We start from the raw sequence: 72089 nt of genomic DNA, 5'->3' as shown, positions 1-72089 counted from the left end.
TATTAATGCCCCCTCCACCACGGAAATTATCCGGTACCATGGGAACCGGGATGTCCCCCTGAGAGCGTATGCCCCAGAAGAATTATTGGCCTGGATAGGGCCTTGGTAAGGGTTTCACATGACTGAGGTTGCGTCCATATCACGGGAGGGGTCCGTTGTGGGTTCAAACGAGGAGTTACGAGGTTCAAGTGGGGCTCTTAGTTTCTCTTAATTGGGGCAGGGTTGTTAGAAAGGCCTCGCAGCCGCTAACATGAATACCGAACCTACACCCAGTTTAGACCTGTACCGCTGTGTTAGTCATGGCGGAACTTTGGTTGTGGTCTTCAAATCAATACGTGCCCAAAGAGGACTATGCGATTATGCCTACATGGCAGGTGCTTACTTGAAAGCCCCAGGACCTTCAAGTGCTTCCCATTAATCCAACCCTAAGAAACATCCATAAACTTTGCGTAGCAATTTTGTTTCGCAATTAGCACTACTTAGCTCTGGAAGCAGTACAATATAAATTCATCCAACCCTTCTTTAAATCGAAGCGGTCAATGGGCTATTGGGGGAGAAGGCTCTTGTTTCCAGCCTAGAGCCCATGTGCTCTCTAGAAATACGGGATCTTGACTGCCTCACAGAAAAGGCTGAAGTAGAGGAGGCGCTAAAGCGTGAATGTCCAGAGGTGACCAATGCTCGGGTAGGTATTACCTCGGTAAATGCTCGAGGCCAAAAGCTCGCCGTGGTAGAAATCCCAGAGCAATATGCGAGGAAACTCCTTATCAGCGGGAGAATCAAAATCGGATGGGTAGTATGCAGGGTACAAGTGCTACAGGTGTCTGGACTATGGACACACGTCAGCAGCTTGCAAGGGTCCGGACAGGAGGACAGCATGCCGGAGATGCGGCCAAGCGGGTCATCAAGCGAAGACTTGCAAGGAAAGCGAGAGTTGTGTTCTCTGCAGGGATCGTGGCGCGTCTGGCGAAAGCGTCGCACACACTGCGGGCTCGGGACGGTGTCCGATCTTCAGGGCGGAATTGGAGAGGGTTAGGGTGCGAACACCATGATCCGCATTTTGCAAATTAACATGCACCGGAGTGCAACCGCTCACCAGTTGCTAGCACAGTTCGTTGCGGAAGTAAATGCTGATCTAGTGGTGATTAGCGAGCAATACCGAAACAAGGACCCGTCCTCATGGTATCTCGACTTATCGGGCACCGCTGCCATCTAGGTTCGGGACGACGTTCGACTTCGTGTTCCTGCCGAAGACCGGGGGGATGGATTTGCCTGGATCCGGTGTTTAGGGATAACGTATTTTAGCGTTTACCTGACGCCTAATAAATCGATTCCGGACTTTCAGCGCCGGCTTGATGCCCTGGAGGACGCCGTTTCGAGCACGGAGGGACGAATCCTGGTTGGCGGTGATTTTATTGCCAGGGCTCTTGAATGGGGCATGCCTCAATCAGACTCCAGAGGAAAACGGATTCTGGAAATGGCGGCGAGAACCGGGCTCGTAATTTTAAACATCGGATCCACGCCAACGTTTCTGCGCTCAGGTTGTGAAGGAAGCATTCCTGACATCACTTTTGCGTCGGAATCTCTGGCATCATCGGTGGACGGGTGGCGAGTCCTAGAAGACTTCTCGGCAAGTGATCATCAGTACATTGCGTTCGAAGTGGTTGACGCTACTTGCCGGCGAGCACCAACACGACGTTCCCCCTGCGTGTGGAATGTCGCGAGGGTGAATATCGGAAGGCTCGTCGAAGCTCTTGGAGCAGGTAGGGCCGCGCTGGGGGCACTCCGGGGGTGGTGGTGTCGCAGCTGACACCGTCGTAAATTCAGTGATAATTCTGATAACGACGGTGCGTGAGGCTTCCATACCCCGGAGAGGCCCCAGGCGCGACAAGCCTTCTATGTGCTGGTGGACGGCGGAAATTGGCGACCTTCAGAAGGAGTGTCATAAGCTCCGCCGTTTGGCACAACGTTTGTACGCCAACGAGGAAGCATGTGCCATAAAGGCACAATATAGATCAGCAAAAAGGAGACTCCGCAGCGCTATAAATAAAAGCAAAGCTCGCGGCTGGCAAAACCTTATTAATGAGGTGAATGATGACCCGTGGGGACTTGGCTATAAGCTTGTCACTCGGAAAATCGGGGCTCTGCGGAAGCCCTGCATATTGAGCGCCGACCAGATGGACCGCATTGTGCGGGCATTGTTCCCCAGACACCCTGTACGGGTTGATGTAAATAGCGCGGAAAGTGTCGTGGATTGCCCCCTTTTCACAATGGGAGAACTCGAAGAAGCGGTTCTCACTATGAAAAAGAGGAAGGCGCCAGGTCCTGATGGCATCCCGGCGGAAGTTTACAAACTGGTGTTCTGCCAACGGCCAGAATTGCTGCTCGAAGCGTTCAACGCGTGCTTGAAGGAGGGCATTTTTCCTTGTCGCTGGAAAGTGACCAGACTCGCGTTGATCAGTAAGGGTAAAGGAGACCCGGAGCTCCAGTCTGCATACCGACCGCTATGTATGCTTGACACGGTCGGAAAAGTGCTCGAGAAGCTCATCCGGGGTAGACTCGCTGAAGCGATCCGTGCTGCCGGGGACTTATCCGCAAGGCAGTTCGGGTTTAGAACAGGGAAATCTACAGTGGATGCTGTTATGGAGGTCGTAGATGCGTTTAATCGAGCCGGGGCACACAGCCGCCGATCTCATAACGCTTGATGTCAGAAATGCCTTCAATTCCGTAAGATGGACAGATATGCTAGGCACACTAGAGAACTCCTTTCACATGCCAAGCTATCTCTTGCGGATATTGAGAGATTATCTGAAAGACCGCTCCGTGTTCTATGAGACGCTAGAGGGTCAGAGGAGGATGGAAATCACGTCGGGAGTAGCGCAGGGAACCATACTAGGGCCGGACCTCTGGAACGCTTCCTACGATAGTCTGCTGAGACTCGATATGCCCGAAGAGTCGCGACTGGTCGCTTATGCAGACGACGTTGCGGCACTTGTTGCCGGACGCACTGTTGAACAGGCGCAAAGCAGACTTGGCATATTGATGCGACGGGTAAGCGGATGGATGACTGCTCACGGTTTCAACCTTGCGCTGGAAAAAACCGAAGTAGTCATCCTGACCAGAAGGAGAATCCCGACCTTGCGTCCCATATCGATCGGCGAGTTGACTATAGAGTCAAAACCAGCGATTAAATACCTTGGTTTAATGCTCGACTCGAAGATGAACTTCTTCGAGCAAATCAAAGCAGCCGCGAACAGGGCTGCAGCAGGAGTCGCGGCCTTGAGTCGGCTAATGGCGAATGTCGGCGGCCCTATATCAACTAGGAGACGTCTCTTCATGGGAGCAACGCAGTCCGTCCTTCTCTATGGTGCGGAGGTATGGGCTGATGCCCTTGACAAAGAGGTGCATCGTAAACGCCTCGCTCAAGTGCAGAGGCGGGGAGCTTTGCGAGTGGCGTCTGCTTATCGCACCGTCTCCGAACCGGCTGTGATGGTGATTGCGGGAGTGATCCCCGTTGCCCTCCTTGCCAAGGAGCGCAAAGCTATCTATCGCCGTAAGGGCGAAAACTTGAGAGAAGTGGTTGCCCGTGAAGAACGTCAACGCACCCTTAGCGAGTGGCAACTTTCTTGAGAAAATGAGTCAAGGGGCAAGTGGACTGCGCGGCTCATCGACAAATTAGACCCGTGGTTGAACACAACGCACGGTGAGATTGATTACTTCCTTACCCAACTTCTAAGTGGGCATGGAGGTTTTCAGTCTTACCTGCACAAGGTTGGGAAGGCGCGATCTCCTGATTGTGTGTTCTGCAATAGAGTGGCGGATGACGCTGAACACACCTTTTTCTCTTGCGAGAGGTGGGACGGCCTCCGCCAGCAGCTTTATGCAGACATAGGGGAGCTCTCTCCAGACAACATTGTCAGAGAGATGCTGAAGAGCGCTGGCAGCTGGAATCGAATTGCGCATTATGTTCGAGCTCTTCTTACTACGAAGAAGATTGAACTCGACCGGCAGAGGGATCGGACGGTAAGGGTTCCCTGAACTAATAACTCCCTTCCTCCCCTCCCCTCCCGTTGGTGAAAGGAATTCCCTGACTTGAAGGCTCCCAAAGCCGGGAGAGCCGGAGGGCTAGCCCGAAGTAATGTGTCAAACGGTTCCAGGCTAGTTCTCTGATGACAGGGCGGTGTTTAGTTGGTAGTCCGCCAGCGTGCTGTTGCGGGAGTCCAACACTCTGTGCGTAAACGCTTTCACCTACCCTACTCCCCTACTTAGAGCAATACCATAAATACCACTTGTCACAACCTGAGCTGTTGAGTTGTTAGGAACTACTGATTCATTCCTTACGGTGTGATGAGCAAGGACCTTTTCAGCTACATGAATATTGGATGGAGTGGAACTGCCAAACAAAATACTTATTTTGAAAGCAGAGCACAAAAGAGACGATAGCTGCGAAAATCCCAAATCAAGTGTTTGTTCTCCATCCTGAAAGCTGTCCTTCTTAATAGCTTCTACTGTTCCTCCCGTACACTCCAGCTGGAGTAGCTTCTCGAAATTATTCCACTTTGCATTCTTTCCATCTTTTCTAGCAAAATGAACTGGGAAGTCTATTTTTAGCTCCAAGCACTGATGTTTTTCTTTATCCGATGTTTTATTTTAAGAAGATTTTCTTGTACGGTTTCATGCCTGGCGCGAACGTCATCGAGTTTCCTTCTTCCTCGACACAAGTCCTTTTCAGGCTGCACTAGACTCTGGCCTGAAGCAAAAGGCTCAATGATTTCAACACGCTATACATATATGTTCGCATGCTATTGTGAGAATTGGTTCCTTCCATTTTTAGGTACATTTTCCTATTTTTGCTTTTCTTTCGAGGATAGAAGAAGTCCTTGGATGGCGCTTTATTTGCATTCAACTTCTTAGGAATATCAATTGAGGCGGGAGCGCGGGTGTGGTGATACTAATTACGAACCGTATGCTGTTTTCCTAACAGAATTGTTCGCAATGTGGAAATGCGAAGAAAGTTTTTCCAGTAGGTTTTGAGTTGGTGGAAAATTGGAGGCATGCCGGGAGACATGAGCTTGTGAACACGCGCGATGAAACAACTTTTCATTTAGTGATGTTAGATGACTGTTCAAATTATAGATGATTGACTGCAGGTTGTTGATTCGAGTTAGTGATATCAGCACAAGTTTAGGAGATGGCAATGTTTCAAGGACTATCTCGATAATAATATCTGATTGATTGATTAGTTGTAAATTGATTTGTCAGGAGCTGAATTTCCATTGTTTCTTTCGCTTCGTGAAATCATCTGTCACAATGAATTTTCTGTAGATAAAACAATGAATATTCAAATTTATACTCGAAACAATGAATGTGCGTTAATTGGCTCTTTAGATTCCCGGGATCTCACCTTGTTGTACTTTGTAAATTGGGTAACTTTCTTCCCATGTAAGAACTGGGATCAGGAAGAAAAAGTGTAGTCCAAAAGGGGCTTCCTAAAGGTTTGGCTAGGAGCTCGATGAGTGACCTGAATGATAAGGTAAGTGACAACTGGAAGTCTAACCTTCGCCAACGAAGTTGAAAGGCAAGCAAGCAACCATCGCGCGGTTATTTCGGAGCCTAGGCACCATAAAGTGACAGCTTCCTGATTGAGAGAGACTGACAATGGACCCGTAAAAGAAATGACCCCTTGTTTAGGATATGCGGGATCCTAAGTCCACTACCACATGTCGTTGGACCGGACCAAATGGGGAGCAAATTACTCCAACGTTTTTTGGTCCACGGATCCCTAGTTTGGGTGGTAGCACCCAAGCACTCAAAAGTCGAAAAACCAAAAAAGGACTAATGGTTTCGTCCAGGGCAGGGGTAGCTCTTCCTCTCGGTTTTTTGATTTTTGAATGCTTGAATACTATGCCCCAAACTAAGGATCTGTGCACCAAAAAACGTGGGAGTAAGTTTGGTCCGCTACAACATCATGTGGATGCAGACTTAAGATCCCGCATATCCTAAACAATTACCCACCTTTAGTCTAGCTTAGACTCAAACAACTGCCCGTTTAGTTCAATATAATTCGCAACCTTGTCATTTTTCCACCTGTTGCCACTTTCGGTCACGCTGCTCCCAGGGCAGAGACGGGGCAACGTCTGAAGATTTGCCTCTGGCCTGGACGAAAGCGTTAGTCCTTTGTAGGTTTTTTAATAAATGACCCCTTTTCAGCTCCCGCCCTCCCCTCTTGTGAATCAAATATAAAAATTGAGATCAGCCTTGAAACATACTAATCGAGACCTTTCATTTGATACCCCACATGGCTATATTTGGTAAAAAAAAAACAGGTTCACCCCCCTTTTGCATATATGGGGCCCCCTTCAATTCCACGTAGGTATCAGTGGCTGCTCCGAGGAGCCCAATTAGCGCTTTGGTGCGCCGTTTTGATACTCCCGCAGCAAGGTTACGAGACTTGTGCTGATAATGAAGAGCAAAGGCGACCCCGGGGCGTCGTCAGCATATCGTCCGCTCAATATGTTGGACAGAGCGGGGAAGCTGCTTGAGAAGCTTATCAAGCCAAGACTGACTGCCACAATAAGTGCTGCGGGAGAGTACTCATCATCGTCATCAACGGCGCAACAACCGGTATCCGATCTAGGCTTGCTTTTCTAATATCCCTAAAAGCTATCATATATGGCGTCCTGACGTACGCCATCGCTCCATCTCAGGCAGGGTCCGCTTCGTCTTCTTTTTCTACCATAGAAATTTCCCCTTATAGATTTTCCGGGCTGGATCATCCTCATCCATTCGGATCAAGTGACCCACCCATCGCAACCTATCGAGCCGGATTTTATTCACAACCAGATGATCGTGGTATCACTCATAGATTTCGTCGTTATGTGGGTCACGAAATCATCCATTCTCATGTAGGGGGCCAAAAATTCTTCAGAGGATTCTTCCCTCGAACGCGGCGAAGAGTTCATAATTTTTCTTGCTAAGAACCCAAGTCTCCGAGGGATACATAAGGACTGCCAAGATCATTGTCTTGTACGGTAAAAGCTTTGACCCTATGCAGCTTTGCGCAGAATGAAGGTCAAATTGGGACGGCTCAAGGATCTATCCTTGGTCCGGAATTCGGAATGCCTTATACGATAGTCTCCTGCAACTCGAGATGCCTGATGAATCGCATCAGTTCGGGCATTTGTTACCGCACGGTTGAGTAAGCTCAGCGCACACTGGGAATGTCTATTTGGTGAGTAAGCGGATGGATTATTATTGTTATTATTCTGTTAAGGGAAAGTCGCACCGCGTCCTTGAAGAACTATTGTGCCCCTTTTACTGTAACCGATAGGAACTTTAGTATGTTCCCTTCTTCCAGATCTTCCAGCTTTGCATCTGGTATTAAGTGTTCTCCCAGATGTATCGACCTACTTTGCACAAGTGCCGGACACTGTCCCAGGACGTGTATAAAGGTTTCGTCCTCCTCCTCACAAAACCTGCAGGCACTGTCCGTAGATATCCCTAGCTTCCCTAGGTGATAGTTCAGCCGACAATGACCAGTGAGAATTCCCACCATGATTTTGGAAAGCGGATGGATGGCTGAACATAGATTCTCCCTAGCTCTAAAGAAAACCGAAGTCGTTGTCTGGACCAAGGAGGACATTCTCACAGTTCCTCCTATCTAGGATGTGAAACCATGGTCTTGTCGAAGCCGGCAATGAAACACCTCATCATGATAGAAACGAAGATGACCTTCTTCGAACAGATTCGCAAAACCGTCGATGGTCCCTTATATAGCATGCCAACGTTGGATTGGATGAGTCCCCAGGCTGTCCCGAATGCGACTCTACACCCGGGGACCCGGACCGTTTTGTATTCCACTGTCCGAGATTCGCGATCGAAAGAGGGAGGTTAATCAATGCTCTCAACGCAGTTTTGGACCCCATAATTTCGTGGAGCAGATGCTGAGGTCCAAACCAAATTAGAGTGCGATAAACGCTGCGGAGAAGAGGGGGAAACCCTCGGGCATTTCATTTGGGATTGTCCAGCTCTAGCTAGAGTCAAGCTACAGCCGCAAGGTGAATCATTTTCTGGACACCTTAGAGAGATTTCCAGCTGCAGAGTGGGAGAGCTCCTTTCCAAATTCCACTTAGACGTAGAACTGCAAGATTCCAGTCCAGATTAGGGACCATCACAATTATACATTATATATTATGCTACGCACCAATGGAAAATTCCGACATAGTGGAGAAAGATCCTTTTCACGACATATTAAACGTAGTTCAGGGGAGGCTTTCAAAGGTGACACTGTGATCGTGATGGGTGGGCTGAATGCAAAGGTGGGATTGATGACACCTTGTTCGGACATGTGATGTCTTGGCGACCGTAACGACAATGATAGGAAGTTCGTGGATTTCTTTAACTTCCACCGTCGCGTCTTTGGTGTTTGAGCACAGAGTCTGCCAAGAAGTCAGTTGGGTTTCAGCTGACCGACCGACGCTGCACGAGCAATCAGATCGACTACTTTGTGGGAGAGGTATCTCCCTGATCGGACGGCAGATACACTATGAAACCCGCCTGAGAATATCGATCAACATTGGACTGCCATCCAAAAAAACTCTTCTCTCAGATGCTACCGAAAGAGCGTCATAAAATCTAGCTTACTGTGGAATCGTGGAAGCGGATCGATGAACGGATGAAATTAAAGGCTTTATATGCTGACCTGACACTATCTGAAATGAAGAAATTTGACACCGGACAGACTGGGAACTCGTAAGCACTGTGATCGGGAGACGGAAGTGGGAGTGGATCACACATTAAAGAGGGGCAACAAAATGCATTGTAGGCTACGCCATGCAGTAGAACCCACTCTCTTACCATAGCCAACGAGTGGGTTAACATTTGAGAAGGAGTGCAAGCGTCTCGAAAAGTCATGGAGAGAGTTGAAGGACATTTCAGATAACTGCGGACTATGGCACGTAGGTGTCGTTGACGCGCTATACACCAACAAGCGGTGAATGGCAACCATATATAAGAAGACAGCTCCAAAATCGTCTGCCGCCATTAGCATCTCCATAATCAATAGCCAGAAGACTATCAACGGTTGGTAGAAAGTCATCGGAGAAAGAAAGGACCCATAGTGATCCTTCTTCTTTCTATCCCGGCCATTGTCTATCTTGATAGCGTTGTTTCTGCTGACGGCACTGAACTGGATGCCTCTTAACCAACTAACAAGGCTAGGTCTGCCTTCGGTGTTTTGTCTCAAATCTGATGTAGTTGCCTCAATACCAACATCATTCCGGTAGCGAAGAGGCTGGCCCAGCTATGAAGGAAAGGGCACGAAAGCGAAGAAGAGTGAACCTTCCAGCTCACCTGTTGAGGATGGTGGAGTAGAACCGAGGAAGAGAATAAGGGATCAGCTTATTCAGATTTTGCTGAAAAGCGGCATTCCGATGGAGACAATGGTCGAAGTTGTCTCTAAGGTTATCTTGGAATACGGCAATCTGCTGGCCAAGATAACCGAGAAGGTAGCCCTATACAAAAGGAAGGTGGAGGGACTGAATTCTGCAAGGGTACCAAACCTGTCGACGGGACGATGGGTCTGGACTCATGTAGTGGGTAGCGGCAGCCCAATAGCCTCTGCTGCTGGTACGTTGCTTGCGGTCCCTAAGCCGGCCGAGGCATGGTCGGTTGTGGTTAAAAGCCGCAATAAGGAGGATTTGCCCAAGGAAGTCGCGCAGGTAGTTATGCGCGAAGTGGCTCCTGCACTGAGAGTTGGGTTCATACCATGAACCACAGAAGCGAGGGAGGGGGTGGCTTGACGTGTGCCCTCCGAAAAGGAACGGAGAAAGGTTCTGGGGAACCCGAAGTTCTCCGAACACGGGTTGAAGGTGGCATGTGGCGATGAGCTGATGCAGCAGATTCATGAGAACCACTTGGGGGACCAGATGTACTTTGAGTGCGTTCAGAAGAAAGCCAAAATTGTTAGTCACCCGTATGCACGGTCAGGTCCTGAGGCAGTCAGCAATATTGTGATTAAGGACACCCGATAAGTTGACATACATCGAAAGGGTATATTTAAAATTGTTTAGTTACAGGGTCGTCGCATGACTTACCCCCTGCGATCACCGCGTGGCTGACTGCCGTGTGATGGACCATGTCAGCGCTCGTTGCTCGTAGGGTGGCCATATGAAAGTTCACTGCCGGAACTGTGCACTGCGGGGACTTCCGGCCAGGCATATGCTCAGGTCAATGTTGCACCTGCTTTGCGCCGCCAGGGTGGCTAGGGTCAATGCCCCCCACTGTATCGTGTATCGTGATTTGACGTCGGATACCAGTCGACTCAGCTGTGAATGAGTACCTAAGTCAAATCAGGGTAATAATCTCAGGCGAGCGCAATGCTGACCACATTGTCTCCTACAGTCTACTGTAGTGTACCGTTACGGTCTTGAATGAAGTGCTCTAACACACTTCAAGGCCCTGATCCAATATGGATTGTTGTGCCAACGATTATTATTATTATTATGGACTGTACATCCACAGATAACCTGAAGCAGTATATCGCATCTCTAGATGAGGTGGTTACGCGTATTCGCGGAACACCATTCATCCTGGAAATGGGGGCGAATGCGGTCTTCCCTATGTGGCACAGCAAGATTGCCCAGCGCACATCTTGTCACCGTGCTATACAGAGGGGAGAGGTATTGTCCGAAGTGTTGTTAAAACACGACTTATTCTGTTTAAATGTCCCGCCAAATTTTTCGACTTTTGAGAGGTCCAGGGGCGTCAGCAATATAGATATTACGTGTGTGAATGTAGCACCAAAGGCGTTTGTCTTGTCATAGATATTGTTGGATGAATGCATTATGCATAAACATACTCCTATTGAGGTCGCGCTGGTCAATAAGGTTATGAATGCGAGTGTAAATCCCTCGCTTACGCCGACGCGTTGGAATACGCGTGGATGTAACTGGGTGGAATATATAGCCCGGATGCAGGAGTTACCCGGCCGCTTTCCCCTCTCAGATTTGTTGCTGGATGTGTAGCGTCAATGATGACATACTTACGAAACCCATACGAAGGGCTCGAAACATGTCAAGTGGTGAACGAATGCTCCTCGTATTAAGCGGAGGGAACTCCACCGCCTGTGGAAAGGATTCCAAAGGGCACGCCGTCTAAGTGTTGTCAATCCTGATGTCGACGTTAACCAACTTATAGGCTTGCCTATAGGCCAGGTAATCTAAAGAAGAAGACTGGAGACGATTCGTCGGTAAGCGTAGTAAGGACCCATGGTAGTGTTTACCGGATATGTAGAGGGAGACATAGTCGCAACATAGCCGGCATCATGATGAACGGTGAACCTATGCTAAAATGACGTAATAGTCTTTGTGTTTTGCTGGGTGACCCATTTCCGAGACCCGAGCCTTTAGTGTCTCCTGACAGTTCCACTGAAGGAGGAGGGGAAATTTTTCCCCTGAGGTATAGGGAAATCGTGGAGAGCATGCGAGGCCCAGGTCTCAGAAGTCACCAGGCTGGGATGGGATGACAGGCGAGATGTGGCAGGGTATCCCATCTCATGTCCAGTGTCTGTTTGAATGTTGTTTGCATGGGGGTTTATTTTCCTGCATTCTGGAAGACTGCCAGAGTGATTGTGCTCTAGAAATCACCTGAGAAGGATAAGAGTAATCCTCAGTCGTACAGGGCCATATCTCTTCTCCCGGCCCTTGACAAGGTTCTGGACATCCATTCTGGTGTCTCACAGATAGTATGGCTTCCATATTGGCAGATCCACCGACGGCGCCTTAATGTGGGTGAAGAACTTTGTTGTCCGTTGTCATAGCAAGTACGCCCTTGGATTTTTTGTAGATTTCAAAGACGCATTTCATTACCTAAGTTTGTCGTCCATGTTATCGAAACTTTATGAGTGTGACTGGCAGGAATTAGCTGTGTAGAGAGCTACTTCTATGGTAGGGAAGCATTCGCCCAAGGTGTCAACGAGCGTGTGTGGGTGAATGTAGAGCGTGGCTGCCCACAGGGAGCTATCGTAGATCCATTTGTATGGAACCTGTTGATGGATGAGCTGTTGAATAAGGTTTCTACCGTAGTTGAATGTGTTGCCCACGCGGATGATCTCCTCATTCTTGTTGAGGGAAACAGTCGACCTGAGCTCGAGCAGCAGGGTACGGAGTGCATGTCCATCGTCAACGCGTGGTACTGCGGTATCAACGAATAAAACCGTCGCAATGATGCTGAAAGGATTCCTACGTCGCCCGCCCATGGTTGAATCGTACATGTATATATATGTAGGACTCTCCCTTGCATGTTCTACGCATGGGTCCCCTATGTTGTATGGCTTAGCGATGACGACACAGGGCAGGAAATTGTTCTACGCTTGTCAGCGAGTGGCTTTGTTAGCGTGTCTTCTAGTATGTCGTACGATTTCGACCGACGTCATGCAGGTCTTGTTCGGTGTTCCTCCTCTTGATGTGTACGTGGTCCAGTGTGCCACGGCCTACAGGATCAGGTGGAACGTAACTTTGCTGCAAACAGACTTAGTAAGTGTGGATCAGACGAAGGGTCTAGGAACGCTTGCGATCAAAAGGCTACTAGATGAGAGTGTAGCATCTAAACGGCAGCTTAGATGGAACGAATGTCACATAAGAGTGGTTCAAAAATGTGTCTGCCAGAGGAAGTTGCATTCGGGCTTGAGATGGGCTTCCTCCTGACGGGGTATGATATCTAGAATGACTTTCTCTTCTCATGAAACCTTGCCTCCAATCAGGGTTGTGTTCTGGGATAGACTCAAAGGACTGGTTCCATGTTCTCTGTGTCTGTCCAGCGTGTCTGATATCCGTAATCTAGACGCCATGGGCGTTCACCGGGTGAACGATATCTATGATTTTAGCCAGTGCCTTCAGTGCAGCGATATATTTCAATGTGCTAATGAATTCGCACGTATTCCTTCCGACGAAGGAGAGAGTTCCTCGGCGTAGCATGACGGACGAATAGCTATAGTGGCTGCGGTGGACAGCCGACGTTTTACGTGTTGTATTGTACGCAGAGCGGTAGTTGATTGGCGGCAAGGTTTCGTTGTGATGCTCCGCTTCGAGCTAATTCCAGTCAACCCGTTGGGGAGTGCCGTCCGCACGTACTCGAGAAGGGAGATCAGACCCGAGTCTGCAAGGGATTCATCTGAAGTAGATCTTGCCACTAAGTCTCATCGGATGTTATGTGGTACCATAGGAACCGGGATGGCCCTCCAAGAGCATATGCTCCAGGAGAATTCCCGAGGGATGTGCTATCAGCCCGGTTATTTACGGTTGGCCCCCTCGTGGAATTTTCATGGTGGTTGTGGTTATGCCACCATCGCGGACAAAGCTCCTTGGAGCTCAAGCGAAAAGTTGTGCTATATAACTCGGGTGCTGTTCTCCTTAGTTGTGGCAGAGGTGTTAGATAGGCCTTGTACCACTGGTATGAATGCTGGGTCTTCACTCGTTATAAACCAGTACCTGCACTCCAAGCTCCAAGCCTTTCTCAACGATTACATCCACCATATTATCGGAGTATTCAGGCCTGACACAATCTTCAAAAAACAATTACGAAGGCGTAGAGACCATATGTTCATTAGATGGCGAAAATGACAGTGCATAGATCAGTTCATTGTCGCAAAGACTTGAAGAGGCTGAAACGCGTTTGTGAGTTACATTTATTTGACAATGGCAAGCACATACATATATTACTTTTTGCATTGCTTCAAACAATCTATGACTGTTCCCACAAGATTAAGGCTTGATAAATGCACCTAGCGAAAACTATTTTTCGGGTGTCTTTTTAATCGCGATTTATTTATTTATTTAATTAACGGACAACAAACAGATAGAATTCCAATTAATTATTGTCCTCAGGAGGAGGAGGAGAAAGCAAAAAACTTATCCTACGATTAAAATTACTTAAAGTAGAGAAGTTAAAAAGACCAAGCTGTTTTGCATTATAGTTCCGGCAAAGCCTGGGAATCGGGGAATGAAAATAGACTTCGAGCTCCGCGAAGGGCACGTTGAAAATATCTGCGTTACGTGTGTCATAAGACGCAGGACGGCAGGTGATCTCGTCAGCGGCGGAGCAGTCCATCCGGCCCGAGGAAAGTTTAAAGAATGTGCATAGATTCAGATAGGATCTACGCTGTTGTAGGAAGGGAAGGTTTAGAAAGCGGAGGCGGGAGGGGTAATCCACACGAGGGAACCTTTTCTTAAAGAAGAGGGAACGGGTGAATTTACGTTGAGCATTTTCAAGGGCAAGACAATCACAGTTACGAGTGGGTGACCAGATCACGGAACAATACTCGAGGATATTCCTCACAAGGGAATTGAAGAGAGCTAAGGAGGGTTGGATGGAGTCAAAATCAGAGGAGGAGCGAAGAATAAAGCCTGACAATTTTGCTGCTCGATTGATGACATCGAGGCAATGGGTGTCAAAGCGGAGCTTATTGTCGAAAGTGACTCCGAGGTCTTGAGTGGAATTTAAGCAGGATAAGGAATGCCCGTCAAGCGAGTAGGAGAAAGAAGTGGGTGAGGATTTTAGGGAGTAGCACATAGAGTGACACTTTCTGACGTTTAGCGCTAAACCATTAGTCGAGCACCAACTAACCAGAATGTCCAGGTTATTCTGAAGGGAAACACAGTCCATAGGCGACGATATAGCGGAAAACAGCTTAAGGTCGTCTGCATAGAGCAAACAGGGACAAGTAAGGAGGGGAGGAAGGTCGTTAATAAAAAATAAAAATAGCGAAGGACCCAGAATAGACCCCTGTGGGACGCCAGAAGAGGGGAAGAAGCAGCGGGAAGTACAGCCGTCAAAAGAGACGCGGCAGGATCGGTTGGAAAGGTAAGAGGCAAGCCATAAAACAAGTGGTATGGGAACGTTTATGGACGAGAGTTTGGATAGAAGTATCTTGTGATTTACAGTGTCGAAGGCTTTCGCGAAGTCAGTGTAAATGGTATGCACTTCTTGCCGTGAATTTAGACATTTGGCGACAAAGTTGGTAAAGTCAAGCAGGTTGGAGGCAGTGGACCTACGTTTAACGAAGCCGTGCTGTTCTTTCACTATGTGATGGTCAAAGTGGGCTGTCGCTGACATATCTTTCCAGTATTTTGGAACAGGAGGAGAGGAGGGAAATGGGACGGTAATTCTCGGCAAGCGAACGATCGCCACTTTTGTGAATGAGGATAATGAGAGCCTCTTTCCACAAGCTGGGAAAATGATTCTCTTCAAGGCTTTTGTTGAAAATACGAGATAGGGGAAGGCAGATGGACTTACCAGTTTTGAGCAAAAAGAGGTTTGGAAGACCATCATAACCAGGTCCGACATTGGCATCAAGTTCGCCAATGAGGTATTCGACAAGGATAGGGGTAAGTAGGGGAATGGTAGGCGATGCGGGGCAGGCTACATCCACTATCGGGAGGGATTCGGAGGAACGGGGAGGAACATAGACTGACGAAAAGTAGCGGCAGAGTAGATCACAAAATCGTTGGGGGGAGTTTGCTGAGAAGCCAGAGAATTTAATCGACGGAGGGGATAACTGGGCAGGGCAGCGGGAGTTGCGAATGTGGGACCAGAAAGGTTTCAAATTTCCGCTCTTTAATGAGTCTTCCACGCTGGACAAATATTCGAGTCTGGACTTACGTATTAAAGATTTGACCGAGGAACGAAGGGATTTGAAAAAAACTAAGTCAGCAACGTTTCTAGAAGACAGGAACTTCTTTCTCGCAGTTTGTTTTTGACGTAGTTTTTTGTGAATTTCAGTGGTGAACCAGACGGGATAAGAGCGTAAGCACTTAGGAGAGGAGGAAACGTAAGAAGGAAGAAGATCAGATAAAATGGTATAGAAAGTGTTGAGTGCTTGGTCGCATGTAAATGGAGACAGCAGGGGGATCCAGTTGATTGACGCCAGGGCTGAGTTCAGACCTTCGAAGTTCGCCTTACGAAAGTTGAACTTGGTAGGCTTGCGAGCGACAGGAGAGTGGAGTCGGGATATCTGAACATCGAACTCGAGAGCAGGATGATGAGCGTCAGGGGCAACGTAAGACGGAGCATGAAGGGATTGGGAAAGATAACGTACAGGAAGGTTAGAGAGGACAAGGTCAAGAGTGCGATCTAAGTGATTTCTAGAAAGGTTAAATTGGAGGGCCCCACAGGTGTACATGAAAGTGGATAGAGGAAGGGAAGAGTGGGTCGAGTTATTAGGGAGGGAGGGAAGGCCAGGAGTAACGGGCCAAGAGAGCATAGGAAGATTAAAGTCACCACAGAGGATGAAAGGAAGTGAGGGAAACAAAACGGTTAGGACCTCTGATAATCTGTCGAAGAAATCCTCGTACAGAGAAGGCGGACTTAGGCAGGGAAAATATACACACGATATGATAAAGGGACATACGTTTGGCGGAAGGAAACGTATGGTAACAGAATCGTAGGAGCAGGAGGAGGAGGAAAAGATGATTTCGGCACGGATCTAATATATCCAATATATACCGACATTCCGAATTCAATTCTCCCGACATTGAAACTTTCAAATCGCCTATCTTCCATTGTCCTACCCCACGTGTTTTACACAATACTTTCGATCGACTGTAAATAATTTGAATGCTTCCTATAAAATCTTTGGTATAGAAGTTCATGGCGCCAATTCTCCTACCATCATCTCAATTGTCTAGAGTAGTTTTTGTCATTGTACCACCTACATCGGTTCATCAAGGAAGACTCAAACAATTCGCCATTCAGAACACTCAAAAAATATCCCTGGCCAACCACCCACACTAGCTCTTTCGTTCTCCTCAGCGAACAATGTCTCAACATTTCTTTTGCGACTCGACTAGTATAGCTTCTTCCGCTGCTGTCTTGAAAGCAATTTACGCTAAATTAATTTCAGCTGGAGAACATTTTCAAAACTAAATTTGTGCAAGTCGTATTCAAAGAAAGAAATGCAATTTCAATTGACGCTTGGATAAAGCCATCATCAAGGTGTCGGGTGGCAAAGGGGTTCCTATATCTGTTTATGTAGATGTTGTGATACAGCGAATTTACGATTTTTCGTCCCCTCTCTCCCGCCAGATATTTCCCTCCCCGACAATATTTTGTGCGCCGCATCATCCAGGATACTTTCTCGAAAAAGGTGGTGGTGGAATTTTGTGAATGAAATTTCGATTTCGGTGGTGCCAAGGAGAGAGTGTGCAGTGAAGGGTTCAACTCTCCCCGTTCTCTTTCACATTTTGGTTTCTTTTAGAGGAGAACGCCAGAATGGCGCATGACTACGTCACCGACGGAGCCTGTATGGTGAAGGATGGGGTAGAGTGCAGCCTTAAATCCTCCCACACGACGTCAAACCGCAAACCTCCTCTGGTTCGATCGCCCCTGGACCTGACCAAGCTTTCCATGCCGCTCAACGATGCGAGAGAGCTCTCCGAACGGATTCGACTCACTTGTTACTATAGTTCATAGAAGCCAGTAGCGGAACTTTAGTCCTTTTATTTATTCAGGACATCGGTAGAACACATCGAGTCTCCTCTCTCTCGAAGTTGTTCCCCAGCTACTCATGTCCACCCTCAGCGGAGCTAGAGCTAGACTGTATAGCAAGTGGCTTGGAATGACGGGAAGCTTGCGCTCCCACTATCTCTCATCAACTCCCACAGCCCCCCGGGTCCCTGTATTTAAATTTACTGCCCAACGTTAAGCAGGATTCTATTTTTAGAAACAGCCAAGTTCACTATGGCGTCCGTGATGAGATATAGATAAGTGTTCGGGCTGAGCATAGGTAAATTTTTTCAGGTTAAAATTATAAAACGCAATATGTCGTGAGTGGGTGTTTGCACCATTTGAGTGTCCTTTCCTACGGACAGATAAGTTCCTCTTCGAATCCTTGGTATCCTCTTGCCGCGAGCGAACTTTATCGCCCACACTACAACCGATTGCTGCTCATTCATGAGGGCCATTTTATGGTTAGGGATATTCGGTAAACAGGTGGCGCCATGTGGTTTTCACTTTTTCACTGTTTAGAACTTAAGACGTAAAAACCCGTGTAACTTTTACATATTTTTAGATTTTATTTGTTGGAGAAACGTGCACAGAATTTGCATATTATCCGATAGGCATATAAATTCCTTGAGGGGCGTGAGGGACTATTTTCCTTGTTTCCTTGCAGTTGGTTCTGTTCCTCAACCTTTGGTATAATTTGAATTTATTTGATTTGGAGTGGAGGCAGGACGAAGTAATTACAGGAATGTGTAGCGAATTTTAAGTAGACTATCCAAATTGGGTAGCAGGGAATTGTACGTTAATACAAGGACTTGGTTGGAGCTGAGTATGGAATACTTTAAGTAATCTGAAATATGGCTCCATTTGAACTTAGAGTAGATTTCCCAAGTTTTCTACAAGAAATCATCTACAATTCGCCCAATAGAACCTTCAAAAACTTTAACTATCAGCGCCACAGTTAACTATCTAGATATTTTGGTAGAGCACTGAATCTGCCATGCTTAGCCATTTCCTTGAACATTGGATCGCAGAGAGAAAATTTAGGCCCGAGATGAAAATTATACTAGACTGGAGTAAAAGTCATCCATGCCCCCAATTACTTCTTTGTTTTTCAATGCAATTTCTATTCCAAGCCCCCCAGAAAACTGCGGGACCGCCCTTCCACCTGTCCTCCATCAGGCCTGCGTTAAACATCTTCAGAAGTAAACGCTTATCTCTCCATCACCACCATTTTGGGGATTTGCGAAAAATCGAGCTCCTTCTGAACGGGTCCGTCACTGGGGCCAGTTCAAGTTCCTCCCGTACGCTTGTAACATTAGATGCCACCGTAGCCAAGGTTCCCACTACTGAGGCACTGCGGTCGTTGGATATCGACGGCCGGGAGCCAGCTTGCTCACTCCCAAAAACCGCCGGTACTGGATTTCCGAAGCCCTACACCGTAACTTCATTCTTCTTCTGCTCCTCCATGTTTGGTTTTATTTCTGGGTATCCTTTCCATAGCCAATTTTTATTCACGGGTGGGCGTTTACTTCCCACCTACCCGGCCAGCGCATAAACATGCCCATACACGCACAACTCCGGATGCGTGCATGTGCATGGCCATGACACATTCGCCGAACATTCCCTTATCCGCACGAAGGGACGCGCCTGATGGGAGATTTGGCAACTCCACACAGGAGCCTAGGGCCTATCTGTCCTTTGGAAACCCCAGATATTGACTGTGTCACGAAAAACACCGAACTGGAAGAAGCCATCAAGCGTGACGCAATCACCTCTACGAATTCTTGAGGCCAAAAACTCACTATGATGGGAACTCATTAACAGCGCAAAATCAGAATTGCTTGGGTAGTTTGGTACAAATGCAGATAGGCCCCCACCCCCCAATAAGTGTTACAAGTGCTTAGACTATGGGCACCGCAGATTTGACATGAAGGCAACATACGAGCTAATCCACAAAATGAAGAATAATGAGCGAAGACGGCTTTCCGGTTTCTTACCAGGGCAGAGACAACTCGTCAGAGGTTAACTCACCTCTGCCCGAGAAGCATCGTGAACGAAGCGGTACACAGATGTTAAATGCTCCGCCCAGGGCAGAGATGAGACAGTTGCCTTTGCCTTTATATGAAACCATAAAGCTGAAAGCAATGAGTCCGTGGCCCAAAAAAAAAGAGGAAGTAAGTTGCTCCCTATTAGGTCCAGGCCGACATCAAGTGGACACGAACTTAAAATCCCTCAATCCTTAAACAAAATACAAAGTGAAGAGTTATAACCTAAACGAGTGTTCTGTTCTCTGCAAGGATCGTCGCGCAACCAGTAAATGTTGGAAAGGACTAGGACGTATCTTATGTGATCCGCATCTTACAAATGAACATCCATCGAAGCGCAATCACTCGCGATTTCCTGGCGTTGTTCGATACGGGGATAACAGCTTGGCTGGCTTGGTGCAAGTACTACTGGAACAAGAACTCTGCTTCATGGCATCTAAACTCATCAGGAATCGCTACCTTCTGGGTAAGGGAACGCATTTGACCCAAGCGGAGGCCCTCTGTCTGGGTGTGGTATTTAGAGGTAATGTTTTTAAACGTCTATCCAACATCCAATGAGACGATGCCGAATTTTTGATGTAAGTTTGACACTCTGCAGGACGCTATCTTTGCCCCACGCCCAAGATCAGATGCTGCCAGATCCTCGTTGCGGAAACTTTAATGCTTCGGTACTTGAATGAGACCTATATCATCCAGGCTCCATAAGGAGGCGGACAGGGTTCGCAGTTCAAACACTAGATGCACGCAAACATTCAGTCATCCACATTATTTGTGTGGTTAAGGTAGTCCTGGAAGACTTTTCAACAAGTGACCCTCAATACATCACATACGAAGTGCTCGAGGGTATCTGTCAACCGCCACCAACCCAAAGCTCTCCCTAAGGTGAACATTAGGAGATTCGTCAGAGATCTTGGAACAGGCTGATCCACGCTGGATAATATTTCGGGCTTTTTCCTTGTGTATCCAGGTGAAATGCATTTTCCCTTATAGCGCCTAAGACCGATCCCCATGAAACAGGCTCAATCACTGTCAGCGGCAGTGATCTGCCCAGAACTGAGCGATTTAAATACCTCGGGTCAACGCTATCAGCCAATGGAGAGCTGCGTTATGAAATTGCTTCACGCATTAACGCAACCTGGATGAAGTGGCGTTCCACAACTGGTGTCCTTTGTGATCGACGTATCAACGAACGTCTCAAATCTAAAATTTACCGCAATGTCGTCCGTCCAGTCGCTCTCTATGGTTCTGAGTGTTGGCCGAACATAAAACACAATGAACGGCGTCTCGCGGTAATGGAGACGAAGATGCTACGTTGGACTAGTGGCGTCACACGTTTAGATCACATCCGAAATGAGGATATCCGCGATCGTTATGGGGTTGCACCGATCGTGGAAAAGTTGCGAGAGAGGCGTCTTCGATGGTATGGTCACGCACTTCGTGCAAACGAGAATTCACTTGCAAAGATTGGTCTGAACATCGAAGTCGATGGTAAACGACCAAAAGGCAGACCTAAGCAACGGTGGCTTGATACGCTGGATGGGGATTTGAAAGCCTCGAGATTGCACCCAGATCAGGCATTCGATAGAGCCAAATGGCGAAGCCGATCACGACGAGCCGACCCCGCTTGTGAACGGGGCAAAGGCTGAAGAAAAAGAAGAAAACCTCAGACCAGGCATATTCAATGTAGGAGCAAATACCCCCAAGTTCAGGTAGCCTCGGCTACCCTATCGTCGCTCCTATTCATCTCTCCCCTTTTCGCGTAACGTTTCATTTTGCTCCATGCGCCTCCGCTCTACAGTTTCGCCTCCTGTATGCTGCCCAAAGACACTTAACACCCATCCACCGACAGGCGATGGTAATGGCACTCCTACCTTCTGCAGAAATAAAGATGTGGCAGGCATCATCTACCACATCCTAACAGTAAATGCAGTCTAAAATTACCCGTGTCTGCTGAGCAGTAAGGTTAGATGATAGTCAACCTTACCGTACCGGTCGCACAAATTTGGGAACGGATTCGTCCAGGGCAGAGGCAACTCTTCAGACGCTGCATCACCTCTGCCCTGGGAGCGACGTAACCGAAAGTGGCAACAGGTGGAAAAATGCTCATTTATATAATCGCAAAAACACGTCGGCGTGGCAGGTTCATGATGGGACAATTTTTACCACTTTCTCCATTGTGTTTCCTTTTCAGTCATCACGTTCTGCTAAATTGTATGCTCCCGGAAATCTCCGACGGACCAGTCAAGTGCCCTATGTACCAGTGGCTTGAGGTACTTTACGATTCCGTCTCAGTTGTCTGCAATTTCGAGGAAGGTTTCTGATGATTAAACTGGCGATCATTGCGCGTCTAGTTCTGATTCATCGTCAGTTGATCTTTCTTGTAAAGAAGGCACTGACATTCGTTAGGTCGACAATCGAGTTAATCCTCTCCCGTAAAGCCCCACCAACAGCTCTACTACCAAACCCTATCTCCACCTCCACGTGGTGACCGCTAGGAGCTCTTTCTTAACGAAAAGCTGCAGACGGAAAAGGATGATGGCGAGTCTCCCGCGCCTAAAAACGGGACAAATTGTACCAACTGGTCCTCCAGGTTGGGGGTTGGGTAGGACTGGCAACCCTACACGGAAAACCGATGTTAGGGAGCCACGAAAGGAGCCTTGGACAGGACGGACTTTAAAACGACGGACCCGGCAACGACAACGGATTAACGATTTGCGCATTTTCTCATGGAACGTGCGCTCCCTGTACAGAGATGAAGCTGATGAACAGCTAGCCGATACCCTGTCCCCCCCTGTCCCCACCTAAGTTAGCGAACTCACCAATGATCCTTATCACCACAGTTTGCGCTGCATCGGCGTCCAAAAGGAGACTCCGTCATGGGAAGTATCCAGCATAGTGGTAGACGGCTGAAATTGATTGAAATCTACGAAAGAAATGCCTCAAACTTCGGCAGATTATACAGTGCGCAAGACGCCAAGATCTTGTATTCCTTCGCTAAATGCAAGAGAGCAAAAAGGAACTGCGCCACGAAATCAACAGTCAAAAAGCACGCTGCTGGCAGGATATAGTCAGTGCGACTAACAGGGATCCATGGCACCTCGGGTATGAACTGAATCAAATCGGTATCCATTGATCATCTTGCTCCATGGAAGCAGTGAAGAGGGAAGACATCATCTAGGTTTTGGCGATGAAAGGGGGCTACTAAGGAGTGTCCACTCGTCACTATAAAGGAATTGAAAGAATCAGTTTTACCCTTGAAGGTAACAACAAATGATGGTACTTCCAACGAAATGCTGAAACTTGAATTCAAATATAAGTCGGACTTGGTACTGAGTGCGTATGTTTGACAGCCAGGGTTTGTCCCTCCAGCTAGAAAGTTGTGAAGTTTGTCCTGATAAGCAACGGCAAAGCCGATCACAAGCCATGGTCAGCATACTGTCTTCTCAGTATGTCGGGGAAGGGTAGATAGGTATCAGCAACCTTTCCGAGGAGCCCAATTAGCGCTCCGATGCGCCATTTTGATGCCACAAACTCCGAACACCATGACCGCTGTCTTGAGAGCAGGGAGGCAGAGTCCAGTCGACTCGGATATTCAGAGCCAGCCCCTAGCATTCACGAAAGAAAACAACTCTCCCACCCAACAGCTAGAAATCTGTCCGAGGTCCCCAAAGGATGGTTTACCCAGTGTCCGTAGCCTAACTCTAGCTAGAACTGGGCAATCGCAGAGAAAGTGCCTGTTCAGCGCGTTTCTGTACTGCTCCACTAACCTGGAGGATGTTGTCGCTCAGTACAAGGCCTTAATGGCCACTTGACTCTCAGTCAGAATGGCTATATTCTACTTGAGGTTCGGATCATGATCCAGCCATCGACAGACTTCCAGTATTGCGAGTACTTCCGTTTGGAATACACAGACACAGAAGTACATCGAGAGCAGCTGCCAGGCAGGACTACAGAGCCCCAGCAGCACCTGCACATGCAGTTGTTCCAATTCTATTAAGATTTATTTTATTGTACTTTTTGCTCAAAGCCCGCTACCATACAATAGAGCCGTACGTGAGGATTGGACGCACCACAACGGTGAACATCCAGACAAACATCCTTGGCCGGAGACCCCAATCCTTCCAGGCATAGAAGGCTATACATGCCTTCTTAACCCTCAGTTCCATGTTCAATCTACAATTTAGTTTTGGATCCAGGATTAAACCTAGAAACTTTACATTGGAGGAAATAACCAATCATCGGCAGCCTTTTGTTAGTGGTGAATAGCTTCAGTTCCGTTTTGTCTGGGTTTATCCCGAGTCCGTATCTTACGGCCCATAGGTACACCTTACGCAACACTCCTTCCATGATGTCGTTCCTAACAGATGAAAATATTCCTGTCACTAATGTCATCAAGTCATCGGTATACGCCATTACCTTCACCCCATCCATCATTCATCACTACTAACCAGAGTGCGAAGAGATGGCACCACCCTGGGGCGTGCCTCAGTGCTCTGGTCAAGTGGTTGCCTTCCAGATCCGAATGAATTATCCTGGTACTTAGCATGGATACAATGCGTAAGATACCCGTCCAATCCAATACTGATCAAGACTTCCTTGCTGGCGTTGGTACTAACGTTGCTGAATGCTCCCTCAATATCCAGGAAGGGAGCTAGTGTATACTCTTTGTGCTGCAGTGACCGTTGAATCGTGCCGAATACCTCGTGGAGAGCGGTTTCTGTGGATTTGCTTTTAAGGTAGGCATGCTGGGACTTAGAGAAAGGCGTTCTTTCCATAATCGCCCTCAAGTGGATGTCCTGGACACGCTCTATGGTCTACAACACGAAAGAGGGAGGCTGATTGGTTGAAAGTTTTGGAATTCGCAGACTCATGGCCGCGCCTGCCCACTTTCGATATGAAAACCACTCTTGCGCATCTCCAGCACTGTGGTACGTATCCTAATGAGATACAGTTCCGGTAAATCTCAACAAGCCCCGGTATAACCCTTTCGTGCTGCTTCTGTAGCATGACTGGCATTATGCCATCGGGACCCAAAAATTTATATGCGGAGAAGCTGTTTATAGCTCAGCCGATCTTATCCTCGGTAATTATTGATTTGATAGTCTCGGATGGATGGACGCAAACCCTCCAAGCAAGGCTCTAACTGACAGTCCTCCTTATTGGCAGGAAAGGACATCTGAACCAACAGCTCCAAGGTTTCACCAGAAGATTCCGTCCAGGAGCCTTCCGAATTTTTAAGAAAGGATGGGCTTTTATGTTTCTTGGACATAATCTTACTGAGCCTCGCGGATTCGCTAGTGCTTTCGATGTCCTGGAAATAGTAATGGCCGACTTGTTCTTCTTCAGGCGGTCCTTGTATGGCTGCCAATAGTTGTGAGGAAGACAAGCACATTAGCCGAGGCGCAATTCGAGTGCCGCACATTTATCTGCATTACCCTCAACATGATCTGCTTGCGTTGGCCCATCGATCCTCATCTCCTCCAACAGCTCGTTGGCGACATCGATTGGATCCAGGTCGTCGTCCGATTTTGCAGAGAGAAAAACTTTCACCTTCGCGTTCTTGACTTCGAACCACAGTTTATAGTTTATACCTTTTCCAGTGCCTCCAGGCACTCTCTGTTTATACGGAGCAGAGAAGGTTGGCTGTTTGTCTGGGGTTCCTCCTGCTTGCTAATAACGCAGGCACAGGGATTGGACGAGCATGTTCTTATCCATGCGCATCTTCGGCAATCAGATGCGAGCGACCGGTTTCCTGAGAACCTAGTCGTAGGTGATGACTTTGAGCTTCACGACCTCCCAGGCTCCGCTGATCTTAGCGACGCACGAACCAAGAAAGTCCCTGGATAATTGGTCTTCGCAAGCTATAAAGTGAAATCCACGGGGCGTCTGAGAGAAATCATAGCAGGGGATGGATCCCGTGTGATGACAGCACGGCCTGAACATTGGTTCACACCTCCGGCGATAGCTTGTCGCTAGCGAAATTACCATCCACCAGTGCCATAAGTACTCCACGTCGCAGTTTGTGGCTCGCCAGCTTGCTGTTGCTGCTTACTTTTCTGCAGAGTTTGCTTAGTGCCCGAGCTCTGAGAGGTCCCTACGGTTGGTTTCATCACAACAATGCTACGCCTGGCACCGAATGTGCCGCTCTCAACGGCTACTGTCTCCTCGCTGAATGTCAGGCTCGTCCTCCGATGATGTGCTTGCATTACCTTCTCTTCTTCTATCGTCGGTTTATTCATTTATAAAATTGAGTCCATGTCTCGGTCCCACGAGTAGTCCAGGCTTCTCCTGACTAGCCCACTACTAGGTTAAGGGTCTTATTTGAAACTGAAGGTGCCCAAGGTATTCAGAGTTCGGATACTAAAGACCAAGCTCCTGATTGGTCACGCAGCCCTCGACATATGCTGTTCCACCTTCTCCAGTGCAGGGAGGACGATCTCCGAACTTTTACTTCGGCGCATCCTTCCGCCAGGTCCACTTGCCCCTAACACATGACCAGAAGACAAGCAGATTCTCGTCGGTTGGATGAGCCTACTCCCAACCTAGCCCGGTTTCCAGCGGTCACCGCGAGAAGATCGGGTGAGGATTTACTGAATTATGCACCTTAACCTCTTACTAATTGAGTATGCGAATGGTGTGGCGGCAATTGTCGCCGAGGCACAGAACGTATTGAGATTCTGTGCTCCTCATAACGCTTGATGTCAAAAATCCCTTCAATTCCGAAAGGTGGCTTTCTATGTTTTACACATTAGGAAACTTATTCCACGCACCGAGCTGGGATCCCGCTCTCTGCTGTATGAGTGACTAGAGGGCCAAGTCAGAAAAGAGGTCAGGTCGCATGCATAGGGATCCATCCTAAAGCTGGACCTCTGGTACGCTAAGACTTGGCATCCCAAAGTAGCCGCCCCTGATTGTTTAGGCAGATGACATTGCGACACTTGTTGCCAGAAGCACTGTTGAACAGGCGCAAGGCAGACTTGGAAGGGTGGAAAAAACTGAATTAATCATCTTTCCCAGAATGAGAATCCCGACCCCTGTGTTCGATATCCATCGGCAAGTTAACTACGGAATCAAAACCTGCGCATAAATACCCTGGTTTAACGCTTGGCTCTAAAATGGACTTCTTTGAGCAAATCGAAGCAGCAGCTGCAGTCTCAGCTTTGAATCGGCTAATGGCAAATGTTGGGCCCTATATCTACCAGGGTACATCTTTTTATAGAAGCAACGTGCAAAGGCAGAGACCAAGAGCATTGTGAGTGGCGTCTGCCTATCGCACTGTCCAGAACAGAGTCTAACTTCCTTTCTGGTAAAAGGACTGGAAAGACTAGTAGATCATGGAATCGATCCGCTGCTAATCAGTTGGATATTTCACATGCTAGAGAAGATTCACAAATTTGTCGGACAGAAGTCTATTTTGGGAGGATGTAGTAGGGGTTACCCACGGGGAGGTGTTCGCTCTCCTCTGCTATGACTCCTGGTAATGGACACCTTGATATAGCTCCTGGAGGGCAAAAAGGTCTTCGCACAAGCATTTCCGGACGATCAAGCCGTAATAACGATCGGTAAGTTTGCAGACACAGTATATGAAAACTAGACTAGGAATGTTCACTACGAACGTCAGGTGAGGCAACTATAAGCTACCCAACTTGGCAGGCGCAGAAATCCAGTCAAATATTTAGGAGTGCACTTCTCGACTCCAAGTTAAGGTGGAAGCACCATGTCTAGGAACAACACCATAATTCCGGCAGATTGCTCCGGGGCTGTGGGACTGCGATTTCATCAGGTGCTGCCGAAACTTGGCCGATTAAACGAAACATTCCCGATGTGGGCGCCAGGATACTCAAACATCGCTGGTTATGAGGAAGCTGAGAGGCTAGCTCGTCAAGGTTCTGAATCCACAATGGTGGAGCCAGAGCTTTTGGCATCCGGCTATCTAATGTCAAGTCTATTCTGAAGCGAGAAATTTGAACTTCTGCCGGTAGTCGAAAATATTTGTGAAGGAACCCGAGGCCTCCAGAGCGGCATTTTTTTGTCCCTCAAGAAGTGGGACATGGGAACCCTAGCGGGACTTTCAACGGGACACTGCTCCTTAAAATAACATATGAGAAGAATCGGACTGGTGGTCTCGGCCATATGCAGGAGGAGGAAGAGACGGCCTTGCACTTTGTATTTAGCTGCCCGGCCTCCTCAAACCTCAGACGAAGATACCTTGGTAAGGTTTTCTACAAGGAAGAGTCTGTGCATTCTCTGGCTCTGAAAAATGTTCTCAGATTCACAAAAGCGTGCGAACGCCAGGCCGATGAATATTCGATCTCCGGGGATAGTTCAATGGGCCTAGCAAAGGTCTGAGTGCTTGGAGCTGCAGCTCCTCCCACTATACTAAACTAACTAACTTTTCTTAAAGAAAAGAGAACGGGTGAATTTACGTTGCACATTTTCAAGGGCAGGACAATCACAGTTACAAGTGGGTGACCAGATCACGGAGCAATACTCGAGGGTATTCCTCACAAGGGAATTGAAGAGAGCTAAGGAGGGTTGGAGGGAGTCAAAATCAGAGGAGGAGCGAAGAATAAAGCCTGACAATTTTGCTGCTCGATTGATGACATCGAGGCAATGGGTGTCAAAGCGGAGCTTATTATCGAAAGTGACTCCGAGGTCTTGAGTGGAATTTAAGCAGGATAAGGAATGTCCGTCAAGCGAGTAGGAGAAAGAAGTGGGTGAGGATTTTAGGGAGTAGCACATAGAGTGACACTTTCTGACGTTTAGCGCTAAACCATTAGTCGAGCACCAACGAACCAGAGTGTCCAGGTTATTCTGAAGGGAAACACAGTCTATAGACGACGATTTAGCGGAAAACAGCTTAAGGTCGTCTGCATAGAGCAAACAGGAACAAGTAAGGAGGGGAGGAAGGTCGTTAATAAAAAATAAAAATAGCAAAGGACCCAGGATAGACCCCTGTGGGACGCCAGAAGAGGGGGAGAAGGAGCGGGAAGTACAGCCGTCAAAAGAGACGCTGCAGGATCGGTTGGAAAGGTAAGAGGCAAGCCATCAAACTAGTGGTATGGGAACGTTTAGGGACGAGAGTTTGGATAGAAGTATCGAAGGTTTTCGCGAAGTCAGTGTAAATGGTATGCACTTCTTGCCGTGAATTTAGACATTTGGCGACAAAGTTGGTAAAGTCAAGCAGGTTGGAGGCAGTGGACCTACGTTTAACGAAGCCGTGCTGTTCTTTCACTATGTGATGGCCAAAGTGGGCGGGCAACCAGTCGCTGACATTTCTTTCCGGGATTTTGGAACAGGAGGAGAGGAGGGAAATGGGACGGTAATTCTCGGCAAGCGAACGATCGCCACTTTTGTGAATGGGGATAATGAGAGCCTCTTTCCACAAGCTGGGAAAATGATTCTCTTCAAGGCTTTTGTTGAAAATAAGAGATAGAGGAAATGAGATGGACTTACCAGTTTTAAGCAAAAAGAGGTTTGGAAGACCATCGTGACCAGGTCCGACCTTGGCATCAAGTTCGCCAATGAGGTATTCGACAAGGATAGGGGTAAGTAGGGGAATGGTAGGCGATGCGGGGCAGGCTACATCTACTATCGGGAGGGATTCGGAGGAAGGGGGAGGAACATAGACTGACGAAAAGTAGCGGCAGAGTAAATCACAAGATCGTTGGGGGGAGTTAGCTGAGAAGCCAGAGAATTTAATGGACGGAGGGGATAACTGGGCAGGGCAGCGGGAGTTGCGAATGTGGGACCAGAAAGGTTTCAAATTTCCGCGCTTTAATGAGTCTTCCACGCTGGACAAATATTAGTGTCTGGACTTACGTATTAAAGATTTGACCGAGGAACGAAGGGATTTGAAAAAAAACTAAGTCAGCAACGTTTCTAGAAGACAGGAACTTCTTTCTCGCAGTCTGTTTTTGACGTAGTTTTTTGTGAATTTCAGTGGTGAACCAGACGGGGTAAGAGCGTAAGCACTTAGGAGAGGAGGGAACGTAACAAGGAAGAAGATCAGATAAAATGGTATAGAAAGTGTTGAGTGCTTGGTCACATGTAAATGGAGAGAGCAGGGGGACCCAGTTGATTGCCGCCTGGGCTGAATTCAGACCTTCAAAGTTCGCCTTACGAAAGTTGAACTTGGTAGGCTTGCGAGCGACAGGAGAGTGGAGTCGGGATATCTGAACATCGAACTCGAGAGCAGGATGATGGAAGTCAGGGGCAACGTAAGACGGAGCATGAAGGGATTGGGAAAGATGACGTACAGGATGGTTAGAGAGGACAAGGTCAAGAGTGCGATCTAAGTGATTTCTAGAAAGGTTAAATTGGAGGGCCCCACAGGTGTACATGAAAGTGGATAGAGGAAGGGAAGGGTGGGTCGAGTTATTAGGGAGGGAGTAATGGGCCAGGAGAGCATAGGAAGATTCAAGTCGTCACAGAGGATGAAAGGAAGTGAGGGAAACAAAATGATTAGGGCCTTTGATAATCTATCGAAGAAATCCTCGTACAGAGAAGGCGGGCTTAGGCAGGGAAAATATACACACGATATGATAAAGGGACATACGTTTGGCGGAAGGGCACGTATGGTAACTGAATCGTAGGGGGAGGAGGAGGAGGATAAGATGATTTCGGCACGGAGAGGGGACTTAACAGCTATTAGGGCACCTCCGCCAGTTGTCTTGCCAAGCGCAACGCAGTCTCTGTCACAACGAAAGACAGAGTAACCTTCGAGGAGCTCAGAATCTAAAATCCTGTCATCCAGCCAGGTTTCAGAAATGCAGATGACATGATGTTGGAATGCTAAGACAGACAGTTTGAAATCCGACAGCTTGGTCCTTAGACCCCTTACATTTTGATAAAATAGCGTATAGTTATTGGAATCATTCAAGTTCGGCGAGGCAGGCGGCCGGGCCGGAAATTTTCGCGAATATTGGACCTCTGATAAGGCTTAATGAAGACCCCCTGTGGCCAAAAGCAGGATTGGACGATAGCATCGAAGTCATGGGGATATGTCACTTTGAAGGAAGCTATCACTCGGTCAGGAGAGCCATCCTTCGTCAGCTTCACACAGGAAAGAGGTGACATGTTATGGGGCGCAAGCAAATGGAATCGTGCTGCGCATTCCTTTCGGGTTCTTCTTGTTGCGAAGAAAGTTGAGCTCGACCGGTGGAGGAACCGGATGGCAAGGGGTTCTTTGAACCTTTCCTTTCTCTTCTCCTCTCGCTAAATCGGGAGAGCAGGAGGCCTAACCTGAAGTTATGTGTCAAACGATTCTAAGATAGATCTCTGATGACATGGAGGTGTTTAGTTGACGTAGTTCAATCCTCTGCACGGCCAATACTCTAGGTTTCTAAAAATTCCCACGATTACACAAACTCAATGGCCTACACCTATTCCTGCAAAGTACATAAAGATTTGCAGTCAATGTTCAAGTGAGCATGAAACTTCAGCAATTCATGCCAATCTTCGAATGAATGGACATAAAACCTGCTAGAAACAAAGGAAAACTATAAATCATTCCTACCAGCTTCTGGCCATACCTTGGGCACTTGGCATCAACACGCATTGAGTTCCTGCCAAAAACAATATCCATTGCCATCGTGCAAATAAAATACCGAACCTTTCTGTTCAATAGAAAGACCATTCATTGAAGTGAGGATGGGATTTTCCACTTCTCCCCCTTGATTTTTACCCTAGCCCAGTCGGTATACACATATATCCTCGAAAAATGTTCAAATACCCATCAGGACACCCAATGCAATGTTATCGAGGATTCGATGAGCATCTTTTCTTTGTTGCTTGTTTTTGGTCTTCAACTTCTAAGCAAATAATTACTGTGCCGGCTTGTTGACTCCAACGCCTGAAAAGTACCTTTTCGCTTCCATGAAGGATTCCCAAGAAAAAATCAGAAAATCGGATAGCAATTAAATAATATTCTGGGCACGTAGTAGGAACCAGAAGATAGGTATGGGTGACGAAGGACGAAGGACGAAGGAACCGGGATTGGGGCGAAGATGCCGGCCTACGCACGCTACCAAGCGCCGCCGTACGTGTGGTTCAATATACATATGTCCATATGATTCCACACATTCGGAGCCATAGAAGTAAGAAAGCTATACTTCCAAAACACGTCATCCCAGAGCGGGAGCTTTCTATGCTGTTGTTTTCCATTCACATAAAGTAGTAGTTCTTTCATCCCCCGGAAAAGGATATACTCTGAGAACTCAGGGGAAATCCTAGTGCATCGTGTGACGACAGAGCTACTGAGTATTCCTCCCACGCAAGCGTTACCGGGAGCTCTGAAGCTTCATCCGAGCTTTTGGTCGATTGATAATAAACACCACCATTTCCGTGACATCATGACTAGGGATGATGTCTGAGTTCAGATTTGGAAATTCCCCACCCCCTCGTGTTTGTACTTCCTCTTCATCAAGGGCCACCGGAGACTGATGAGAAACGATCGGCTTTTTGGGGGTAGTTGCGGCTTCATCTGAGCGGGGGTTGTCGAGTTAAATGAAAAACAACAGTCTGCCACCCACACTTTATTCGATAGTATACGCGGGGGCGTGGGACGACAGGGAACCGGGAGAATTTACCACCGGAGTATGGGTGGTTGATTTCCATCGAAGGATGCAAAACGAGGCAAGGGGTAAGGAGCCGGTTTCATTCAGAACGCGTAGGCGACGATAGAGTGTAGCGGCCAGTTCGGCACTTCTCTCCCAAACAGCCCCCCAATTTCGGGGGCTGGCTGGGTATGAATGAAAATATTTCAGCAAAGAGTCGAAATCTATATAAGGAGGTGAATGGCTCGATTCGAACTTACTCTCGTCTAGGCCACCGAGGAGCTTAGGTGATTCGTCTCGAGAAAAGTGAGAAAACGTTCAATTTGGATAATATCGTTTTAAGTGTCCTCTCCCTTCACCCTCAGATTCGCCTACACAAATCCCCTCCATTCGACCGGATTAGATAGCCTCCTGTGCAACCAATAGAAGCAAAGTAGTCAATAATTTGATATCGGTGGGTTCGGTCTCCGTGGAAAATTTTTTTTGGTGCAGCATTAAGAGAATCGTCGGGATAGTGTGATAGTTGTAAGGGGGTCGTGAAGTGAGTGAAGATTTTGACTGGACTTTGTTGAATATACAGTGGATCGGGGGAAGGAATTCAAACAAGCACTCATTGAACATACTCTGAAAATTCAGTGAAAACGGACTAATAAACGAATATTGCCTCAGGCAATCGACTTCAGACATTTGCGGTTAGTGGTAAGTACCTACCCTTAAGTAGCTGTTAAGACACAACAAAGAGGAAAGCCTCCCTGTTAATGTATCTGTTGTTTCGTAACATATTGTGCATGCTAGTCGGGCTGCAATGAACAGCGGGAACCTGTTGAAAATTGGGTTAAGTTCGCTACCCCTAATTTTGATGTGTACATGCCCTTATATGTGTTCATATGTGCATTACCAAGTGGGGCTCTATTGCTTTGCTCTTGCCCCCATTTCAACGCGTTGACCTATTTACTCCGATTCCTACTTTTTCTCAATTCTTTAGTGCAGACTGTTTCCCCTTCTGCTGTATTGATTCACTTTCAGCTCATTCAATATATTCAATTCAATTTGGGGAGGAAATTAGACAGTCAAATCACAACTCAATTCCAATGAATTAAGGATAGTGAATCGAGGGAAGACTGAATGTTGCTTGGAACTAGGCGAGCTCGATTTTGACTGATTGCCAGAAAATTAAGGCTATTTCGATTGTGGTTAATTTATTGACCAGATCTATAAGGATTAGCCTACTCGTATGGTGAATTCAAGGAAGAGAGAGGGGATGGGATGTATTGTAAAAGGACTAAGCGACGCAGTTTGTTACGCCTACCTTCAGTGAAGTTCCAGCCTATATTCCTGCTCAAATATCGTTGCCGGGGGGAACTGATAAAGGCGAACAACACCTGATATTATTTTACATCTAGAAAAGCCAGAAATGTACAGAAGGAACTTCCTCCTACTCGCAAATTCTGGAAAAACATTTCGGAAAATTCTCGTCGCCTACTCAAAATTTTTCAGAATTCTTATCCTCAGAGCAACCACCAGAGCAACGAGTTCTTGGCGAATTCTTCCCACGTCCTCTTGTTTGTTCATTAGTCAAGTGCAAAGCACTTTCTATTGGGAAGGACCTTGAAAATCAAGTAGGCACTCGTGAAAAGCTGCGGGCTTATTTCAACCCTGGAAACTAAGGCTCAGTACCAGGAAATTGTCCAATTAATGCATAGAATAAGGCAAATTATAAGCAATTTTAGATGCTTTTATCCGAATTGTAGAGGTGTATTTTGAAGTGGAGCCTTATTACTAATGTAAGGAGGTTAATCCTTTAACCAGAAGCGCGAGAAAATACAGCGTCGACCAAGCATTCCAGCAGTAATGTGGCATCACTCATCTTCCAAACACGCGAAACTTCATGAAACAAAAAATGGCATCTTATTATGTGTCAAGCATATGTTTGTCAGGTACGCTCCGAAAGAACTGTTGAGAGAATAAATTGAAATTCCTATACCACATTGACAAATCCAATTTGCATCCTTAATGCGAAATATCAGAAATAACATAATGCCTGATGATCTATCCATCAACAAGACAAAAATATCAGGAAAATAGAATTCTTCCTACGCATCCTTGTGCAAATACTTTTCCTATCAGGCCACCGCCTCCACCCGCCCTCCCTGGTATCACCACTGTCATTTTCCATTCACATGATGTGATATTAAACGCCTACATAACCCGAAAAGTACCATCTGACGCGCTCAATACGCATAAACAAAAGCCCACACACAACTATTGCGTCGCATCTTAACTTTCTTCCAACCGTAAAATAACAGCCAAATAACTTTGGAATGACACCGTCAAACCAAGGAAATCCACCACCATTATTATTGAAAATAAGGATTAAATTAAACACCCACACTATTCCCGAGGCTACCTAGTGGAAGGGCCAAGGATACTTTCTTATTCTGTCTTCCATTATTTGCTGTTGTTTCTACATTTTTTTTTGTGCGCATTTTTTTGTGACCTGGTGCCTGACAAGCCTGGCATCAACAGGCTACAAAGGACGACCGTCGCCCTGTGGAAGGATTCCATAGACACATATAGGTTCAATTATCAAAGTTTTGTTGAACTTTTGCTTTTTCACTCTGTCAGTTGTGACAAATTAGGAGAATCACTCATGACGGGTATCGATAACAAAGGAGACACGTACTTCTAGGATCAAGGTTTCATGGGATGATAAGCAATAATTGGACTAATTATCTGCGGATAACCAAGTCTTTGGGAACAAATATTTTTGATGATATAATTGCCGTTCAACTCTAATTTTAGCACATTTTCAGGGCAATTTAAAAGTTATCAGCACGTCTCTGTCAATTACCGAATTTTCGGGTGACTGCGTCTATTGAAACTGACAATAAGAGGAAAAAACTTTTTTCCCTACAAATTGAAAATGATATCCTTGGGAGACTCCCATACTTTTCACACTTTCACCAACCATTTTTTCTAGAAAATGGAGTTTAGAATTGTTGAACTTTTTTCCTTTGCAATAGCGGTCATTCTCAGAAATATTTCTCACCCCCAATGTGACCCTTTTGTCATTTATCATTTTCTTTGATTTAAACTTTCTGGGGGAGTACAATCACACCAGCCTTCCTAGGACAAGAAAATGTTTACTCGAATTATCCATCAAAATTAGAAAGAGGTCATTTAACTCAACCATGAGGATTTATCAAACTTGGGCTCTCTACAAAAGATTTACGGTAATCAAAAGTAATAATTAGGAAGCACAACTAAGTCGTCATTATATGGCCCAAAATAGCATCAAGAAAAAGACAAGAAGGCGCGCAAGTGCGAATACCATTGACCAATCGAATTCAATGGAATCCATTTCTTATACAATGTGATCCCCATGTGGGTAGCAAATCAGTTGTTCCAACCAGAAGAACTGACATTCCCTGCGCTTGAGTGACCAATAAAAAGCGGAAGAAATATGGAAGCCAACGGGGGTGGTAAACCTACTCTTGCAACCAAACCTAGAAATGATGGAGAACCAAATAAATTAGGAAATTCCTAATTTAAGTGAAAAGATTTGAAAGAAATAAAAGATGTTTCCTTTCTTTGGGTAATTTATTTCTATTTCGCCAAAAAAACGCATTTCGGGAACCAGTTGTTTCCTTTTACAGTTCAAAATCGTTTAATCTTTATCTCCTTCTTACAAAAATACTTACACTCAGCTCTAAAATTTTAAAAATTGATTGCATAAGTTTTTGAGTGGGTTTCACTAACAGATGGCCCCAGTTTGCAGCCTATTGTAGAAACATAAAAAAGTACGTTTTTAGGTTCTACCCATTTATTCAACAAACACCGAGAAGGTCGAGAGAAAGAGTGTGTAAAAGAGTCAGATGGCGCCGAATTTATATCCTTGCCGATCCATATAGTGACGTTACTTTGTTGAGCATATCAGCTGTTGAAAGGCGTTGCCATGTTGGTGCTGTCATGTCATTACCATGTCGCTACACTGCTCCCTCCTGAGTAGTTTTGACGGTTAACGGCTGGAATATTACTCGCCTCTCACTCGCTGGTTTCGCTCTTGGTCCTACAAACGTTTTGGGAGCCAAACTTATTGGTCGTTAGGTTGCTTCCGTTTGATCAGATGTTACTTCGAAATAGGCAGGTTTTAGTCGCTCGACGCTGATATTTGTTGCTTTGCCCTGAATTTCCATTTTAAAAACGTTGTCGGAAAGTCTTTCTAACACCTTATATGGTCCTTCGTACGGATGCTCTAGCGGCTTCTTCACTCGATCAATCCGCACGAACACGTGTGAGCATGTAGAAAGATCCTTGTGGACGAACACCTTTCTTTCTATCATGTCGAGAGATTGGCGTTGCACGAACTTGCGTCATATGGTGACGAAATTTTTCAACGAAAAATTTCGGATCGGGAGGCATTTCCTCGTCAAGAAAGAACTCTCCAGGAATGCGAATCGTTGTCCCATAGACTAGCTCAGCAGCTGTTGCGCCAATATCCTCCTTAACGCTTGTACGAAGACCGAGCAATACCGTTGGCAACACTTCGACCCATTCACGGTTGTTGTGGCACATAATAGCTGCTTTCATCGATCGGTGCCATCGCTCAATCAATCCGTTAGAAGCAGGATGGTATGCAGTGGTTCGAATCTTTTTGCAACCCACTAAGTATGTCAGCGACTGGAAGATCAAGGATTCGAACTGGGATCCTTGGTCCGATATTAATATAGTAGGTGCTCCCAAATCGTGAAATCCAGTTGGTGTAGAATGCGTCTGCGATAACATCTGCCGTAATTGATCGTATCGGAACCGCTTCAGGCCATCTCGTAAATCTATCGATCATAGTCAATACATACGAGTGACCTTGTGATTGCGTTAGCGGTCCGACAATATCGATATGTACGTGACTGAATCTCGTGTCCGGCATATCGATTTGGCCATGCGATGGTTTTGCATGTCGTCCAATCTTATAATACTTCGTTGACACGCTAGACATGTTCGTGCCCACTCGAGAATGTCCTTGGACATATTAGGCCAGACATATTTTCGGCAAATCAGCTTCTTCGTGACGCGTCCCCTTGGATGAAATAGTCGGTGAGTAATCTCAAATATTCTCCTCCTGAGAAGTATTGAGATATACGGCCGTATTTGGGAAGTTGACACGTCGCAGTACAACATTGTATCCTTGTCGTCAACTCGCAACTTTTTCAAATCCAAGGTCGTTTCAGAACGCAGTGGATGTTGGAGTTCCTCATCGTTTCGTTGCGCTGTAGCTAATTCTTCGGGCGTTATGGCAACCGGCAATGTAACAGCACTAATTCGGGACAAGGCGTCTGCTGTAACGTTTTCCTCGCCAGTGACGTATATGATATTGGTCGAGAATTGGCCGATATAGTCCAGTTGCCTTAATTGCCGTGGACTAGCTTTATCGGCTTTCTGTTGAAAGGCAAACGTTATCGGCTTATGATCGGTTTTGATTAATAACGGACGACCTTCGACCATGTAGCGAAAAAACTTGACTGCACTGTAGATTGCTTGGAGTTCTCGATCGTAAGTGCTGTACCTACGTTGTGTAACTTCTTCGAAAAGAACCCGAGCGGTTCCCAAACATCGTTGTTCCACTGTTCGAGAACTGCTCCCATAGCCGTGTCCGATGCGTCTGATTTGATGGCCAATGGTGCATTCTCAATGGGATGTCGTAGTAACGCAGCGTTGGCAATTTGCTGTTTGCACTTTTCAAATGAGACATCTGCTCGTGGATTCCATTCGATTTTGCGTTTATCCCGTTTTCTTGCACCAATGAGATACTCGTGGAGAGGTGCTTGAATTTCGGCTGCATTCTGCAACGATTTTCTATAGAAATTAACAGCTCCTAGAAATCGTCGCAAATCGGCAATTGTTGACGGTTTTCCGAAATTCAAAATGGTTTCCACACGTCCTGGAAGGGGCTTGATGCCATTTTCGCTCACCAAATATCCAAAATATTCGGCAGAAGATGTTCCGAAGCTGCATTTATCGACATTGATGGATAATCCGTATTCACGCGGAGTGCATGATCAATGTACCGCTGGAAAGTTTGTGCGGCATTACGTAGATCGAACGTCATTACTCGGAACTCAAAAAGCCCAAAAGGAGTAATGGCAGCTGTTTTGGGAATGTCCTCGGGTGCTACAGGAATCTGGTGGTATGCTCTCGTCAGATCAATCGTGGAAAATACCTTGCATCCACTCATTTTGTGCGCAAAGTCTCTAATGTGAGCGATGAGGTACTTATCTGCGACGGTGATAGCGTTCAAACGCCGATAATCTCCACATGGTCTCCATTGTCCCTTTTTCTTCCGTACCAAGTGTAACGGGCTCGCCCATGGGCTACTCGATGGTTGGCAAACTTCCTGTTGTAGCATGTAGTCAAATTCGGCCTTTGCTTCGCGCAGTTTTTCGGGCGTTAATCGTCTGGGTCGGTCAAAAACAGGCGGTTCTTTAGTCAGGATATGGTGGTAGATATCATGAGCCATCACTTTCGCTCCGTCAGATGGAATTGTGATGTCGACAAAATCTCTCAGAATGTCATGATAACTTTCGCTAGACTTCAGTGTTGTCATACCACAAGTTATGGTGCCGGTAAGCTTTGCGATGCAGGATAAGTTGGTCTTTTCGTCGATTATCTTCCTCCTGCGTAGGTCCACTAATAAGCCATAATGGTGCAGCAAATCGACACCGATTATTGGTTGTCGAACATCCGCTAAAACGAACCTCCAGGTAAACGGTCGTCGTAAGCCGAGGTCGAGCGTTATGATGCGATGTCCATATGTTTTGATCGGCGTATTGTTGGCGGCATAAAGCTGAAATTGCATTGGCGTGTGCTGATTTTTGTCTTTAGGCAAAACTGAAATATCAGCACCGGTATCCACCAGTAAATGCATGCCGCTTTTCCGATCGAGTACTAATAATCGGCTGGGTTTACTGTGAGAGGGGTCGTCCTCGACCGCTGAAATTCGGGACGACGAATTTAGTTTTCCGAAGTCGCGGAATTATTTTGCCACTTACATGGCGGTCGGCAATTACGCGCTTGTTTCCCAAACCGTTGATGAAAGAAGCAAAACCCTCGATTCCGTGAACCTGATCTTTGCCTTCTGGTGCTCCGTTGTTTGGATCGGGACCGGTTGCGTGTCGTGATTTCCAGTCGGTCAATTCGGCTCAATATTTGCTCCAAGACATCATTTTCCGTGGATGCCTTCTGAACGGTGGAAATGCAAGGCAGTTGTTGCATCTCGATCATTAAATCCACCATTTTCGCCAATTTATCGACGTCTGCTTTGTTAGAAATCGCTAACACCATTCGAATATTTTCGGGCAATTGCTCAAGTAGCAACGATCTTAGCATGGCGTCAGTTACCTGCTCTCCGCCAGTGTTTCGCAAGTCCTGCAGGTAATGCGATGGTCTCTTTCTTTCCAAATTCTTCCCTTGGAAAAGTCGTCGCAGCTTGGATTCGGCGGACTCTGCAAATGCTGCCAGTATCCTCTCCTTCACGGCTTCGTACTTATTTGTTGCCGGAGGATTGCGTGCTATCGAGATCACATGCGGAAGGATTTCCGGCTCGGCAAATTGTATCACGTACTTAAATCTTGTTTCGTCCGCAGCCTCTACCTGCTCAAACCAAAATGCCGGGTCGGGTCGATAAAATGACGGAAATTTTTGTATGCGTGCCGCGCGCACGAATACGCTTGCTGGTCGATTAGCTCTCGGCGGCAGGAAATCACTCTGAAGGGATGTTTTCGGCGTCTCTGGCGATTTGGATTCGGTGGCCATTTTGAAACTCGCGCTTGGTGTCGATTAAACGTATAGAAATTTAAGATCACTGCACTTTTTATTTTAACTCTAGTCGTCGGGGTCACCAATGTAGAAACATAAAAAAGTACGTTTTTAGGTTCTACCCATTTATTCAACAAACACCGAGAAGGTCGAGAGAAAGAGTGTGTAAAAGAGTCAGATGGCGCCGAATTTATATCCTTGCCGATCCATATAGTGACGTTACTTTGTTGAGCATATCAGCTGTTGAAAGGCGTTGCCATGTTGGTGCTGTCATGTCATTACCATGTCGCTACACTATTCATTTGACACATATGAAGCAACTCAAGTGCACCTCACTTCAGATGTCAAAAGCTCTCACTACCTGGGGCACTTGTTCGGTTAGCAAAATAACAGTCGAAATGGAACAGCCAACCAGCTGGCGACGTTATTGCATACTTTATTGTGTTTGAAGTAGTCTCGGAGTCGCGAATATTAAATAGTATTCCTTTTTATGTTAATTCCAAAGCCAAGTCCTTTTATTGACCCGAATGAGGGAAATAACGCCAATCAAACGCATCATCTGCGTAGTTCATGCGCAATTCGACACGAATTCTCCGCGTCAGCCTTACTGGTGCTGCATGCCCACGGCGCAATTCAACATAATAGAAGAGAAGTTCGATGACACCCGCAGCTCTCCAAGTGGCCAGCAGAAGGGTGAAATCAACAGCCTGACTGCTTTTCGGCCACCCTCGTTTAGGAAGGTGTGGCCAGCTCTGTGGTTTGCGTGTGCGGAAGCGAAATTGCGCACACACCGGGTGACAAAGGACGACGCCCAGTTCGACAAAGTAGTAGGCGAATTAGATCCGAACATTCTTGGCCAAGTGGCCGACATCATTGATTCATCGCCACTCACTGGCAGATATCGAACAATCAAAAACAGGTTTATTACTGCGGAAATCAAAAACCATCACAGTTTGTCCGCGGGATGAAGACAAAAGCGGGCAACAAAGTTACCGATGAGGTCCTTAAATCACTGTGGCTACAACGCCTACAAACTAGCGCCCAGGCCGTCCTCAGCATTTCAGAAGCTACGGATTTGTCACGGCTGTCGAAAATGGCCGGCAGGATCTTAGAGGTCCGAAAGCCACTGCAAGTATCCTCGGTGATTCCATCTTCCTCCTCGTGGTCTCCAGGCAAGAAAATTTCCAAAAGGAGTTGCCAGAAATTCGCAGCCGCCTCGATCGAATGACTACAAACCGAATCCAAAGCCGTATCGATACCAGCCGGGAGTTCCAAAAAAACGTTGGGACTTTTATTCCAGCTCTCTTCCACCGTAAGTCGAAAACTAGTTACGGCGCTTGTAGATTCGGCGGATGGAACCACCGCCAAAGAAAATCGCCCCCATATCCTTAGCGAAAATACCGGACTGAAGTTTTTAATAGATAGGGGCGCGGATGTATCAGTTATCATGCTACCACGAACGCCAACGGATCGTGTATTAACAAATACGGCCAGCAAGTGATCACAGTCAGCCCTGGCCTGCGCAAGGAATTCTTGTAGAAGTTTTTCGTCGGCGGCGTCCAGTGGTCAATTTTAGTAATTTATGATCGACATCAGAAATCAACGTCCCCTGAACACGGTAGCAGTCCTGGATCGATATCAAATCCGGCACATCCACGATATCATCGCCGGACTAAACAGAAAACGCGTTTTCTCCAAGATCGACCTTCACAGAGGGTTCCACCAAATACCAATCACCAAAGCGGACATCTTCAAAACCACCGCGACAACAACATTTGGCATTTACGAGTTCACCGAAATGACGTTCGGCCTACAGAACGCCGCCCAGACTTTTCAACGCTCTATGGACAAAGTGCTGCGGGGGCTGGATTTCTATGTTTGCTACGTTGACGATATTCTGGTCGCATTTCAGGAACCACTTGTTCATCAATCGGACTAATGAAATCAACATCCCCATGCATTTGGCCTTCAGTCTGACTGATGAAGGGAACAAGTGGTTCCCGAAATATCGGTATTCGCAAGACCAATAAATAACAGAAGTGAATAGAAAAAAAGCAAGTTTTAATTATTTCAAAGAGCGAAAGCGAGGTCCTGGGCCATACGATTAACGAACGTGGAATTTTACCACCATGGTCCCGTGTTGAGGCAATCCAGAAGTACAAATGTCCAACCACTACCAAAGAACTCAGACGATTTCTGGGAGTCCTTAATTTTTATAGACTTTTATTCCCAACCGCGCTACGCTTCAAGCACCATTGAACGACCTAGTTAGGAACGAGAAAAAAGGGGACAGAACCCCCCTTACGTAAACAACGACCACAGTCCGGGCCTTTAACAATTGCACAAACAGCCTAGCAAACGCCACATTGTTCGTGCACTTCCAACCGAATGCACCAGTTACATTGATAACAGACGCATCCAACTTGGCTTGGAACAACAAAGCGACAACAGATGGCTTCTAATAGCATTTTTCCAGCGGAAGGTTTCAACCTCAGAATTTTCAACCAACATCGTTCACGTCAGAGGAGAAGCGAACGTGTTAGCTGACGACTCTTACGGGTAGACTATATTTCTCTACCAACAATGTTTGACGTGAATTAAAGTCCTGCACACACGTCTTTGTTAGGATGGATGCCGTAAAAAGATCGTTGGAAAAGCCATTGACAGGACCTCACTGCGTCATCCACCGCATTTCGCATATACTGTTCAAGGATCTTAACCGGCGCAGGTAAATATTTCCACCGAATGGCTGAAACCAGCCATCCTGGAAAACGACGTGGACAACCCGATGTCGCAGTCGGAATACAGTTAGCCAACAACACGGCCTTTCGAACTAAGGCCCAGCACATCACGAACTTCGGATACGGATTTTCTGGTGCTATCGCAACTGCATCAACTAGAAACTCTAGTGGAAAGACCTCCCACGATTTCCCATCGAACAGAACAGGCACATGCACCCCTTCAACCTGTGGCTAAGTTTCGACCTACGAAGAAAACGCCCTCATTCGTCTCGAGGGCAGCTACATCAGTCACCGAACTGAGTTCTTCATCACCGAGTTAGGTCAAATCTCTGATCCTAGCTCAAGCAGAGACAGTGCGAATGCAGTTGCAGAACACTTGACCCAGCACACCAGTCACCTGCTATCTTGAGCCCATTTAAACCGCGTCCGCAGCATATCACTGGAGTGAATATTGTAGCGACTCAAGCGCACCTCACTTCTGGTGTCAAAAACTCTCACCACCAGGGGCGCTTATTTGGTTAGAGCAACATAACAGTCGAAATAGAGCAGCCAACCAGCTGGCATCGTTATTGCATACCTTATTGTATTTTGAGTTGTAACGGAGTTGCTAATATTAAATTCCTTTTTATGTTAATTCCAAAACTAAATCCGATTAAATAACCGGATCCAGTGAAGCTCCTATACATACGTCATTTCGTTCGTCTGACAGCAGGCGACAATCATACAAAAGTTGCATGCTGTAAAACTGTATGTCTTTGTTTTATCGTTCTGTGATCATGCCCAGTTTTGTACCAGAAAAAAGACATTTGCGGCACGTATTACTTCTTTTTTCCGTCAAAAGAAAAAAGATCCTAAAAGTCATCGTTTCCTGGCAGAGACCTACGGTGAAACATGTGAGACGAGATTTCGAAAATTCAAAAATGGAGATTTTAAGGGGAAAGGCACAAAACGCTCTGGTAGACCACAAAAGTAAGATGGCGAGCAATTGCAGGAGGGTGGACATCCAACTCAAACTCAACAGCAATTGGCAAAAAAATTAAATGTGACTCAAGAAACAGTCAACAGACGTTTACGAGCGATGGGGAACATCAATAAGCTCAGTAAATAGGTCTCCTATAATTCGACTGAATGTCAAATGGAATATCGGAAAGTCACTTGTGAAATGCTGCTCAACGCTACGGCAGGAAATCATTTTTGCTTGCAATTGCTCATATCATGCAACATGCAACTGCAACCTTCGTTAAAGATAATATCGGACACCACGAAGAACAGAAAATTCAAGATGAAACTGTTTAACAAAGTTGTAAAGATCTAGATCTAGATAGATACTGTCCGCCCCGGAAGCTGGTGCTTCGGGTATAAAAGTTTTGTGTCCATCTTATCCGAGAAATTTTCTACGCACATTTTTCCTTTCATATATGGCTAAAAACCCAAAATATTCCTTCATATTCATTACCCAAAATAAGCAAACATTTCTATTTCCGAATAAATCGGGTGTGACAGACATGCGGACATACAGGCATCGAATCGATTCTAATAAGGTTTTGTTTCACACGACACTTTAAAAAGAGAATCCAGCAAAAGCCATCATAAATGGAGAAAATGTGCCACTGGCGAGTGAGGTCAAATATTTAGATATGACACTCGATACTAAGCTCTGCTCGAAAAGACACATCCTAAGAAAGAAGCACGAACTAAATACCAGATGCAGACAGATTTACTAACTATTGGGGAGGAACTCCCAGCTGACCAACGAAAACAAGCTGCTAATTTATAAGAAGATCCTAAGGCCCATATGGCACGGCATCCAGCCCTGGGGCTTTTGTTTTTGGCAATCGATCGTCTTCTCCAATCCCAATAAGTGATCCTGTGTCCGCCATCTAGTTGATGGTGCACCCCATTCATTTTCAGAAGAGATCACCGACTAATATTGAAAATGTTTTCCGTTATGAAGTAGCTGAAATCTTTTGGTTCGCCAGAAGCTGGGATATATTATTTAAGTCTACGGACTGGAGCGTCATAGTTGCAATTTGCCATACCTTGAACCCATTTTTTCTTCCACAGCTTCCCTCTATATTCGTGCTTCCTTACATTCTTCTGAACCTAATCATTCCGAATTTTCATTTCTTCCGAGTAATTTCTTGCCTTATCGGCCATATATATTCTTTTCCAGGAAAACTTGTCTCTTTATGGAGTATAAGTCTCTCGTTTTACACCTGTATGACCATTTTCAATGAAACAGACCCTTTTATTTCATTATCATCATACTTAACGGTTTGTAAATTATTGGCCTGCAGTAATAGGTCCAACACTCAAACAATCATTCACCTGATGTACTGCTAATTAATTTCCCTTTTTTTCGATAGATGGCTTTCTATACTTGGTGTCGCTGTTGGTCACACACACCTGTCATTTTGTTTAGTTATTGTCGAGTGTCTAAACTGCATTGACGTTTCCCCAAAAAGTTCTTCCAGCAAGTTTTTATTGCGCGTCAAAAATGTCGGCGTTCGTACCGAATTTCGAGCATATGCGCCATGCATTGTTTTTCATGTTCAATCAAGGAAAAAAAGTGTCCGAGAACCACTGTGCACTTGTGGAAGTTTATGGCGATCGTGCATTAAAACTTCGAACATATGAAACGTGGTTTCGACAATTCAAAAATGGAGATTTCGACCTAAACGACGCCACACGCTCTGGCAAGCGAAAATCGTTTGATGACGCCGAATTGCAAGCATTATTGGATGAAAACAACACGTATACGCAATGACAGCTTGCAGATACGTCGGGAATTCAACAGCAAGCAATTTCGAAACGTCCGCGACCCATGGGAAAAATTCAGAAGTGTAGAAAGTGGGTGCCGCATGAACTGAGAGACAAATGGAGAACCGAAAAGTGACGTGTGAAATGCTGCTTCAACGGTACACAAGAAAGTCTTTTCTTCATCGTATTGTTACGGGCGACGAAAAGTGGATTGTCTTGGGGAACCCTAAACGTAACAAATGGTGGGTGAGTCCAGGTAAGCATCGACATCGACGGCGCGACCAAATCGTTACGGTCGGAAGGTCATGCTGTGTGTGTGGGGACCAGACCGGTTTGATCTACTTTGAGCTGCTGAAACCTAGTGAAACTGTGAACGCCGTTCGCTACAAACAACAAATGAAAGATTTAATCCGAGCGATTGCGGAGAACCGACCAGAATATCTAGAAAGACAGACGAAGGTGATTTAGCTCCACGACATTGCACCTTCGCATAAGTCGAAAGTCGTTTGCGACACGCTGGAAAAACTCAAGTGGGAGGTGCTTAACCATGCGGCTTACTTACCAGACCTGGCCCCATCGGATTACCACATTTTTGCCTCGTTTGGCCACGCACTTTCTTAGAAGCCCTTCGACTCCTACGAAAATTTTCGGAAATGGCTCACTGAGTGGTTCACCTCCAAAGATAGGCGATTCTACTATCGTGGTATTCACAAATTACCAGAAAGATGGGAAAATGTGTAGAAACCGATGGAAAATATTTCGAATAAAATAACTATTACGGTTCCCTTGAAATTATGTGTTTTATTCACAAAAAAAAAGGGAAATTAATTAGGAGTACACCTAGTATATCCATGGCGCAAAACAGGATTCGAACTTGAAGCGCCAAGCCATCTCTCATGGTCTGTTCTTCAATATAAATTTTATCAGGAATTGTTTGATTTGGATCATCCCACCTGACTGAATCTAACATTTCTCCATACACTTGCATATCTCCACAAGCCTAAGTCGTCGCTTATTACCCACCTTTTGAATTTCATTCACAAAATTTATCTTTTCAACTCTCACTTTATGCAATCTCGCTATATTGTAACTTTTCAAAAACAATTTTCAATTTAAGTTCACCATTAATTAGCTGGCATTGCTTCCTAGCCAACTTAGTCCAATGATCGAAACGCCCCCGATCTGTCGACTGAAGCCTGGAAAGAAATGTAGTCTATGTAGTCATTCTATGCGCTCCCTTCAACTCCAGATTAATCGATTGATGACTCATGTTCAGCAGCAATCATTAATCGTTAATCTTTAATCAATCAATCGTTTAACTTGTGATTTGTTTGAAGAATTACTTAATAATGAATAACGATTAAAAATTCGCGATTAAAGTACCATCGCAAATTCACTTTTTACGATTAAAATTAGATGATCCCTCCCCGTGGCTAAGAGTAAATCGTTCGAGGGCTATTAAGGATTATATTAAACAAATAGTAAATCAATTGACTTAAACTATTCATTAATCATCAATAACAATTTATTCATTAATCTATAATTGCAACTAATTTTTATCCAATACTGCCTAGGAACTGGCGGTTCCTTGTCTTCTACTGTCTTGCCCTTTATCCCTTTCCAGAGAGAGTTCATCATAATTTCAATCTCAAGGCTGGTGCCAATGGATTTCATGGTATCTGCACTGTTTCGTCAATCTAACCATTCTTCTCGAATACACTCTTCCTTAATGAACAACCCGCAGCTCCTTCCCTCTACTAATCTACAAATCCACAAGTATTTGTCCTGCACCCAGCGTAATTCGTCGTTCAGACCGATGAAGTAATTAACAGCTAAAATGGAAATCCATCATAAATAAAAAGGACATAGTTACTGGATTGAAGGAGTACAAATGTTGAGAGATGGTGACATGACTACCAGACAGTTTGGCAATTTGAAAAACATGTTATTGACGAAACCTCCGTCATAAAACTCTGATGCTTTCCCTCAGAATATACCTATAAACCTTTAAATGCCCCCAATATGTGTTCCAAATGTCCTTTCGACTCCAATGTTACCGTTCCAGGATATACAGAAAACTTCATAATTGTTCAGCAAATATCTTTTCTTTCCATTCTTACAGATCAAAACCAGCACAATGCTGTTCTTCCTCGCAGCGCTAGTTATCTACTTTGCTACGCCAACCAGCTCCCAATCGTATCCAGTCTTCGGAACAAAAAGATATCATCGAGCATCCAACAATGTGCAGATGCCCGTTCCCGCTTCGCTAGTTGCAAATCCATCTTACTACAATACTCCCCCGAAATACTACTACGATCAGAGACCGGCCTATGCAGTGCCCACCTATCATGAAACCTACCCCGACGACAATCCCTACTACTATTATCCTAGACAAGAATACTACGGGATGCCCATATACCATGGCGAATACAAACCGTCCTCATACTACTATGCACATGCACCTAGCTATAGTTACTACGATGATCGAGAGGTAGGCACTAACCCCATGGATGACCTTCATGAGGAAATCCTTCAAGAAGATGAACGAGAAAGGCAAAGAGAGCTATATCCCGTGGCACAAGAAGGCTGGTATGAAGGAGATGGCGGACAACAGGATGAATTGACAAATAACTTTCTAAGAAATCTTATTGCGTACAATAAACAAATCAATGCGCAGGAACAGCAACAACAGCAGGAACAAATGGCTATTGAGCAAAATGAGCCTAAACCGCACCAGGACTATCAAAACGACCGAACGGCACCAATGTATGAAGATGAATACGCAGATTATGCATCATCGGAATATGAATATGTTCCGGAGCAAACAGAATCTTTCAGTGCAAAGAAGTTCTCCCAAATGGAACCAGAAAAATATGAAAAATACTCTGATGTTGAGGATGAAAATGAACGACAATTGAAATTCCTGGCGCATCGACAAAAATCCCAATCGCTACAAAACAATCAACACAAACATCAACCATCACACTGGGATCAACAAGCTTCTCCGAAAAGCGGTCATCACAATCAAAACAAAGCAACATACGCTGAAGAAGAGACCGGTCCTGAATACGAAGACGATACCTGGATCAACTGGGATCGAAAACGAAGTGGAAACACTCAAATGAAAATATTCCCTCAGCCACAGAAGGATGAATCAATCGAAGCATTCACCAATAGAAAACCAACTCTCTTCGTTGGCAAACCATCATCTACGGTGAGGCCAGTCGTAGGCAAGGAACCTTCCAAGACCGCCTCCAGCACTTCAACATCATCAACAACCACCACAACATCTACAATGAAGCCCAAGCACAGCGGGATATTTACAGGTCAAAAAGAGGTTGTTCTTCCGCGGCCAGCTGGCTCATTCCCTAGGAGCATGTTCGTGAAACCATTGCAGAATGCTGCACAGACAGAAGGACTAAATGCAGTTCAAGAAACACCGGAAAAGGCTCAAAATGGTGTCAAATCATCTGCTGGAGTTTATGATACTATTAAGCAGTTGATTGCAATGCAGCAACAATTTCAACAGGTGAGTTTGTAGCGGTTTACGCAGATATAATTTAATTAATCCTAAGGCAAGGGAAGTTTTAAAAGTATCTAATTTTCGAAGGTTCAATTTTCTTTCTATTTGTCAAATTTTTTTTATCGAATTTTGTTTTAAGATTTATGAGTGTCTGCAATGACTTGACAGCCACTTAGTTTTCCAAAATCTTAAGAAACACATTAATCCCTGTGGAAAATATGTGAATCATTCCCACTAAGGTTCAAGGTTAGTTCCTTCTAAAGGTAAAAAACTATATGAGACTATCTCAGCCAGAAAATTTGACCACAGATCAACCAGTCGACTGACAACAACAAAACTCCAGAGCTGAACAACTTTCTGAACCCCACGTCAATCTTCGTCAATAAACACTCCCCCGTAATTATCTCGAAAAGTAGTAAACCACAAAACAAAATTCCACAAAACAGATAAACCAAGAACTCCACAAATCAGGCTCAGCAGCAAAATCTTCAAAAAGAGTCCTTTTCAAAAAAGCTTATGGCTTGACAATTCTGAAGTTTTTTCGCGATGAAAAACGGGAGCAGAACCAATATCAGTTTCATATCATTCTCAGAGATCTTGACTCTTCCTTCTCCCGTCTTAAAATCACTGAGGATCTAAAGGGTCAGGGAACATCCTTTGTCATCAACGTTAAGCCATTCACCACAAACCGAACGTAGACCATCCATAATGGTCCAGCTAAATATCTAGCTGGTCGCATTTAACTCCTCGTTCAAAAAGTAACACATTACCGACATCAAAACAGTCCACACTTTGGTGCGTTTCAAAAAGGTTCGGAACAAGGACGTTTTGCATTGTAAAAACTGCAAACGAGTGGGTCACGCAGTAACCAACTGCCAGCTTTCCTACGGCTGCATGAAATCTGACCAGGTTTGACGTTCGGGTGAATGCCCTAAGACACCCAAGCAAACACCAGTGAACTTAAGAAGGGCAAAAAAGATGTCCGAAAAGTGCATTAGATCCTAGAGGAAAAGCAACTAAACTGTTTCTATTTTTTATATGTATGTTAGGCGTGGATAAAATCTACAAACTGATCCCCTTTCGTTCCCTTAACTAGAACAACCTAATTTCGCAAACATAAACGAACCCTAAGGTGCATACCACTTTGAAATAGATACTCTAGGCAGTCCTCTCCCTCTCACCCACGGAGTAATCCTTTTCTTTGAGAGATGAATCCGCGAAAAAATTGTAACCCTATGTACCCCTACCCGAGCCGACCCCGCTTGTGAACGGGACAGAAGAAGAAGAAGAAGTACCCCTACCGCCTTCACAAACGCCTTTTCGACATTGAAATGAACCCCGAAACTTCCAAGAAAATCAGGCAAATTTGTTCTCATCTGGGCAAACAAACCTCAATCCTACCACAAAACATCTCCACTCCCGAACAGACGATCATCATTACCAACCACTTCCGTGAAACTCATTACTGTATCCTTCATATTCGCGACCTATGCTTCGAAAAAGTTGGCAGTGAATCTATAGAACAACTTCCCATCCGTACCAACTTCTTAGTATCCTCAGTCTAGGTAAAACCTTTTCCACAACCTCGTATTCCCAAAACCAATCCCCAAACCAAAACCAAGTTGAAAATGTTCCTTCCATCCCCTTTGCCAGTTCAAGTACCATTACGGCCTCGAAAAAGAAGTAATCAGTCAGACTAGTTAGGCAAACTACCTTCTGTAGTCCTAAAAAAATGCACTCGCGTCATCTGCACCACGCTCTACTCAATCATCAGCAACTGCCTCCTTAATGCCCGCTTCCCTACTGATTGGAAGAGTGGTCACATGACTCCTAAAAACTACGTTAGCGTGCTTAACCCCGATATTTGCAGGCCTATGGCAATCCTATCTTCCTCCATATTTTCGTGTGGACCACTAAATCCTTCACTGGCGAACACTGTGACTCCGATAACTTTCCACGAGTTTTAATTCGCCAACTGCACTAAACACTCGGTTGAGCACGCACTTCTTGTCTTCATTCATGCAATCAATCGAAGGACACTCACCATAGCCTGTCTGCTAGATCTGAGAATAGCTTTCGACTCCGCAAGACAATAAGGACTCGCTTTCGAACTTTCTACCCAAACCCCTGAAATCTAATACTAAGTTTTCTAGATGGGCCGAAATCCTTAGTCAATGTCCAACAACAACTTTCTCCTTCCTATACATGCCTGAAATTCCTCAAGGTCCACTCCTTTCTGCAGCTTTTTTCTCTCTGTTCACCACAGACATTCCCAAGCCAACACCACATCCAAGTCCCACCCACATCGTCTAACATACGAATGACCTTATCTTCTACATTTCTACACAAGATATTTCCGGTGGTGAAGCTCGTCTCAACTCTTATTTTCGTGCTCCGGAGTGACAATGAACTCTTTCCCAGACACTCAATATTTCGAAAAAACAACTACTCAAAAAATTGAGAAGGTTTGCTATCCGACCACTCCTCATTTTCGGCTTCATTTTCTGATCCGATAGCTTCCCGGAAAAGTGTTCTTTTCGCAATGGCAACTTCATACGTTTCCCCAAATGGGAAGGGAACTCAACGGAGGATTAGGAGTCCCAGCGGCTTGAGCTAGGCTTTCTACTTCTGAGTGCACTGAGTATTCACTGTGCTGAGTTACCTGCCAATATCCTTGAAAAAAGTTGAACGTCTCATTAGAAAAAAGTCCATCCTAAAAAGGCTCCGGATGACTTAATAGTTATCACAACGGAATATCGTGGTTCAAACCTGTCAGGTTACAGCAGTGTGTGAGATTCTCATCCGTTAAAACCGCCCTTACTTCTCCACCCATATTCCCTATTCCTGGATCACCGTGGAGTATTACTTCACAAGGAAGGCTCCTGTTTTCCCCAGCACAAGCAAGCCATGCGTTCGTCGCACTTTTTGGGCTCGATCCAATTTCAGTAACTTTCCTATATTGCAGTCACTGTTGCGTTTATTGCACTCCAATTGTTTCCGACCCCAGCAACTGCTCCACGAGATTATGGGTCCTATAACTGCATTGAGGTCGTCGTTTAACCTCCCTCTTTCAATCACGAATCTCATGCAACGAAACATAACATTCTCTGGGTCCTCAGGTGTAGCGGTGCCTCCGGGACAGTGTTAGGTAGTAATTCAATTTTCGGTGCCTTCGCTCAACCCATCTCTCAATACTCGAGATCAGCGGCTATTTTAAGAATTATCCACCCATTGCTGCCATCTCCTATATAGCTCTTTCCTAGAGGATTTTAGGAAGCGTGCACTCACTTCGTCCATATTCGCCCTCCTTCGCTGGTAGAGGCAGTGGACCTCATTCGCTAGAAAATCCAAGGGAATCATCCCCGCGATGACACACACTGCCTCACCGGGTACTGTGTCCACTCCACACACATATTCTTTCGGCCGGTCGTCCACCTCCTACCAATAAAGTCCCTCCGAAAGTAACTCTCAATTAACCAAGCTAAGTAACCAAGAACACGCAGTGTAGCCAAGGTGCGTTTAACCCAACCCCAATTAGCTAAGTTAAAAGCATTTCTAATATCCAGCGTCACCACCGCGCTCTCCGAAAGCGACACTGACGCTCCGATAGACCACCCGCTACTATATCACCCTCTCCAACATCTTCCCCATAGTGTTTAAAAGAGAGATAGAATGCAGAATGTGCGCCACGTGGTTTTTGAGACGTCAGTACCAGAACCAACCTCTACCTTTTCTACTGGCCGGAAACACTCCTTCCCTTCGGAATCCCGTCCAATCCCAGAACCTTGTTATCCCCAATTCTTTCACAGGCCTCACGTAGTTCCTCCTCGGTCACCCTTGGAATTATGGGAACTGTTGGTTGATCTCCACTTTCTTTCTGTTATGGCGAAAGGATTGCTATTATTTTGAAGAAGAGTCACCGCACGTCATTTAGGGTGATTTTTGTCAACGAATATTATTCATTACAACCTTGTAGCAGCGCCCCAATGGTCCAAGCGTAACTGTTTGTAGCAATTCCGCTTACTTTTCCATATAACCTTCTTAAGGCTACTTCGAAGATAACAGTATTTTTTCTCCGACTGCCGATTTTCTGGCTCCACCCTTGCAGACACGATGACCTCAACAATGAGATTTCTTGTTCCCACCAGTAGTTTGGCTTCCTACTGTGGTGGAACGCCCGTCCCGGCATTATAGATTTGCATACTTCATTTACTCGCTGACATAGCTGACTCGCTTTTTCCAGCGCCGTTTCCTTCGAGTCGTTACCTCCTCCTTCTAAAGCCACCGGGATTGTCTCTTCCTCGAAAGCTCCAGTAGACCAACCAACTATCCTGGTTTTCTCACTTATGTTGCTCATTCGATTGTCGCCTCTTCCGTTTCTGATGTCAAAAAAGATAGTCTGGTGGTCACTGTGGGTTTAGTGGCGCGAGACGATCCCTCTAGCCAACGAGGTACTGAGGTAAGTCAAATCGACAATCAGGTCTAGCCCTCTACCTCGAACTGTGGGCACGCATCCAACGATGTCTAGTTCCACGAAGTTTTTGAGCCAGATTTGGCTCCTGGTGTTCGTCAATCGACTTCCCTAGTCCAAGGCCCACACGTTGGAATCGCCAGCAATAAATTTGGGCATTTTGTCTCTAGCGTCCAAACCAAACTATCTAACATCTTCTCATATTACGTAAGTGTTGCACTAGGAGGAGCATAACAACTGTAGATAAGGACGCCGTTAATTTCTGCCCTTGCAAAGCCGGCTCCCGATAATATGACTGTTTTTTTAAATGGCTTGCCGTCTGCATTCCCACATTGCCGCGTTTCCAGATAAGTCTTTCACCCACGTACCACTACTGAAAGTCCATATTCGACTGATTTGCGGGAGCAAGTCTTGAGCTACTACTTGAGCTAATGGTTGAGATTGATTTACATCAACCTCATTTAGCCCTACAATTCAGCTCCCTCCTATATGCCGGCTGTCCACACCCTTTTGCCCTTTCACAGCATGCTTCGTAGATCTCCAGTACATAAGGTGCCCCTCTTTTCCGCACTTTCTGCACGCGGCATGCTGCTGCAACGAGAACGAAATTGAAGTTTCCGAAACATCTCTTTAGTGGTACTGGCTCCCTGAGTCAACACACGACCCAACCTATTCTTGCCTTGCCCAAGGTAATCAGTATAACCTCGAGTATAACCGTTAAGCTAATAATAGCGTTCTGTGTGCCTCCATACCCCTTCTTCATCCTCTTTATAGCGCTATCTTCTCTTTCGCTAAGGTTGGATTGTTCCCTTAACGCAGAACAGATATCCTCTCTTGAGGTAACCTTGTCTAGCTCGATTAATACCTCTTGCTTTCCAGCTTTTTTTCTGCTTGTTCAACTAACACCTTTTTAAACCTGGTTTGTGTCTAGAGCAAGTGAAAATCCAAAGGATTTGTTTAGCTCGAACATCAAGCCCCATTCTGCGTAAGCCTGATACGACTGACCCTGCCGCCCAGGAATGTCAATACCGATGTAAGGTACGTCTGCTTTCTTGGAAATGATGATTATTTCTGGACGAATATTCTTTTTATCCTTTTGCCGCTTTTTGCCGTTTTTTGCCGGGCTTACGAACTCTCATTTTTCAAAGTTAGGGCCATCATCGAAAAAGTTCCCGCAACTTTCGCCAGCTCAACTTTCTTCAACCTAAATGATTTTCTCTTCTTGGGTACCAAGGGGTTCAATTATTCTGTCCCTAATCCATTTCCCCGTTTGACTTTACCACAGGTTGCTTGGGCGGTTTTTCTCCTGCACCGCCCCAATGTTAGACAAATTAATGCTCCCTATTAGAGCCTGTTATTTTTGCGTTCGCCCAGACAAAGGAACGCTGTTGCAGTTTCCTACCTTCTACGCTCGCCTTTCACATCAGCAATAATCATCCCAATCCAGGGACTATCCAAATTCTTTTCCGAGTCCTGCGATGAATTCTGACTGCCTGAATGTTGCCCTCGATAGTGACCTTCCAAATGTTGAACTCTTGCGAAAAGAATCCGGTATGGTTCTCATTTCCACTCCACTAAGATCTTTTGTAGAACTAGATGCCAAAGTAGTCAAGTTGCCCACTACTGAGGCACTGCGGCCGTCCGATACCAACTGGACAAACAATGCGGTGTTTAGCCACTCGCCTTGAAGAGACTGGGACAACACAAGATAAGAATATCGCTGCTGTTGGCCAAGATGTCGAATAGAAGCCCAGAACATCGACCAGATGGCATGCCACGCAATTGGCATTAGCCAACAGGACGTTTCAATGGCGTACACTGCTCGAGCCTCAACCGATTTTTGTGGCTAGATCCCCAGATTTAAACATTCCAAACTTCTTTCCACGGGGTTTTTTGAGGTTATAGGTTTTGCCTCAACAAGCTTCAAACTCTTGAAGCCCTTAAGGAAAATATTCGCTAGGAATACAAGAAACTTAAAATGCCATAAAACGGGCCCGTAAGGTCCTCAAAAATTACGTCAAAAGAAAACGAAAATGAAGTTTGCTAGCACCCTTCGAGGCACAGATCCTAATTGAATTGTAGCGCCATCGATTACTCATATTATTAAAAGAATTCCACGGTATAATTTGGTCTCTTATTTAAAGTTGAAACCGCTGCCAGTAAAAACCCTCAAACCATTGTGCTATATTTTGGATATACTCGTTATTCTGAGAATCTAATATTTCTCAAAGTGTTAAAAAACGTAGCTGTGACAATGACTCCAAAACCTGGAAAGGATTACCCTCGAATGGATTTGTACGGACTCAAGAGCGTTCTTCCACCATATCAAAAGTATTCGAAAAACTCCTACTTCAGAGACTATTGCCAAACCTACCAGGCAGCAACCTGATACCAAACCATCAATTTGGATTTAAAAGCCAGCACTGCATAATAGACCAGGTTTACCGGAATCTATCAGAAATAAGCAATGCTCTTAAAGGAAACAGATATTACACACCCACATTTTGGTTTGGTTAGTTTGATTTTGGCCTTATTAATACGTAGAATCCCGCCTACTCCCTGGCTGTTATCATAAACGGTAAAAATCGTATTTAACGAAACGTAGATCGTAGATGAGACACAAAGATATTCCTACAAAGTTGAAATGCAATCTAAGGAAGTAGAAAACGAGTTTCATTCTCAAGCAAAAATCACACACCGCAGATGACGTGATCACGGTGTACAACTCGACAGAAGGTTCATTTGGATGCGGTACATAGAAACAAAGATCCCCTTCCCCTGAAATTTAAGTTTAAAAACATTTTGTCGACACCCTACAAAAAAAATCCTGTCTTCCTATGGGACTCATTAACGAGGCCCTCCTAACATTCATCTGCTGGACCCGTTTCAGTCCAACTGTGAGATGTTTCGGCGCAACGGTGAGATGTTCTCGGGTGGTCCCTGGTATTTCCGTAATACCTACTTTTACAAAAGAAGAAGAAGAAGATTTGAGTGCTCAGTTAGTAAATGTTGAGCCCGACTGAAGAGTCACCACAGCACAATGGCTCAGAGGATTATGTCCACATGAAATTAAAGACGCTGAAAACCCTTTGGACCTGTCAAGAGGTGTCTACACAAATTACAAATTAAAAACTTTTATTTTAACTTCTTTAAAAATGATTTTTTCTTGATTTAAAAAATTTAAATTTGTTTTTAATTTAATTAATTTTTCCGAGTTATCACAATCTCGGCAGATGCCGGATTTTACCTAATACTAGCACTAAGTGTCAAGCATTTAGGCTCGGACGATCCTACCTACTTTAAAAACTAAAAGGGGCACTGGTGGTGGTGGCCGGTGGTAGGTCAGTGGGAGAATCCGTCGAGTACTCCCCGCAACATCGAGCACGTATGCAGAATGGTGTACTTCTGCATGGTTTGAACCAGACTGTGCGAAAGTCCCAGGACATCAAGGGAAGCCGTCAGGGATTTAGGTACAATACCTGTAGCTGACAATATTACGGGAACTACGACCACCCGCTCGAGACGCCAAGTTTCTTTGATTTCCCGAGCCAATGGCTCATAGTTCACCTTCTCCTCCACATATTTCCGTCCAATGTTGCTATTATGGGGGATAGCAACATCAATAATATACGCGGAGCGACCCGCCTTGTCAACTAACAGTACGTCAGGCTTATTGTGTGCGGTATGGCGATCAGTCAGAACTTGCCGGTCCCAATACATACTGCAAGCAGAACTATCAAGTACTGCTTGCGGCTCATATCGGTAAACCGGACATGTTCCCGTGATCAGCCCATGCTTATATGCAAGGTTTTGATGGATAACCTTACATACAGCATTATGCCTGATTGTGTATTGCACCGGTGCCATAACAATACAGCCAGAAATGAGATGGTCCAACGTCTCTAACGCCGAACCACAAATTCTGCACTGGTCGTTCTCCACCCGTTCTTTCATGATGAGCTTTTTATAAGCTCGGGCGGCGACCACGCCATCCTGAACGGCACACATGAACCCCTCCGTCTCAGCAAAGAGCTCCGCAGCACACAGCCATCTGTTGGACAGATGCAAATCGACAAATGGCTACCAAAGACAATTCACGTGTTTACCGTGCATTGCCTTCGACGTCCATTCATCGATCCGCTCCTGGTCCGACTTCACCCCACTCAGAGGATTGAAAGATGGATCCTTCAAGTTAAGTGGAGTCAGCCTACATTCTGCTTTACGGATAGCCGCATGTAAGGGACTCGCCTGCTCTTTGCTATAAAAATAAGCGCGCAGCGAGACGACTTGGTGATGATGTTGTGCCGCCACGTCAAACACGATGTCCGATGTCACGAGGCAGGTTCATCCTCTCCACGGCAGACTTTGGGTGATGCATTCGGAATTTGGACATAGTTGTCCGCATCCGCCGCTGGACGTTTTCCAGATCGGTCTTCGTCCACGGCAATATTCCAAATGCATAAGCCAGTGAAGGGATTCAATGCGCTTATTTTATTCTTCCCCGAGAGATGCGATTTCAGCACCAGCTTTACACGTCGCAGGAATTCGGACAGCAGAGCTTCTTTCAGGTCACCAACTCGAGCATGGGTTCCTTGCAGAATTCCTAGGTACTTGTAGAAGTCTGGCTCGGTCATAGCTTCGACGTGGAGGTCACCAATGCTATGTCCGGCATGTGGCTCGTGATGACCTTTGCGGATGGCTTGGATTCGACATTCGTTTTGAGAATGAAGGGGGTCCTAAGTCCGGCTTCGGATTCGACACTTGTCTAATCCAAACTCCATCCGAATATCACGGCTGAACATGTCTATTATTCACAACAGACTTCTAAGATGGTTGTCAGTACCAGCATACAGCTTGATGTCATCTAAGTACATCAAGTGTGTCAGTTCGCACTTAGCACGTAGGCCATACTTTATTGCAAAACCATGCCCTCTAGCATTATTCAGTAGCCATGAAAGGGGGTTCAGTGCCATACAAAACCAAAGGGGACTCAACGAATCCCCTTGGAAGATGCCCCTCCGTATACGGATGGGCTCTGAGGTATTAGCACCCTCAGATGTACGCACTGATAAGGTGGTATGCCATCCTTCCATGACTGTCGCCAAAAACTTTATTAGTTTCGGATCAGGGCGATACAGATGTAGGATGTCGATTAGCCAGGTGTGCGGAACGCTGTCGAAAGCCTTAGCATAATCGATATAGCAACTGAAGAGGTTTCTCTGGCCTCTAGTTGCTTGTCCTACAACTACCGAGTCGATAATGAGTTGCTCTTTGCAACCCCTTGACCCAACTCGGCAGCCCTTCTGCTCCTCGGACAGAATGTTGTTGGTCTCGAGGTGTGCATTGATCCTTCCACTAATAATGGACGTGATAAATTTATAGAGGGTTGGTAAGCAAGTGATCGGTCTTGTGTCTGCGGGGTCCTGCACCGTGTCCTTCTTAGGGATAAGGTAGGTAATCCCCGCAGTGAGGAAAGGTGGAAATTCCTCCGGCCGACTCATGACCTCATTTATACTGCTTGCCAACCGACTGTGTACGCTGGTAAATTTCTTATACCAGAAATTCTGCACCCGATCCAGACCTGGGCCCCTCCAGTTCTTCGAGATGTTTATGGCTCGTCGAACTTCCTCTTCGGTAACATCCGCAAAATTCATGCCAGGTGTATTGGCATGGCGGGTGCCTTCGGCGGTGATCCACTCAGCATGATGGGCAGGTAATCCTCAAAGTCCACCCCAATACTCTTTCCGTCACCGAGAACTGTATTGTCTGGGCGCTCTGTTGGGATTCGTTGAGAGATCTGAAAAAGCTCCGCTGGTTCCTCGCGCATGTTGCATTCTGGACACATCTGGAATAACTTTCGCCATACCGTCGTAACCGACTGCATATGACAGAAAGTTTCTTTTTAGTGTGTCCAGAATTTCAACAACGGGTGTCTCACAGGGGATGGCATAGTTCCGCTAAACCCTCTGCATTTTATTTCTCACCCGTCGGCTGGCATTGCCAGTGCTGATCTGAATCAGTCTAGCAATGTCCTGCCTTAGTGAGTCCCGCCGACGTTCCAGACGAATTTTCCATGGTGGATCTCTTTTGTCACTCAAACCAATATCGCGAAAGCGAATCTTCTGACCGTGCAATCTGATAGCCGTAACTGCACCACAATACACAAGTGATTCTAGTTGCAGCAGCGACATATCAGCACACAGTCGAGATGCAATCTCATCATTGATTTGAGATAGAATTCCCGGAGTTGCTGGAGATGCGTAGAGCCTGGGAATACCTGGTCTATGCAAAGGATGCATATTCGAGAATTCTATACACGCTCTTTGGAATTCGTCCCGAACCTCAGCGGAAACCTCAGCTGAACGGTGGAGAAGAGTGCTTCGGAGAGTACTGAACCTGTTGCCTGCAGCGCGGCGTGGTGTTGTTGATGCCGCCGCCTCTGCCCCCATCGACTCTCGGTCACCAGTTTCCCCGATGACTTCAAGTCGAACACGTTCCCTGATGGTGGCCCGGATTGTGTCGCTGCGAGTAATAAAGCGGTACTGGTCTGCGACTCGCTGCACAGTCACGTGCGCGAATTGCGGGAAACGCTCAACGAATCTCTGGTGCAACAAGGGGCGGTAAGATGTTGTACCCGCCCCCGCCGTTATTTCGTAGTAAGAGCGGATGATGAAGAGGTTCATTTCTTCAGTCCATTTCATCCGCTTCCTACACGAACCTGCTGAAGTGGTCGCCACAAATTGTGGCGAAACAGCTGCAGCAGGCGGAGCTGTGCTCCTGGTCGTCGTGGCGCCTAGACGTCGAACCGCCCCACGACTAGCGGTTTCGACGCCGTGCTGTTTACGAGAGTCCGACCCAGTCACCAAGTCAGACGACTCCCGCCGGTTATCCGTACCGGACCTCAAATTTCTCCTTCTTCTCATTGTTGGTAGTGCATTTTATCCCTAGCTGCCAGGTGTTGAGATAGCTTCCTTAGTGAGTAATCTGCAAGACTGCAAAGTTCCTGCACTTTCCTCACCTACCCCCTGAGACGCTGCGGTGGCGTACAGCCATTCAGATTGAAGCTATCCATCCCTCCTCCTTTCACAACCGGGCGTGGGACCGGCTTCGGCGGAGTTTCATTTATTATTATTTAAAAAATTTAAATTTTTATGTTAATTTAATTAATTTTAATTTATCTTTTTTTAATTTAGGAAATTTAAATTTATTTTGATTTAATTAATTTTTAATTTTTTATTTTTTTTTTAATTTAAAAAATTTAAAATAATTAAAATGTTCACTGAAGAAAAAAAAACAAAGTGCGTAATAAATAATTTCCTCTAAAAACTTAAAATAAATTATAAACCAAAAAACAACAATAGCGAACTTTATATGTATCTAATTTTTGATAATTAAACTTAAATTTCTTTCCAATTTTTTCTACTTTCTCCAAACTAGAACCCATCAAAACTGCAGAAACGTTTCGTCTCCAACGAAGAAGGTTTAGTTCACGAATTGGACAGTTTAAAACGACGATCGGTGTAAGGACTCATCGCTTAATTTCCCCAAGGCTCCTATCAATTGCCTACGGAACTTATATATATGCAGCAATTCTATCAATTCATAATACCAAGTAATTTTACGTAATTGAAATTTAAATTTTACATATTTAATTTAAGGAAATCCAACATAATCTCTGATTTGATAGTTATTACATTATCTGAACAAAATAGTATCTTGGCAGGAAATGTAATAGCTACTAAAGTCAAAATACTAATATTTCACATTTTTATATTATAAGCATATTTCTGGAGACTGATTGAAGGCAAGAATGATGAATCCTTTTTTTAAAAAAATATTTGAAAAAAAAATGAATATAAAACACGAAAAAGTTACAAATACTTAAACTTAAATCTTTAAATCTGTAAATATGTGAAAATAATTGCTTTATACACTTTAATTTATCTCTATTAAGAAAAAGTGATCTAGTTTATAAATTCAGAGGAAAATTATTAAAAAAGATTCATTTTAAATTAGCATTACCTTCAGATCTAATGCTCGAGTACATGCGATATTCGTTCCTAAATTTTTAGTTCAATTCAACTGAAGAATCTTTTGACTTATCTGAATATTTTTATTTATTTAGCATGTTTGAAGAGACAAAATTAAATTAATAACAATAAAATTAGTTTTCAGCTTCAGATCCAATGAAGCTTGACCTACGTAACATAGCTTGAAAGATAATATCGCATCGCATTAAAAAAAGATTTATTCGAGGTTTTTGAAATTACTTCTAAATTAAATGGATTAAAAACTGAAGTAAATTTCCGTGGGACAATGAAACGGATTGCCAGGGTCTTATAGCTTCCATGCAAACTGAATGAAATGCTTCCAAAACTCGTTGGTTAACTTTGAAACAGATTTTTCAGTTGCCCAGATTTTTGAGCCTTCGTATCTATTGGTTGAGATATAAGCAAGGTGTTCATTATTCGGCAAGGAGTTTATGAACCAATTCCCCTACTGTCCTTTTTGCAGACTCCTAAAAATCCAAATATGTTACTAACTAGGTCAACACTGCACAATATACAATGTAAGACGGAGATAACTCCCTGAAATCCTTTGAATATTTCTTTGGCTGAAGATTTGTTTTGTACAATTACATGATAAAGTCGCAAAATAATATAGTTGAACCTTTCCCTTTAACTGGCCGCCATTTAACATATTAAAAGGCCAGCAATGCAATTATCGCCCTCCTTAGCATATGACCTATCCACTGCCACATTCGCCAACAAAATACATCGCGTACGCCAGCCAAGTTATCTTAAACCCCTGCACGCATTTACAAGCGGTCTAAATAATCAATGTCACAAATCAACGAATAAGCTGGGTGCCCTTGCTTTCAAGGATATATTGGTAGTCCACCAAATTGTAAGCCAGAATGTACAAAAAATTCAAAATGTCCGCCAAGTCAGCCCTGCGTGAATCAAATAGGCAGTGACCCATGTCTAGGAATTTGCGCTGTCAATGCAAAACGATAAGAAAACCTTAGACAACCAATGAGATATCCGAGATTTGTTTTTTGCTGGAATCAAATCGTTTTATACAGAACACAGACTACTCGAAAGAAGTCGCCCAAATGCAAACAAGCCTATTGCAAATTCCGATCCTTTCACGGGCCTCTTCCGTTTTTGGAACGGGAAAAAATTCTTTTGAGCAAATCAGAAACATCATTGAAATTATTCAAAAGCTGGTGAGTGATTTTCACCCGACGACTGTTTCACCCGAAGGCTGTCAAACAACCAAACTCCCCTGACAGGTTTGCCAGTTGTGAACACCGACTGCGCGAGATAATATGAGGAACCGGACGGCATGTGCTGGAGCTAACCCGAATGCTAGCAGTTCGGGGGCAGAGAACTCAATCAACGACGAAATGTGCGGAACGGAATTGTACTCCGTTGTCCGTCAACACTGATTCAGGAGTGGCAAAGACATTAAAGATTCCATCCACTAGAAATCGGGTTACAACTTTAGCCACGAAACGCCGAATCGGCTCCACGAAAGTAAATTTCGTGATGTGATCAAGCACCACGGTAGCTCCGGCGTTTCCCGATTAATTTCCTGAGTACGGACCGATAAAGTCAATGAACAGCTTCTGAAACGGCCTATCAGAGAGTGGAGTGAAAACCACAGGAGGGCGAAGTGTTTGATTGGGCGCCTTAGTGGTCTTGCACAAAGCACAACTGTCCACATATGGCCTCACTTGTTGAGCAATACAGGACCAAAAGTACAGGCTTTTTAGACTATGTAAGGTCTTAGCAAACCCCGCATGAGCTCACGCTCAATCAAACCCTATATCAACTTACCTAGAACCCAAATTTTCCAACCCGAAGCTTCCTGGAGAGCATCTCCCGAGGCATGTTCTCCTCTGAACTCGGGCTGTCAATAGGACATATTCCGTGATCAGCGACCACCTCAAATTCATGTCTCTCCACGTAGGCCCGGAACTTCTTAATGGCCTGCACGGCAGCCAGACATTCCTGCTCCCTCACCGTATAATTGCGTTGCGCCATGCTAACTTTCTGCGACATAAAAGCAATAGGAGCATCGTCTCCGTCAAGTGTTACTTGAACGAGAACCGCGCCTATGAGGTCTTTGCGGGCGTCGCAATGTATAAAAAACAGTTTGATGAAACCTACATTATGCAGCACCGCCTTCATTTGATGAAACGCTTGGAGCCCATCATCAGTCCATTCAAACCGACGACCCTTACACAGTATATTGGTCAAAGGAGTTGTAACAGCTGCGAAGTAGCGGATGAACCTACGGTACTAGATGTAGACACTCAAGGAACAACGCAACTGTCTCACTGATTTCGAGACCAGAAACTCCACAATAGCCTTTATTTTGTCTGAGTCAGTCCGAGCTACTTCATGTCCGATAATATGCTCCAAGTGTTTCACCTCCTTCCATGCGAAATGGCTTTTGTCCACATTGATAGTCAAACCCGCACTCTTCAGATAAGCAGCAACCTGTGGAAGGATGAGAATGTCGTCCTTGAACGTCTCAGACACGACAAACAAATCATCCACATAGACGAACACTTGATTCCTCAGATGAGCTGGGATCACCTTCACCATTAACTCACTCAATGGAACATTGCACACGAAGGCGGTCTTATCCCTTGACGCCACATCGAGGGGCGCAAGAAGACGTCCTTAAGATCACTACCACAAATTTATTGAGCCCTAGGCAACCGACTCAAGATCCCACCAATGAGCAGCATGGGATAAGCACTCTTTACCGTGCAGAGATTGATGTTACAGGCACCAAGGTAAATTTGTCAACATGCCAAGTTTAACGACCAAGTTTAACCCAAGCGCTTTGCGACTTCTCGACGAACTCCATTTCCAACAGCCGATCTACCTCCGCGTAAAAAAGTTTCTCCACAACTGGCGATACCGGATAGTGACGGTGTTTGATCGATTTGGCATCTCCTGTATCAATGTGATGCAATACCAACAATGTACGTCCTAGTCCTTGTTTCGTGAAAGAGAGAAACATGGTTATCGCAGCTTGCAGCTCAAGCTCCTGCGGGGGCGAAAGTACATGTCGCCGGCTACAGGTGTTATCGACAGTCTCCAAAGCTCTCGAACCCTGCGAAGATGGAATACCGTTTGTTAGAAAATGGCCAGGTGCTAAATTAAAGGGATGATCCAGAACTCCATGTCAGCTGTAGATCCCCCAAACGCGACCTTAGCAGAAACCTTTCCTAGGGTGGAATGAGAAGTCCCATCTGGGCAGTGCGTCCAAGTGCTACTAATGTCGTCCTTTCCTTGTTCAAGTCTTCAGATCTTAACGTATCGCTTTAGTTCGTGATACTTGTCATCCCTAGCTCGGGTTCGACTTTCGATTAGTAGTCGGTAAGCCTCATTTTTCTTGTTAATCGCTTCCAGGCATCATTGATCCATTCGTTACGATTCCTCCATTCTACATGCCCAAGAGTACTTTTAGCTGAACTCTTCATACCATCCCTAATTTTTCGCCATATGTCGTCACTGCTTTCTTCAAGACCAACATGAGGTAGTGTGTCGAAATGGACCTTGATTTGGATGTGTAAGCCACTTTAACCGTGTCGTCTTCCATCTTTTTCACATTGATTTTAGGAGTCCACCTCCTGTGGCTGTGGCTGTTTTAGCCATTCGGCAGCGGTATTCCCTTCTAAACTAGAATGGGCCGAGTCACAGTTAGCACCTCGTAGCGTCCTCACTTGCAATGTGTTTGAGGCAACTATTTTCTGGACGAGGATGTGGTCGATTTGATTGAATGTCTGCCCGTCTGGTGAGGCCCATTTCATTTTATGTATGTTCTTACGGGTGAAGCAAGTGGAGCTCACAGCGAAGTTTTCGCTGCTGGTGAAATCTATTATGTGTTTAATTATAGAGGGTCTGCCCTCTTGTTATGCCTCTACGGAACAGTTCATTGCCAATTTTAGCGTTGAAGTCTCCCTATAATACTTTGATGGCATTGGGGAGCAAGCCGTCAAAAATTCTGTCCACTCGGATCCAGAATCCGCCTTTAACGACGACACCCAATCCTCCGCATCCTCACTCTTTGTGGCTGATATATTTTGTGTAAAGTCCGCAATCATTTAATTCGCTCCCCAGCCATTTCGTTTCCAAGATCGCGAGGATGATAATGTTGTTACGGAATACTTCCTGGAGAAGCTCCCGCAGTGCACCAGTTCAAAAAAGGGATCGCACATTTCAATACCTAAACAAGTCGGGAAACCGAAAGCCCAGGCACCATATAGTGGCAGCCTCCTGATTTTTTTCAGATTTTTCGGTTTGGTAGTTTCTGAGAATGGCCCCCTTAAAGAAGGGATCACTTTCAACCCCGCGCGCTGGACATTCCTCCAACGAATGTCAAAACTAAGATCGGCTTTGAAAAGTACTAATCGAGACCTTTAATTTGATACCCCACATGACTATATTTGATGAAAAAAAATATTACACCCCCCTTTTGCATGTATGAGGACCCCCCCTTAAATTCGACATAAGAGGAAGTAATTCACTGTATGCGTGAGTGTTCACAGTTCCCACCTTTCTGCAAATTCAATCGCTATAACCGTCTCCGAGAAAAATGCGTGTGACGGACAGACAGACAGACAGACAGACAGGCAGACAGACAGACGGACAGACGGACAGACGGACAGACGGACAGACGGACAGACGGACAGACGGACAGACGGACAGACGGACAGACGGACAGACGGACAGACGGACAGACGGACAGACGGACAGACGGACAGACGGACAGACGGACAGACGGACATACAGACAGACAGACAGTAAACCGATTTTAATAAGGTTTTGTGTTTACACAAAAAATGGTCCATTTTAAGTTGGTGAAGTCGTTGCCGTTTGGTTTGTCCAATCCGAGGCTGTATCTTGACTTCCTGGATAAGTTTATATTTTCCGAGAAAGCGTTGTCAAGCGCTTCGCTCAATCCCCTACCAGGAGAGATGGTCTGGATAGTTTTTCTGTTTTAAGGCGCGAAAAGCTCGCCTTCATTCTCCTCCGTTTGCTATTTTGATGGCTAAACAAGCAGTGGTCACCGCGTGGAGGTGAAGGTAGGATTCAATAGCAGAACTGTCGATGTTAAAATAAGGGAATAAGGGAGTCAATTCACAGGACTTGTGCACTCTTCACCAAGTGCAGCCAACTTTTCGTTTTTTTTTTCGAGCGTATCCAAAACCTTTACTTTCTGCTTTACAAATAGAGCTGCATTCTTCCGTTTTCACTCGCGGTAAACTCTATAAAGGCCTAAAAACAAGTTGCCACGAACTGCGGGCCGAACTAGCACACTAGATGAACCACCACAACACAAGTAACTTACTGTCCCCAAAGTTAATTACAGGAGCTCACAAGTGGGAGGGAAATCGGCTAATAAGTTGACCGACAAAACCTCCCACCCTTCCTTAATTGATTTGGCTTCGCCTGTTTATTTGTGATATTCTTCAATATCCACATTTGTCATACCAGTTTGTGTGTCTCCTGTCTGCTTTGTGGAATATATGGCATCCACGTAGTACCTTTTTTTGTCTCCATTTTCATTCCCAATTCTATTTCCATTACACTCTATGATGAGCCTACAGCAGTGGAAAACCACAAAGACGAACTCAAACATCCATGACACGCAGCCAATTCAACCGTCTCTCCGTCAATATTTGGCAGCCAGACATATCCTTTTGCTAAATTTGCATTTGTTTCTCAAGACGCCTCGTTCCAATGCTACTTCTTAACTTAAATTTGAAGATGGAAAAAATTGAAAAGTATCCATTTTGATTTATTTCCGCTCATTTAATGCGATCATCCTACATATCTGCTCGTAAATGGATTACGCCCGATATGGAATTCTTAGGATATTCTTAGGATTTGAAATCGGCTTTCAGTTGAGCTTCTAACGAATTCCAAAATAGATTCAAAATCTATTTCAAATTGTTAAAATGCTTATGGGCTTAAAATTGGATGATACTTTACTAGATATCAATCAATTTGAATATAAAAGTTAATTGACGAGTTTTGGAAATGGCCTATTTGCTATATTTATTGTTATTGAAATGCGAGTGCAAAGCTTTTTTTTAGCTCAAGGAAGCAACACCTTAAAATTAAATCAACGATTAATGAAATCGAATTAAGTATTGTCAATTATGTTATATCTCAGATACTTTATAGAATAATTCAGGTATGTATCAATTAGAATTTTTGCTTCAATTGCAGTAAGTACATATGTGAATAAAATTCGATAAACAGAAAAGATAATGCACGCAGCCACATAGAATTGACATTTAAACTATTTTTTTGGTAAATAAAAACCGAAAAATAGGAAACCATCAATCATTAACTATACAGTTGTATTATAATTATACTTTTATAAAGAAAATTAACTTAGAATTAAAAAGTTGTGTATTTATGTATGCGTTTTTTGCGTAGCTAGAAAGTAGTAAGAAAAGAAAGTGCCAAACTAATTAAAAATTAAATTTTAATTGCACACTGAAAGCTTTTCACTTTTTATATTTTTTTTTAGATTTTGTTGTTTTGAAATAATTTTCAAATATAATTGTCATATTATTCTTTGATTCCACGAATAGTATTATATTCTTTACAGCTATAATCAGAGCAAAGGAAACGTTGATTAATTATTATACCGTGGAGTTCCAAAATCTTCCCAATTATTATTGGATAGATCAAATGCATTCTTCTCATTATTTAACAAATAAATTTAGTTCTTTATATTAAAATCATTTAAATATTAAGAAAATTTATTAAATATAACCTAAAATGATAAAAAATGTGCAATTTGCAATGTAAATTTGATAAATAAATTTTATGACACTAATAATAATTTTTAATTTATTTATGTCAATTTATTTATTTCAATTTATTCATTTATTTATTTTGATTTATTTATTTATTTTTTTTAATTAATTTATTTATTTATTTTAATTTTTGTATTTTTTTATTTTATTGTATTTATTTATTCTAATTTATTAATTAATAATTTTTATAATACTAATAATTTTATAATACTATAATTTGCATTTATAATAAAGTCAATTTTCCAATTCTTTTCGCATAACAATCCATTTTCGCGATTTAAGGCTTTGAAACCATCAACTATCAATGGATAAAAGACGACCTCGAATTTTTGCATACTAATCTAAGTTTTAATTTAATTTTATCTATTTTTTTTTATAACAAATATTGATCTAAAGAAAACCAATGAAGAAGAAATTTTGATAGAAACCCTTCAACGGCAGCTAGAAGCTCGATGTTGTGTAATTTAAAGTATTCATTAGGAACCAGCAAAATATGATAATAATCAATAAAAATACACACGAGTTGATCTTACATATAATGTAAACAATTAATAAAAAAATATAGAGTCATTAATTAAAAAAAAAACAAAACAGACAAACAACGTATAGCTAAACCTATAACGCAACCAAATAATCGAAGTAAGATATAGAGAAAAATCACTCCTTCCAAAATTATCGAATCTGATTTGAATACGTAAACTATGGATGAGATAAGATGTGAAATGGGAGAGAAGTGTAAGAATGTCGTCTTGTTAGATGTAAAAATATATTCGTGAATTGCACATATAGCGTTCAAAAAACTACTAATAAACTTAGAGAATTAGCATTACAGGAAGTTTGTCCCTGTTTTGATTCCTTTGAATGATGTGTCGTACTTTCGAGTGAAACTATTTCATCTTGCTTTACTACCATTCGATGATTTTCGGTTTAGAGCTATTTCATTTTACCTTTTCTAACAAAATTTATTAAAAATTTCCTCTATTTCGAGAGCATGGACTGCAACCAATATCAATATTTAGTGATACGTATTCAAATCAAGCTTTATACTAGTATTTTAGGGTAATTTTATATGCATTAGACCCGCTGTTATCCTTCAGCCCCCACACCCACAAGTTCACACTCTCAAGAACGTTACATAAATATTATAGCACTCGCATTTCATTCAGATGCTACTTCTACGCGCTCCAAGTCAAATAAAATAATAATTCTCATTTTATAGCTATTATTTCCCATCCTCATACCCATCAGCCCTTATTAAGTGTCTGAGATTTCTTCATAGGCACACAGCAACAAGAAGGACTCAGTCTGGAGTGCCTCGGTTCGGTATCGTAAAAACGAAGGAATGTATAATATATATATATATACGTGAATTATTATCGTTGCAGCAAATCCAACATAATGTTGCATATCCCTAGCAACATTGCCTCCTTAATATGAATAAACTCAGTGCGAGGACTCACCATAAAGCAGACCGTATGCTACACATATCCTTTCTTCTTTTCAAGCATAAAAGAGCTCCTTTGTGAATGTGTGTACGAGAGAAATATGATGACTTGCAGTCATCGACTTATCCTGCCAAGGATTTTCTTTCGTTTTTACTGTTTTTAACAAGCGTTTCGTGATATAACGATCCAGACGTATATGCTTTAGCCTGGAGTGCTACTTACCTTTATATAACAAAAATACACATGTGTATGCATCACTTAAAACATCTTGTCTGAAGTTGCTAATTGAAAAGGATGCGAGTATATCAGTTTCCGCGATTCTGCAGAATAAGTGCAAATTTTGATGAACAAATGTGGTCTTGGGGTGCCACTATAAAATAGAAGTGACTCTCATTTGCCATAGCAATGAAAGGTTATGTCAAATTAATTTAATCCTCCACCTTTTTCGTTTCGCCCCAATTCACCAGAAATTAACTTAACGCGCTGTATATATTTGAAACCATGTAAAAATGAATTTTAATTTTAAGAATAAAAGCATTACAAGCAGAAGTCATCTACATGTACCTAATAAAATAAAGTATATATAGAAATATTATGTTATTAAATCTGTAAATAAAACTTTGTAAATTACAAGCAAATTATAGATAATAAAATATGAAAACTACAAAATGAAACATGCACCCATTTGATGGCCTACTACCTATGCAATAGATGAGAATTTTTGAATTTTATCCAATTGGTAATTATTATGCAAAAAAAAATCCCCAACCGTTCAGATACCTATATCAATAGTCCGCTTTGTGCCTACGCTTTTCTTTTAGTTTCCCTGAATGACATTTTATAGTATTAATGATTTTTTAGTTGCCAATGCAAAGTATCTTTTAACTTCTGTTACTAAAATGCCTACACAGCAGAGCTTAGAAATCTACCTACAGAACAAACCATAAATTCTGAAACAAACTTAGCCTCCAGACAACGCTAAAACCAATAAAATGTCAAAAAATATCTTATACTTTTTTGCATATTTACCATTCCCTGTGCTCCCCACTAGAGAATATCGTATACAAATTTTATGACTAGAAATAACCAAATAAATATTCAGATCAATTGTTACTCAAACGGCTTTTAAATTGTAAATAAACAAATAAATAAAAATCATACCGTTAGCATAAAAAAAAACACGAATTAAATATTTGAGAGTTATATTAAAATATCTAAATTTAAAAGTATAATTTTTTTCCTAAGTAAAACTTAAAGAAGAAATTCGAAGGAGGAAAAGGTGAAATTATTGGATGAAGAGCTGTTTTCTGCACAAAATTGTTTGAAATGAAACTATAAAAAAATCTTGTAAATTTATGTATATTTAAGTTAGAAATTTATTCTGTAAAAAAAATACAATTTTAAATGAATATCTTGTACATTATTGACTTATACTAAACGCATCTAGAATAAATTTCAATAATCATAGTTTGAAAACACGTGTAAAATTCAATCCGAAATTTAATCCTGAAATTATTTTTATTATGAAACAAAAGCTTTTGTACATATCTATTTATATAAAAACCTATACAAATGTTAAAAAAAAACTATAAGAATAAAAAAATTAAAAATATATTTTAATTCAATAAAAGAATTTCGGCCACATATTTTATCTCTACATTTTTTATTACTTTTCTAATATATTTTTTTGAAATAATATTGTAAACACTAGTTAAAAGGAATAGATATTTTGTACATTACTAAAACAACAAATCTGTATATTAGCTTTGTAAAAACAATCCTGTAAATATGACAAACTGAAATTATATATATATATATTTATAATAAACAATATAAACTGGTTAAGTGAAAATAAAAATTGTTCAGAAACCAAACAACTATATATACATATTATTATACATTCAAACGAAAAAGAAAAAAATTACATGAAATCAAAATTGACTGATATGCTATTAAATAATCTAAAACATCATGATGTATTAATAAAACAGTATATTATACATATATATTAGCAAATACCGAAAAAAGAACTAACATAAATGCATAAAATAGAAAAATTGCAAATATTTTATTATTCAAATTATACAGAAAAACAAAAAAAACAAAATATGAAGAAAAAACTTAGCGCATTATAACTATATACATTTATTTTGTTAATTGTTAACTTCAAATTCAAATGGAAATTAATTAAAAACAAAAAAAAAACCCTGATAAATAACGGCCAAGGAAAGAAAAAAATGTTGATGGTAATGATGGTAGTGATGTCAATAATATAATATGCAATAGATATGAAAAATTACTATAAAAATAAACTTCATATAAAATATACAAAAACACAAACACAACTGTAAAAAAAATATATATATATATATATGTATATGC

The 72089-nt window shown here is 44.2% G+C and overlaps 1 protein-coding gene across 1 annotated transcript; it reads left to right on the top strand.

Moving 5' to 3' along the window:
* The first annotated feature begins 32379 nt into the window (after nt 1-32379).
* LOC119646905 (basic-leucine zipper transcription factor A-like) lies at nt 32380-65776 on the top strand. Its single transcript, XM_038047573.1, has 3 exons — nt 32380-32797; nt 47534-48940; nt 60843-65776. Exons 2-3 carry the CDS (start codon nt 47549-47551, stop codon nt 60927-60929), a joined length of 1479 nt encoding a protein of 492 aa, XP_037903501.1. The 5' UTR covers nt 32380-32797; nt 47534-47548; the 3' UTR covers nt 60930-65776.
* Nucleotides 65777-72089: the final 6313 nt, after the last annotated feature.

The sequence above is a fragment of the Hermetia illucens genome, chromosome 1 (assembly GCF_905115235.1).
Source record: "Hermetia illucens chromosome 1, iHerIll2.2.curated.20191125, whole genome shotgun sequence".
Taxonomy (NCBI): Eukaryota; Metazoa; Arthropoda; class Insecta; order Diptera; family Stratiomyidae; genus Hermetia; species Hermetia illucens.
The sequence above is the reverse complement of the archived record's forward strand: the minus strand, read 5'-3'. Positions and strand labels throughout refer to the sequence as shown.

What these genes read in the sequence shown, in the direction of transcription:
- LOC119646905 (XM_038047573.1), top strand. Translation starts at nt 47,549, where the DNA reads ATGCTGTTCTTCCTCGCAGCGCTAGTTATCTACTTTGCTACGCCAACC. An exon ending in TGCAGCAACAATTTCAACAG is followed by an intron (nt 48,941 to 60,842) that starts GTGAGTTTGTAG and finishes TCTCCAAACTAG; the next exon opens with AACCCATCAAAACTGCAGAA.